Below are 72,089 nucleotides of genomic sequence, written 5' to 3'. Positions count from 1 at the left end.
CAGTGGTGATCTCAGAGAAAATCGCAGTGAGAATGGAGCCATTTATACCAATCAGGACATGCAGTTGGCGAAGGTGAGCTTTCAGAAGGGGCAACAAGAACATGCACTGCCTCAGCTTCTCTGACCTTGAAAGACTGGTAGTTAGGGCTGTATATTGGCAAGAATCTGAGAATATGATGAATATCATGATACAGGGGTTACGATTAAATATTTTGCAATATATTGTGTTACTGTATGGCAATATATTGAGATTTTTTAATCAAATTTTAATAAAGTTTGTTGTGTTTTTAAACCACCCGAATAAAAGAATTGGGAGCAAACATGGACTGGGAGTCTGTTACTTTACTGTCAGCTTCAGAGTACCTCACAGAGAACTGCAAACAGGCATATCAATGCGCTCATACTGACGAACACCTTTCAAGCTTGAACTATAGGGAATATGAAAGAAATATCTCTGCATAAAAAGTTACTCCATACACTACAAAACTGTCATAGAATAAAGAACCAGCCACCATTTGCATTGAATTTTTTTTATATAATTAGGGCCCATATTCACAAATCATTTTATCATACCACTAAGAGTACTCCTAAATTTTTAACTAAGAGTTTTTTCCTAAAACCTATTCGCAAAGTGGCTAGGAAAAGAGCCAATTCCTAAGCTAAGAGTAAGACAATGTCGCTATGGCTGACATCACTTCTTATGCACGAGCTTGCCTGCAATAACCACAGGGATTGGTTGATGAGAGGCCAGTATGTGCTGGTGAAAATATGTGCAACATCCCAAAAACAGAAAAACAGTGGAAACCACTTTTAGTGATCATGGTTATAGTGATCAACCGCTTGCATGGATGAAATAGATTGGGACAGAATCATTCCTGTACAAATACTGTTTAAATCATTTGCTTATAGTAATCAAGTAGTCTGCTTACAGTGTTAATTTTTGGTCTTTTGAAAAATGACAACATATGGAAAAAATTAAAACTACATATTTTTTTTGTTTTTACTTTGATCTTTTTTACTTTGTCTTGCGGTAACCCATCTGATTCTAGCTAGCTACTGAGGCTAATGCTGCGTACATAGTAAACATGACGGGAAAAAGTAAGTAATTTTCTCTAAATAACAAATATAGACTCATCAAAGCGTATGATAAACTGCCAAAACTGAGCCAACGAGATGCAGCAGCGAAACTACAATACTGTGTTATGTTAATGTTATGTACAATACTGTATTATAGCGTATTTGAATTATACACAGTTCAGTCATTTGAGAAGTGTTTAAAACAGCTGTACTGTATTTTGAATGAGTCAATAAAATTCAATACATAGTGATGCTGTCCATTATATTACCTTATATTCATTTAATCAATATACAAATGTCAATTAGATGGTAATCTGCCTGAGACATGAAGAAAAAAAAAAGCGCTTATACCAATCATCCACTTATAATGATCAATTTCACCAAGAGAGACATGATCACTATAAATGGAGTCCACTGTATATGACTAGGTTGTTTCGGTTTGTTTAGTCTTCTCGACTACTTCTTAGCGCTAAGGGGCTGTGAATTTCTCTTAGTCAAAAAAATTATGAGTCCTACATTTAGGACTGACATGGCTATTATTTTTACCAGTTTCTCCTAAATAGGCAAGTTAGGAGCTACTTTTAGCCTTAAGATACTTTGTGAATACGGACCCCGAACAGTAAATTCTGCATCATAATTCCTCTTGTCGATCTCCTTAGTGCCTTCTTTATTGTAGATACCAAAATGAATTTCAACAACTTCTTTATTGTAGATACCCAAACTTCAGCTATGTATGCTGCGCGATCCAATCCAACTCTTTCGGTTTCAGTCATTGGTGGTAACGTTACTGATCAACTAGTTTTGCTAATGCTAGCATTAGCAGTGCTACCTTACACTGGGTGTTTCTCAATATGCATACTTGACCATACTTGGGTTCACATGTACCTGTTTTACGTCATCTTCCATTGCCGAAGACCAATTCCAATACTCAAGAACAGAAGTACAGAGGACTTCCCCGGTTGTCATTCTTGCCCCGCCCCAAATATCAAGAAAACGTCATTAGCATCCTACGAGTCGATCTCACGATTCATTATGCCCCAAGTTTGTTCTTGGAAGGCAAATTACCCAGACCAGTCTTGCCAAGACCACAAGTACAATCTTTGTGTTCTTGGTATTGAGAAACACCCACTATCCTGTCTAAGTTGACAATAACGTTTAACGTTTAAGAAGGTTCAGGTGAAGCTTCACCCATCCAAGAGCTTGAACACCAAGGCAGACCTGTTCAAACACTATATCTGAAGCCATAACCTTGCTGGTCCACCCTGAAACTGATAAGCACCCAGAACGAAGTAAACAATAGCTGCAAGAGGGGCAACAGAAACCTATTATTTAATTATTAAGCTGCCCTAATGTACAGAAGTATGTGTGTGTAAACTGCTTCTCTCCAACAGAAAAGAGTGAAACTTTTCAAAACAAATTTAACAGAAATGTCCATGCCTCCTATGTGCCCTGTCACCCAGTATCTTCAACTTGCATGAGAAGTTTATTACATTGCATTTATTAATCAGAGTCTTTTATCCAGAGTGACTTACAATTGACAAAGCAGGGACAGCCATTCCTGTGAGCATTTGAGGATAAGGGCCTTGCTCAAGGGGCAAATGGTGTAACCAGCCACCCACAGGATGTGACCCAGTGACCTCCCAAGCACTGGCACGTCGTAACCCAGTGACCACACACCTCCTTTTTATTATGCCAGCCAATATATTTGTTCATGTAACATCCCTAAACACCCAGAGGACATTTATTTATTAATGTTTTTACGAGCTGCTGACAATTTAGTGCTATATTTGGGCTACAAACGTTCATGCCATTCATTTAACCAGTGCTGTAAGCTGGCAAGCAAATAAAAAAAGACAAAAGTTTTCATACTTCAAAGTCATTGCATAAAGCAGATCAACACGTTGCATGCTATTTAATCCTTTTTCATGACGGAAATGCACATTGAAGCTATTTTTTCTGCAAAGATCATTTGCATTTCAGACCTTCTGAAGGGGGAAGTACAGGGATGGGGCCCCGGGCCCCATGTGAGTGTGGGGGTACAGCACGAGGATGGGGCCCTGGGCCCCATGTGAGTGTGGGGGTGCAGCACGGGGATGGGGCCCTGGGCCCCATGTGAGTGTCGGGGTGCAGTACGGGGATGGGGCCCCGTGTGAGTGTGGGGGTGCAGTACGGGGATGGAGCCCCGGGCCCCGTGTGAGTGTGGGGGTGCAGCACGGGGATGGGGCCCTGGGCCCCATGTGAGTGTGGGGGTGCAGTACGGGGATGGGGCCCTGGGCCCCATGTGAGTGTGGGGGTGCAGTACGGGGATGGAGCCCCGGGCCCCGTGTGAGTGTGGGGGTGCAGCACGGGGATGGGGCCCTGGGCCCCATGTGAGTGTCGGGGTGCAGTACGGGGATGGGGCCCCGTGTGAGTGTGGGGGTGCAGTACGGGGATGGGGCCCCGGGCCCCGTGTGAGTGTGGGGGTACAGTACGGGGATGGGGCCCCGGGCCCCGTGTGAGTGAGGGAGTGCAGTACGTGGATGGGGCCCTGGGCCCCGTGTGGGTGTGAGTGTGGGGGTGCAGTACGGGGATGGGGCCCCGGGCCCTGTGTGAGTGTGGGGGTGCAGTACGGGGATGGGGCCCTGGGCCCCGTGTGAGTGAGGGGGTGCAGTACGGGGATGGGACCTCTGTGCCTGAAGGGGAACAGATAAAGACATTTAGTCCACCCCCAGGGAAAGCTGGGACCCATCTTGGCAGTGGAACTTATGATCCAAATGTGTCTCCAGAGGGAGTTACCAGCTCTCAGAGCTGCACGATCCCGTTTCAGTCTGGCCTCAAGATCAAAGGACAGCTCAGACACCTCCCACGCCAAAATTACCCATGGCTCCGTAGGGACCATACAGATGAATGAATGGAGCAAAAAAAAGCAAAAGCAATGTTTGGTTCAGCCCTAATTTCTATTGACACTGATATGTGTTCGCATAGATCGCTTCAATTCCACATCACCGCGTTTCCGAATGAATGCAGGGGAAGCGATGAATTCATTTGGATTGCCGTGGAAACGTACTGCAGACCCACTTTCTCGGCAGCTCAAAGCAGGCTTTCAGACCCATTTGTCGTTTGAAGTTTATTCATCACATCCAGAGCAGTTGCCATTGGCTGGTGCTTGCTCAGTGACAGGAATGTGAGCAGATGTTAGATGAAAGTATTACAAGAGCTAACATCATTTTTTTCCTAGTCTCTATGATGAACTTTAAATGCCAACCAAACAGCTGGAACAAGACACAACATAAGGTAACAACACCACTGCAGACACTGAATGAAATCATACTGCCCTAACCCATCCATCCATCCATCATCTATACCACTTTATCCATCTGGGTCGCGGGGAAGCTGGAGCCAATCCCAGCACTGCCCTAACCTCCAGAAAGAAAGCCTTGCACCAGACATTACATTTTACAAGATTTTGCATCACTTACAACTCATTCCAACTGCTTTACAAAGACAAGCAAAAGACAATGGGAGATGTTTAAATGAAAACAACACTATAATACTAAGAGATACAGAAAAGACATTGGGATTTTCAGCTAAAATCACCAGTGCTGCAGTAGAAATGTAACAATGATGTGCCTGGCAGTGCCAACCTGCCCTCCAGGGGGCACTCTAGAGCATACACTTTGAGTGTAACTGGTCTGGGCCTTGCTCATTAGTGTATGCAAGATTGTTGACCTGAGAAACAAACTGGTTGAGATAATGAAACAACCAGACAATGCAGGATGGGGAAATGATTAAAAAAAAACTCTACAACCATAGAGGACCTTATTTGTTGATCCCTTCTTAATGTTAATCTCAGACAAGATATTTGAAAGTGTTTTGTCATTATTGAAATGATTGTCTCTTAGGCAGGCTAGCAGACTATAAAAGGTAATGCTTTACATTAACTGCACATTCACAATGCATTCATTATGCATTCATAGAACATTCAGTACACATTCAAAAGCAGCATGTAAGTATACCTTAGCATCTGTCAAGGTATGTTGGGATGTTAAGGTATATTTCCATGCTGCTTATGATTGTCCTATGAATGCATAATAAGGAGTTATCTTCACTAGCTAAATATAATATTTTAGGTCATAGTAGGTTTAGGCATTATAAATAATTTATTGTCATATGAAATTTAAAATATAAGGAAGTGAGAAACTTTGTTTAACTGTCGATAAGGAACATTGCTTGATAACAAACGTCAGCCTATCACATCACAGAAATACAAGCAAGCCACATGCTACAGTTTGGGTAATACATGTGAGTCATGGGAGAGATGAGCACTCGCTCAGAGGAAACTTCAAGTGTCGCCGAAGAAGGCAGCGGCCCAGCAGCCACAGCATCATTTTAAAAAAGGAGAGATATCGTCAATAAACAAGGCAAGAATAACATTGTTGGTGTGGCAGTATATCGACAATTTAAAGTCCGACGTTGCAGACTGGTACTGTGAATTGCAAACTCTTCTGTAAACTTATTACAAATAAAACTAGAAATACTGAGAACCTATTTCACTGCCTGGTAGGGATGCAAATTACGAGACAAATTGTCTTCCTTATTCATTCATAACAGGACACAACATTTTATTTTTCAAAAACCCACTAACAGTTTTTCATTCTGGATAAGTGCAGGTAACACTGTTGATTTACCCATGAAAGATCATCGATTCCAGGCTGGGCGTTGTGTTTTTAGTATATGTCTAGACCAGGGGTGGCCAAACTTATCCGCAAAGGGCCGGTGTGTATGCAGGTTTTTGGGATAACTTGTAGGTCAGCTGTTCAAACCCAGGTGTGAGAACTCTTCAGGCAATCAGTCCTCTAATTAGTAATCTAATTAGGGAATTGCAGCGAAAACCCACATACACACCGGCCCTTTGCAGATAAGATTGGCCACTCCTGGCCTAGACCGAAACCATTTTTATTAAATATTATTAAACCTTCAGGATCAGCCACGGTGTTGGCGGAATACATAAAAGCAGGAGACTGTATAGCACGTCGATAAGGTGGTGTTTATCGAACCCATACCATTCATTCTGACAACTCACTACCGTGTGTGAGGTGGATAGTCAGAGTGACCGCATGGTGGGCCCATTTAAACCACTATCTACAACACTTAACATTTAACACTACGCATGACATTACGTACGACACAATGACACCACAATACATGATAATTACAGGGAAGTATTTAATTACAGGGTTGGCACTGATCCAACATGCCGCGCTGCCCAATGGGTACCTCCAGCGCAGCAATATTTTATTCTAAAACAATATTTTTCAACATCAATTACATTAAAAAGGTGTTCATGTAATAATTTGATCATGTTGACATTGACAGAATTTTAAAATGTAAAGCGTGAAAATAATGTTCTGTTAATGTTACCGTACGAACGTTTTTTGCCAACTTTTGGAAGACCTTCACATAACACTGACTAAAATTCTGGGAATGTTCCCTGTTACCTGGATTGTTAACTTGTAGCTCCTACTCCGATACAGCTTGCACTTTTACCTGGGCATTCACTGGAAGCTCAGCCGAGCTGTACTTGTCAGAACTTGTCAAAAAAATGGCCAGTAACAAGCATACTGTAGTGTTTTCTAGTGTTACACTGTAACACCATATGACAAAAAAAAAAAAAAAATGTATGATGGGGTTTATTAAAAGTAGATTTCATCGTAGAGTTCATCCAATTTAGCATCTTTTTTCATGTCCTGAATATGTTAAACGGGGAAACATAAAGGAATTTTAAGGAAAACCAGAACCTTGAGGTAAAGAAGTAATTGTGACAATTACCGATATCAACTGATATGGAAATTTTTATCGTGATAAAATACTTTGCCATATTACCCAGCCATAGATCATAGTCCTATGCAAGATTTTAGAAACAATTACTTTATGTAACCATCTTTCTTTCAAGTTTTTTTCTTGAACTACCTTGGCTCGCCACAGTTCTGGAGTACTGCTGATTGTGTGCTTTGGAAACTTTTTTGTGGCAGTGCATATTCATTGGCATTTCCTATGTTTAGTTTTCTAATATAAGGTTTGGTCTGAGTATATTTTCCTGTGTTTCCTGTCTGCAAGTATGTTTAAGCTATAACAGTCCCACGGCTATCTTAACCACCTCGGGTAGTAACGCTTTATGAATGGTCATATTATGTCTCTATTGTAACAAAAATGGTTACTGTGACCATCTATCTCCAAAAACGTATCCTGGTCAGGGTTAGAGGTAGGTGTAGACCCTATTCCAGGCAGTATATGACACAAGCAGGGGTGGAACTATAATAATTTGCTAATAGCCAACGGGGCTAGTTCAGTAAAAGTGTATTCTGACAGGCATTTTTTTTAGTAGCCAGCAGACAAGACTTCAGTTTTCTGTACTCACCCTTCTTCTAAATTATTTACCTGAGGCAAGGGGGCAACTTAATTTCCAGCCGTCGACACTCGAAATGAAATGGCAGTTCATTGCAGACACACTCACACACAATCATACATAATTTGGGCAATTTGAGTCCAGTCCAGTTACTCTAACAGCGTGTCTTTCAACTACGGGAGTTAAACTGTGTGACGGAGGGAAAACATGCAAACTCCACACATACAGCAGATTTGAACCCCTAGTGCTGAAGGTGTGAGGTAATCCCTGAGTCATTGTGCCAGCCTGCTGTAGCATATGTGTCATCAAGAAAAGATACAAAAAAAGAAGACACAAAGTTTTATGATGTGTCATCCCTCTCTGTAAAACTTTGAAGGGTCTTTCAGAAAAATGTAAATGCTAAGAGATCATCTGCTATACAGGTATACAGATGCAAGGTACAATTGTGATGAGGAATCCAAGCATTCTGGGCCAATGGGAACCACAGTCTAGCCTAATGGAAACTCAAGAGTCTAAAAGCAATGCTCAGTGTTTTAGTTTTTACTTTTTTAGTTATTTTTTAGCTACTGAAGGGCACTGCAAACACTCACATTCATGCAGTACTTCCTACAGTATGTTGTCGCGCACAGTATCATATTGGTTCAATCTTCAGGCAGGTCTCCTACTCCAGTACCCTGATGTAGGCTTTCTCTAAAGCACACACAGGCATCGGTCAATTTGCACCTGCATTTGGGACCGGTACCACTGCACGCAAGTTAATTTGGGTGTATCTCGATAGTTATAGGTGAGGGCCAAGACATTAAGTACAGTACTGTAATATAAACAAAGTACTCTACAGCAAATAATAATAATGACATTTTATTGATCCCTCATGGGGGAATTCTTTTTTTGTCTACCCCATCTTGCTCTCCAAATATTAATGTAAATATAAAAGCACAACACTTTATAATAAAAAGAGATTGCAAAATCATTTGGGAAACATAACGCACTTACATTGCACCAAAAATAAGGCACGAATTTCACTACGAAATCAAAAGATACGCGCGGTAGCAAACAATGAGAACTGAGAAAGAAGACTGTGCCTGAAGCTGTTTCATCATACAGTATTACACACATTTCTTTTTATTGTAATGAAATAGCACAGTACAGGTACTGTATCATATCTGCTTATTCTGGCTTTCCATCACATATACATTACTGCATGCAAACTGCATTACAAATCAGTTACTGACAGCACTGTCCATTTCCTTCACCTGTTACACTAAGCGATATGCCAACTAACTTCCTACTGCTTCCCCATTCAGGCATCTCTCAATCAATGTACGTTACTCAATGGGACATAAGTCGAAGGACACCTGAAATTAGTACCACCCTTGTTTGCCAAATTAGAGGTACTTTATTCACCCACTCAACACTGACGAGGAGGGTCATCGGCATAATCCGGCATAATCCCCCCCCCCCCCCCCCCACACACAGGCAGTACTTGTAACATCTCTGGACCGATATTACCCACTCATGCAGTCCCTTCCATCACTTCACAATATTCTCAGAGTTGGTCTACACTTCCTCACCCGAGCTGAACCCATGGTCATGACCATGAGATTTTTCTCTGCAACTCCCTTTTCTCAAAACAATTCTGCTCTTTCCACTTTCTCAGGCAATCTCTGTGCAGCCATTGTCCTGAAGGCCTCTTTCTTCAGCATGAAGAAACTTCCCTTGCCACAGGTGTCCCATAGTGGTTCTCTGGGTTTCCACCAAGACTCGGACTCCTTTCTGGCTACAGTCCTTTGCAGCTGATGCAACAACTAAGGACTTGAACATGGTCAATTTAGACTCAATGTCCCTGAACTCACCCAGCACAAAAGATTGAAGTTCTTCTGGTGGTGTGAGTAAAATTAATCTTGTACAAAAGTTTCCACCAGATGTTCCCAACAAACACTGACTGCTCGTCTGGGTCATCTTGGTCCATCAGGTCTCCTCCCCAGGCACTGACTTCAACTAACCCCTAAGTGGTGGTCAGTTGATTTTCCCGCCCCTCGAGTGTCCAGAGTACACACTCTCTAGACACAAGACACAAGAATAAAGTTAATGATTGACTTTTGGCCTATGGTACTTTGGTACTTATGAGCATCCTGGTGTTCAAACATAGTGTTTGTTATGGAGAGTCCATGGCCTGCACAGTCCAATAACAATTCAAAACTCAGAGGAACATCCAAGAAGCCATTCTCTCCAGAAATCTTTTCTCCAAGGGAGCCCCTATGAGAAGACTAAGTTCTAGGCAACAAAGCTCTGTGGATCGTCTAGAACACGCAAACCCCTCTGTCACACTGGGGTCACAACCCTAAGAAGGGTTATCAAAGTTCTGTAGAAATAGTTATAAGCTTGGTGATATTTTTATAGTTTTTCTGATGATAGGTTCTAAACATTGTTTTGTATAGATCCTGTCCCCATAATTGTCTTGTGTTTGTTACTGGTCACTCTCTGGAAGCTCAGCTTAGAAGCACTTTTGTTTCCTTGACAATTGCAGGCTTGCGGTGTATGATCTACCTCATTTGTATCTGACTTTGGATAAAGCCGACTGCTAAATAAATGAATGTTGTGACAGAAATGTACTGATAACATAGGGTAAGACGTGTATTGAAAACAACAGTTTATTAAATGCATAGGGCTCTTTCCTCATTGCTATCAATACATACAGCCGTGGCCAAAAGTTTTGAGAATGACACAAAAATTAATTTTCACAGTCTGCTGCCTCCGTTTTTATGATGGCAATTTGCATTTACTCCAGAATGTTATGAAGAGTGATCAGATTAATTGCAATTGATTGCAAAGGCCCTCTTTGCCATGAAAATGAACTTATTCCCAAAAAAAAACATTTCCACTGCATTTCCAAAAAAAGACCTGCTGACATCATTTCAGTGATTCTCTCGTTAACACAGGTGAGTGTTGACGAGGACAAGGCTGGAGATAACTGTATCATGCTGATTGAGTTAGAATAGCAGACTGGATGCTTTAAAAGGAGGGTGGTGCTTGAAATCATGGTTTGTTCTTCCTCTGTTAACCATGGATACCTGCAAGCAACACATGCAGTCATCATTTGTACAAAAAGGGTTTCACAGCAAAGATATTGCTGCTAGTAAGACTGCACCTAAATAAACCATTTATCGGATCAAGAACTTCAAGGAAAGAGGTTCATTTGTTGTGAAGAAGGCTTCAGGGCGCCAAAAAAGTCAAGCGCCAGGACTGTCTCCTAAAGTTAATTCAGATGTGGGATCAGGGCACCATCAATGCAGAGGTTGCTCAGGAATGACAGCAGGCAGATGTGAGTGCATCTGCAAGCAGTGAGGTGAAGGCTTGTGGACGATGGCCTGGTGTCAAGAAGACCAGCAAAGAAACCACTTCTCTTCAAGAAAAACATCAGGGACAGACTGATATTCTGCAAAAGGTACAGGGATTGGTCTGCTGAGGACTGCAGTTAAAAGTCATTTTCTCTGATGAATCCCCTTTCTGATTGTTTAGGGCATGCGGAAAAAAAATTGTCTAGAGAAGAAAAGGTGAGCGCTACCATCAGTCCTGTGTCATGCCAACAGTAAAGCACCCTGAGACCATTCATGTGTGGGGCTGCTTCTCAGCCAAGGGAGTGGGCTCACTCACAGTTTTGCCTAAGAACACAGCCATAAATAAAGAATGGTACCAAAACATCCTCCGAGAGCGACGTCTCCCAACCATCCAAGAACAGTCTGGCGACGAGCAATGCCTTTTCCAGCCTGATGGAGCACCGTGCTTAAGGCAAAAGTGATAACTAAGTGGCTCAGGGAACAAAACATCGAAATTTTGAGTTCATGGCCAGGAAACTCCCCAGACCTTAATCCCATTGAGAATTTGTGGTCAATCTGGGGGGACAAACAAAAACCTACCAATTCTGACAACTCCAAATATTATGCAAGAATGGGCTCCCATCAGTTAGGGTTTGGCCCAGAAATTGGTTGACAGCAGCCCTTGGGATAGCCCTTGCCCCAATGCCAATTGCTCCAGGTTGTGCCGGATACTTTCACTGTATACTGTGTATATGGCTGAAATGACAATTAAACCTGCTTGATTTGACACTGGCAGAACCTGTGCTGTGAGCAGATTGCTCTGACCTGTCTGTGTCTATGTTAATTGACCTACTTAATCTCTTCAGGAAATATATGAGGTTGACCATATTTCTTTTGGCTAGAGTTGGACAGAAGAGAAGTAGAGTAATGATGCCTTATTCATCCCTGTGGGGAAATTGTCTTTTCTAAATGAAATGACATGATGAAATGGCCTCTCCCATCTTATTCTTCATGAGACACATTAATGTCTTTACAAGGACCTCTGCTCAGCAACCTGTTTTTTGATGTTGTCAGGTCATCCATCCATCTGATGCTTAACCTGGATTGTAGGGGGGGGAGGGGGGGGGCTATAATCCCATCATCACATCCAGGCCCAAATCATTTTTTCGAGTGGTTATATGTTCTAGTTTAGACAATGGTGGTTCTTGTATAGCATCCTGGGTGAATCCTTCATTACTTGATTCTATGACCCTATTGGGTAACAAAAATACTACTGTTATACTAGCCAATTTCATTACACACGTAATATTACAGTTAGAAAGAGATGAAATGTTGTACAAACCAGAAAAAATGCAAAAATATCCTTCATTACTTGATTCTATGACCCTATTGGGTAACAAAAATACTACTGTTATACTAGCCAATTTCATTACACACGTAATATTACAGTTAGAAAGAGATGAAATGTTGTACAAACCAGAAAAAATGCAAAAATATGTGTGTGAGATTATATATTCACAGTACTATGAATGAATTGTGATTTATTTGGTAGCATTTCATGGAGTGACTAATTTTATTAATTGAATTACTACTGTACTCCCCCTACCCCGGGCTTCCAGTTGGGCGACCTGAGGCCGGCCCACCCCCGCCCCCCTGTCCATATCCTCCTTCTGATTGGTAGCCCTGCCTAGCTGACAAAATAGAATCAGGATGCCCCTCCTCAAACAATGATAACTGACCCACGCGGTGACATGATATTGTCAAAATGGGACTGCAAAATGTCACCCTTTCAATTCTTATTTTTGTGTGGGTCTCCTGTGAGATAGCTGGCCTGAATACGCAGCACAATGTTGAAGACATCCTTCTATTGTTTAACTTATTAACTGATTTGTTTTAATTTTGGCTTCTATCAGATGCTTAAAAATGGAAAATGAGCAGAGAAAATGAGCTGTTAGCTACAAAAGCAAATCGATATCAGAAAGTCAGAAGATGCTAACTGTTAGTTAGAAGATCTGTTCACTAATTTAAAGACCCAAGCCCCTAGTTCAATAAACCAACCGCATAATGATGTCACCATTCACCAGCCATATTTGTAAAAGGAGCTTGATTAACATGGCCTAAAATCCATCCATTTTCTGTAACTGCTTTTCCTAATGGGGGGAGGGGAGTCTGGAGCCTAAAGGCACAAGACTGGGACCAACCCGGGATGGACCGCCAACCCATCACAGGGCACAATTTAGTAACTCCCATCAACCGCAGCATGTTTTTGGACTGTGGGGGGGAAACCACAGTACCCAGAGGAAACCCCATGAAGGCACAGGAAAAACATGCAAACTCCACACATATGGAATCCTGGTGGAGACCAGATCCCTGGTTCTTGAGGTGTGAGACAACAGTGCTAACCACTGCTCCACCCTGCCGCCCCGTGGAGCAAAATCTTAGTATAATTTGCCAAATTTGTACTTACAAAAGACAAAAAGGTAGTGTGACTGTATTTGTTTTGTAATGCATTTGTTTTTATGTTTTTATAATAATCTTTACGAAAAAGTATAATTAATAAATAAAATTAAAACTAAATAAAATGTCATATAATGGATAACTGCATGATTTAATGGACCATGCATGATTTTCAAACATCATGTTGGGATATTAACCCAAACATTAAATTCCGAAAGTCATGTCATATAATGGATAATTGCATGATTTAATAGACTATGCGTGGTTTTCAAACATTATGCCAGGATATAAATTCAAAAATATAAGGTGATTCTACATTACATTTAATGACAAAGAGCTATTAAAGCTGCACCTTTCAGAGACATAGGGAGAATGAGGAGTCATCATCTCAGACATACAGTAGCACATTAATAGGTTTTAATGTACATTTACATGAGTGGGGGGTGGTGGGTGAGAGACATTTTAACAGAATGTCGAGTGCATGTGGCAGTGATCTCTGCGTCTGGGGATTTAAAGTGGCAGTGACCCTGCCCACACACAGGGGTGCATAAAAACAGGTAAAAGCCCCCACAATAAACCAAAATGCTTTTTACACTCAAGCATATTAACATGCTGGTGTGGTAACACAGATTTGCATTGTAATTAGGCAGCTGTCTGATTAAAAACTTCTCAGCATCTAGCAAGGACCCACAAAAAGCATACCTCATTTGTACAGTTCATTAAATAAACAGATTATTCCACGCAGCATTGAAGTTTTGGGTCTTTTTGAGGAATACAAATGATTATGATTTGTATTCAAAGACCATTTGTTTTGAGGAAAACAGAATCTAACAAAAAAGCAGGATTGCACATCAGAATCAATACTTGATCCTTGAGTATGGCTCTGATTTGATATCCCAGCTCTAATAATTGACTGGTTGGCTACAGTCAGAAACTCTGGTTTCCTCTGGGTCTCTGGAAACCAACCCTTATTTCTCATCCGACACAAACAAAGCTAACTGGGAAGCAGCCGATAGCATATTTCTAAACATGCATTCTGTGATGTTAAAGAAGTGTGTATATGGCATTGAAGAGTCAAGGAAGGCATTGACTATATTTAAAGTCTTTTGGTAAATGGCAGCCAGCTTCTGTCAGCTACATCAGACAAGGAGTAGGGTATTGTGTGATTTTGCTGCCCACCATCATCACAGGTGGGTGAGTGGGCCGCTTCATCACGAGCCAGGCAGGCTCTCTGGGTTTTTCTTCCTCATCCAGGTCATTGTGGGTAAAGGGGAGAGGTGACTTTGTGAAATTTGTTAGAAACAAAGTATGACTCCCATCAGACGCTGGCTGCGCGCATGACATAATGACAGCCTTATCGGGGGTGCACACATTGAGCGGCGGTCCTAGGGCGCTAATCATAGGAAACGATGAGAACTGTGCCTACCCATCAACCCCCAGGGCAAGAGTCTGAATGAATGGTTGGAGTGGGGGAAAAAAAATGGAAAGTCATCCCCTTGGGAGCTGTAATAGAGATGGAGACTTCCCCCAATTACGGAAGCTAGTACTCCAGCTGAAGACCAATCAGGAGCGAGGTGCTCCAGAACTTAATATACAGCCTCAATGGCATGAAAACACCCCGTTCCCATCTGAAGTATATTGGCCTAATCCTGATTAAATGTGGCAAAGGGGATTAAAAAGATCTCTTTCAGAAAAGGTAGGTATTGCTTGGAGATGATCAGGGATAAGAATTTTAAGATGGATCTATAATTAGGGGTAAAAGTGTAAAACTTATGTTCCAAACCAGGGGTCAATGAACTTGGATAAGCAAAAAAAAAGCTTTTTTTCCTTAATATTTATTATTAACTTATGACCGAAACTCCTTCAGTTATGAATGTAGGCCCAAAACACAGTGTATTAGCAGAATCTGAAAATTCATCAATAGTAAGCAAAAATATTTTCTATCATTATCACCAGAGTAGCAAAAGGGTTCATGGCACAAGATTGGTTAAAAACCCCTGGTGGAAAACCTGGAAGCAGCATTGTTATTTTGGTTATTTTCTAAAAGAAAAATCCATTAAAGAGCTAATTTTGCCATTAATAAAAATTGGGCAATTAAATTGGAGACCAGTTCAAGAAAAGGCAGATCAGGCTTCATGGAAGGATCAGGGCTGAAGGTGTCACAGGATGCATGTGGATGCCATCCTTCCTGTGGGGAAAAAACGACAGAAATTATAGCCTTCGAAAATATGCCATCCCCCTTGCTGTCTCCCTAAATTGTTCTGCTCACATAAAGATAAATCTAACAACTATATCAGGCAGTGCTCCCTCGCTCCTCTGCTTCAGCTGCATTGCAGCCTTTTCCATTCAAAAGGCACATCCATAGCATCTTCCCAAGGGAAGGTCAGCACAATGATGAAGACAATGATGTGGGCAAGAGTTGGACCAAAGGACCGTATCCGGTCACAGGTTGGTCGCTGCAATTCTGGATGGGAAGGTGAATCTAGGTCAACACATACCCAGTTCCTGGCTGTGTTCCGTGGGCATGTGTGGGGAGGTGAGATGTTAACAACTGATTACTCTCCATCCTGGATGAAGGATGGTCGTTGTGGAACCTTTCTCTGGCCATTGAGAGGCATGGCATTGGTGGTCACTGTTGTGCACTCATGTTCAACTGCCAGACACCTCAGCACTTGGTTGTGTCACCAGGTATATCTGCCTTGCATTAGGCTGGTCTTGTGTGTGGTTGCTGGAATCACACACAAGGAACAGGCTGGATTCTCTCTCATCAAAGATTTATATAATAATGTAATTTAAACTTTTATTGATCCTCATGGGGAAATTTTCTTTAGACGTCCCCCAACTTGCTTTCTGTTGGTGAGAGCAAGCTGGCCATGAAGGGCAGCCACCTCAAGTCAAGTGAAGTAGGTCTTTAATGTTATTTTTATCTATAGACAGTTGAGTACAGTACACAGTTAAAAACAAAACAGCATTTCTCTCGGACCAAGGTGGTACGTAAAATAACAGAAGACTAACACAAACAGCCTAGCAACGTAGAGTGTATACTGTGCAGTAACTGTGAAAACATTGCAGAATAGTGCAAGAGGACAGGACAACTGACACCTACGTTTACAAATAGCACAATAAACCCAATATTGAAAAAATGCAGTTTGGCAGTGCAATGAGGTAGAAATAAAAGTAATTGTAAACATGGTTAGAATAAGAGTAGTTAAACAATAGTGTTAATGTGTGTGTGGTATCAGATCAGTCCTTGAGAGATCAGTAGCCTGATGGCATGAGGGAAGGAACTGTTTCTGAATCTGGTTGTGAAGGCACATGCTTCGGGTACCTTTTACCAGATAGTAGTGGGGTGAAAAGATAATGCGAGGGGTGGGGTCATCTACAATGTTGATGGCTTTGCAGATGCAGTGCAAATGTTTATGGTGGGGGAAAAAAAGAGACCTGTGGGGGCACCTAAAGAGCTGGGGGTTAAGGCTTTGCTTAGGGACCTAAGACAGGCTACGTTTGAACCACTGACCTTCTGATCACAGGCATAGAGACTCAGCCCACTGAGCCACACTGAAGTTGGAGGGAGAGGACAGGCTGTGATGATGATGCTCCACCTGTTTGACTCCATGCTTCATAGCTCGCTCCATGAGATTTGCCTCCTGTCAAGGTCCTCCCACCTCACCCTGCAGCCTTGCTTGGCTGGAGATATTGCTTTGGCACACCTGGCTGCTCCTCCACCACCCGATACCAGCATTCATTTGAAGTAGTCTTTTGCCAGGTAAATTTCAGTCCTCCTAAGCCAAAGCCCTCGCTGCCTTTTTGGACAGCCCACTATATCCTGGTGTCGGAGAGCAGATTTTGTGTCCAGTACTGCTGTAGCTGGGGTCCCTTATTTGCTGTTTCTAAGTTGGAGCAACACTTATTATGGTTGAGACCTGAGATTCTGTGAGCGTCATCTCCAGCTTTGCTCTGGCACATTTATATCCCTCCACAAGGCTAGAGACTGGCAGTGAAAGGAGTCCCCTCCCATACAGCCCTGTGCCGCTGAGGGGTCTTGGAACCCCAAGCCACTTCCTTACTTATAGGTTCACCAATCTCTCCAGTTGATTTGTATGAGATAGGACGACTTACTGTAGGACACCCCAGACTAGTCATATCCAGAACAAGCTGCTGTGTGTGCGGGTTTTCACTGCAACTCACTAATTAGATTACTAATTAGAGGACTGATTGGATGAAGAGTCCTCACACCTGAGTTTGAACAGCTGACCTAAAGGTTATCCCAAAAACCTGCACACACACTGGCCCTTTGCAGATAAGACTGGCCACCCCTAACCTAGTAGATGGTAACTGGCCACAGGAGGCGGGGCAACAGTCCAAATTGAAAGCACCAAAGCTACAGCTTCCCTCGGAGAGCAGTGTTGCCGATTTGCTTGAGGTCACAGATTTATTTTGCCTAAGTTGTTCTACCTGTTCTCTGTCTTTGAGGTTGGCATTTTACCATCGTCTGAGGCTTTTGATGGGCTACTCCAGGGTGGTTAGTATTGGCTCATTTTTAATGCGGATCCTTTCGTCAGTGAGTCGGTGTTTGACAATGGAAATACTGTGGGATTCACAGTGTTTGATCTCCATTCGTGTCCATTTGATGTTTGCCTGCAGTCTTTCCAGCAGGCATTTGGTACACGCTTTTGTTGTTCTTTGTTAGAACAGGGTATGGTGAATGATGATCCTCAGTGCAGCTAACAAGACAAAGGGAACTTTATTTCAAACTGAACTTTTTTTATTTAAATAAATAAATAAACAACTCAACAGAACCAGAAACGAAAGGGACCACAAGAAGTCTAAACAAAGGCAGGTGAATAATACTGGAACTCACAAAGAATTAAATAAAACACAAGGGACCACAACACAAACACAAACATGATCAGGAAACAAACACAATGAGTAGCTCTAGAGCAGGCACTTATATACACAGATAATGAGGGTGTGAAAAGGGACAGGTGTGGACCATTACTAATTACACACAAGGGAAAAGGAAGTACAGGGAACAGGTGAGGGTAATTAAAAAGCACAAGGACTGAAACATTAGAAGACATTAGGAATATATGTGAAACATGACACAACTAAATGTAGCACCCCTAGTGCATAAGCACTGACGTGTGCGGTGAGTGGCAAAATATGTTCTTATGGTTAATGTATTTTGGTTTATGTGATCTGTTCCTTTCTTACTGCTATGGTAAAAAAAAACAAAAACATTGTATGTGATATGTTTGTGAGATGGTTTGTAATTGGTTAAATATATTGTCTGTCTATTGTTCAATAGCGGATTGGGGGAGAGGGGGAGCATGAGCGGGAGTGAGGAGAGTGGAGGTGGACGGACAAGAAAGAGGACTGTTTTTTTTTCTTTCTTGGGGCGATTTCGTGACGGGACATTTGGGGAGGAGTGAATATCGCTGGAGGGAGATGCTCAACAGGTCGACGGGACTGTGAGTAAGCAGTTGGGTTGATTTTTTTTTTAACATTTAAATTTTTTTTGGTCTTCCTCGCTTTCGGACTGAAACGAGTTCCAATGCGCGCCAACGCAACAGCAGCTGCCTAGACTGTTAATCGGTTGAGCACATACGAAGCAACTGGCTTCGTCAACTTTCAGTTGTGTTTTATCATTTCTTCTTTGTTTATCTTATGTTGGTATAATAAATGATGCAGTAACAGAAAGCTGGGCTTTACAGTATGTTTGATTTTAGCCAGTCTAATTGTAAATGTAGAAAAAATAGTAAGTTGTTTACTGGTGTATCTCCTGGGTTGTTTTTTTTGCTTGTTGGTAGTTACCAGGATGCTATTAACCTGCAGTTTTGCTTTGCGCCTGTACGTTGTGCCAGTTTTATGAACAATGTAGGAGAAGAGGTGAGTCCATTGGTGCCGGGGAGTAGCAAGCTGTTTACTACGGGTGTATTTTATTTTATTTTATTTTTTTGTGGATTTGGGCTACATAAAAAAAATAGACACGGTAGGGATAACCAGAAACAATGATACAAAAGCAAGGACCTGTACTGAAGAACATAACATGGGGAATACAAAACTAATAGCTAAAATGTCCAACATAGCTGACGATTATAGATGCACAGTGCTCAGCCACAGAATAAGCCCATTCAGCCACATGGCCGCCAGGGGGGCAGGGGAACACACTAGCAACAGAGGAGGGAGCTAAACCTAAGGAAACAGAGAAAGAACGGGATGGCCAGTGACACCTGTTGGCCAAATGAGAAAATGACCAACAAGGCAGAGACTGATCCTGACAGTTGTTATTGTGATTGTCATCCACTAATACGCTGATTGGATGACGCAGTCCATGATTAGTGCCATTGCCATGATAAATGCCGGGGGAGAAATGATATAGCCAACCCTTTTGCCTATCTCAAGGTACTGCCAGACGGTGGTGTTGTCCTGTGTTGTGACACAGAACTGGAGATCCTGGAAGTAAGCGTTGAACAGCTTTGCGATGGCCTCTGAGACACTGAAAAAGTTGAAAACTATACATAATGTCTCCTGAGTTACCAATGCAAAGGCATTAGCCAGATCTAGGAAATCCACATGTAGGTCTCTCAATTCATTCTTGGCAGTTTGCATCTGGTGCCAGATGGCATTCATGTGTTCCAGTCATCTTGAGAAACCACATATTCCTACATTCTGCACTGATATATCAACAAAGTTGTTGCACTGCAAAAATGCTCAGAGTATTTGGGCCACAACACCAAAGATGATCTTTCCTTACACATTCAGGAGATCGATCTGTCAGAACTGGTTGATTGTTGAGGAGTTTTCTTTGGGAGTACTCTACCGTCCCAGTGTGAATTCATTCCACTGTAGTCCGTATGTCCAGCAGACTACATGATGATGCTCATACTGAGAGAGTTGCCTGCACACCAGCAGAAGCGCAGATCACAACAGCTGTATTTGTCTTTTCATCCACTCCATCCGTCAAGCTGCCATTAGGAGTGAAAATATGAAAAAAAGTTCCCACTACTTTACTCTTAAAACATCAATGCAGTGAAAGAAAAGAAAAATCATTTTGCAGAAGAGCTGCCTATATTTTTATCCAGATGGAGTGCTGTCAGGATGTGTTCTTTGATCTCTGGGCTTCTTCGCCAGCGTGGGGTCATGCAGCATTGACCTCACCGTTTTGTTCGCTCCTTTGGTGTGGAGAAGAGATCTGAGAGGATCACATCTGACGGGAAGCATCTGACAAGGTTACATGACGGTACAAGCTCCGGAAATTCACCCCATCTCTTATAAGAGCAACCAGTAGTACATTGGTAAAGCAAAAAAAAAGTTAACCAGAGAAAATCAAGACACTTCCCTTCATTTATGCGGTCATTTGTTTGTTGAGCTTTTTTATATCTAGTTTTACTGAACAGATACCTTCATCCCAAGTAGCTGCTATACTGTTATATGGTGATGGAGTTAAGGTTCAGTAGAACAGGTAGAAATTTTGGGAAGTGCCTCACTGGGTTATAGGCTCTGATCCAGAATCACCACACCCTTATACAAGCTACAGAGATCAGAGCCAAAGCGTCGACTCTCTCAGTTTGGTGCTTGCAGCAAACCTCTGTTCGCCATACTTGTCTATTAGCCCCACACATAAGTCATTCCAAGGAGAAGGTTCCAGGAAAGAGTCACGTAATAACTGTCAAGTATAATCTCTTTGTTTTCACTTATCTTTCAATTTAATAAAATTATGACAGAGAAAAGTTATTCTTAAGTGGTCATTAAGGGAATGATTTTGCATTTAATAACTGAGTTTAATGCCTAGTTCCAAAATGTATTATTATTTGTTATATATGCAAATAGGAAATAGCAAATAATGATACAATAAATAGAAATTATTGGTAAAAGTGTGTTTAACTAGTTATCAATTGGCATTTATAAATATAGAAACGCATACTTAATATTGCGATTAGCATAATTATATGAAAATTCTCTTTTGAAGCATTTAGCTTTTATCTCAAAAACACTGATTTCAGTTTTATCTTTTAGTGTATTTATTATATAAACACATAAGAGGTAGAGAGTGGAACAAATGCTATTGAATGTTTTGTATATAAATCAGGCATAAATCTGATAAATTTGAACAGACACAACCTAAATGAGTGTTGCCAGATTACAAAACAGAAACTTATTAAATGAAGAAGGTGATGCAATCCATAGAAACTAGCAATTAGTTCAATAATTATAAATTGGCTTGAACTAATTGTATTTGACCTTACAATAGATATGCAACTATGTTAAACCTTTGTATGCATTTTTAAATAATTCGTTTTATTTGATGTCATGTTAGCCTAGTTAACTGCACTAATATGTCAAGATCAGGCAAAATTATCTCTATTTGTTTAAGAGGATTTTAAATGTGACTCCTGTTACACGTACTGTAAGAACATGAAACTGTGTTTTGCGTTTGCAAACACAAGCAGTACGCATGTTTCATTTAACAGCCTTCCATGCTTCACACAAGAAAGGTTCTGTTCAATATCGCTGATCACGTAAGTTATAAGTAATTCAATCTGCATAAGACTCTGTTTACCTTTTTCGCTATTAGTAAATTGTTTATTTCTTTACTGAACACCGAAAACACTGAAAAAGTTTTTTTTCTTCAATATTCTGCAGAAGGTCTGCAGATCTGATGGTATCTAACATGATTGCTTCTGTCAAACATGGTATTGTTCTTCTCAATGAGCTATATATTCTGACACTGGGGGCTCAAGCGAATCGCAGCCGCCGGCTCCTCACACCGCTCAGAATGACACAGTGCATTCTGCGCAGCAGACTCGGTGACCCAAAGTGACAACGGAATTACAGATTGTCACGACGCCAATATCGGGTACGGCTGAGTCCATATGTGGTTTGTGGTCACGTACCAAATTATTCCGCTCAGTGACAAATCCGACGTATTCATTTCAGGGTGCAGCTGGATTTAGCGACAGGGCCCATGCCGACTGGTAGACTTGGATTACGTTGTGCTGCAGATTCATCGCTTGGTCATTCTGAGTGACCATCGACACATGGCCACCCAAACCTAACAGACATTGAGATCTAATGTACTAGTCTCACTCATCTTGAAATACCATAGTGTCACATATCTTATGTAGTAACATATCTGGAGAAATGCAACAGGCCAGCTGGCGAGGATGGAAATCTGACCTTGGAACGTAGCTCATCCTGCACTAACGAGGGAATGAATCCTTTCTACTCGTCTGAGAATGTGCTGGACATTCCTGCCAATTTGTCAGCTAAACATTAGCTGTATGTGAAGCCCTGCTTGGAAAATGAATTTAATAATTCGTTTTATTCCACCCCCATAAAAAAACACAGTATTGTGGGAAACAGTACATGAGATCAAACTCTAGCCTGGCTAACGCCAGTCAGACTAACACCAGCCAGCCTCAATTCCATGATGTACTGTAGGAGGTTTTTGATTCGGAGCCACTGACTTAGCCCATCTAGCCATGCAGCAGCTCAGGAAGCAGGGGCACATACTGGGAACAGAACAAACGGGGTGGCCAGCAACAACTGCTGGCCAAATGGGGAAATGACAATACAGAACGGGGCAAGACAATCCTGTCCAATAGTGACATAATGATGAGGAATGGAAAAAGCAGGTTCCTTACAGATGGGGCTTTCCTATTCATTGTTATAAAGCCACTGTGCAGAGACACAGCAGGGAAGCATAACAAAAACTGTTTCCATAGGGGAAAAGTAAACAATAAACAGTAATCAGAGTCAGGATGGGTGTCAGAGTTTGGCCAGCTTTATATGGGGAGGGAAAGAACAGGACACATTGGTTTATACCATTAGACAGGTTGAGTAAATCTGCAAACAAGCCCAGTCAGTAGGCATCCCCTCCCAGAAAGGACACCTCCCTCCACCCTAGAGTGTTGTTAAAAAAAAATGCAATCTCAGAAGAGTTATCTCATGGGCTTCTGCTCAGAAGGTCAGACGGGGGCAGCCCTGCTCGTGTGGTATTAGATGAGGGCAGCTCCATAGCTTGCAGTTCACGTTCAGAGCTGCCCAGCCACGGCAGAGAAGAGCATAAACAAACATGAGGTAGGACAACCAGCCCCTTTATGTAGGCTAAGGCAAGATAATGTTGGCTAGGGAAGGCTGGTGTAAATTAGTATGTCATCAGCATAGACGTATTTGCTGTACATTAGTTGTCCCCATTGTCCTCTTAGACTGACAGTCCACATTTGCTGCAACCTGGGGTCAATCCAATGAAGGCCAACAGGTTTCTCATTGCTGATCCTTTGTTCGCCTCCTGCTGGCCTCCATATCATTCCTGTATCACAGGACTCTAGTATAGCTACAGCACAGAGCCAATCAATGAAACTCCCAGTTCAATATTTACAGACACCTAAGACCATTCTGCCTCCATGAGAAAGAATATCAGTAAGGGGACTTAAATGTGAAACCACATGCATTTGGAAATGTCACAGGAAAGTGACACTTCATTGTTTGTCCAACCAAAGAATTATGACAAGCAGGGTATTATTGTTAGCAAAAACAAAAAGTATTAAAAAACTGAAAATTAATCTAAACAAAAACCATAAATATCATCCGAAACTATCCGAAATTAAATACAAAGGAACTTTCTGTTACAATTTTAAAATACTATTTAGATCAAGTGATTTATCTTTAATTCCATTATTATGTGGAATATGTTTTGGCCAGTTTGAGCACATTTGTAGCCTATTTGTATTCAAATAGGATTCACTCCAAAAGGCAGACACATAAAACAGCTGTACAACTTTCAGTCTATCCCTAAAAATAAAATTGCTAAAACTTAAAAAGAAACTAACATTTGTAAAAAATTAAACCAAAATATAATTACACTGAAAATTAAATAAAACTAAACTGGTTTTCAAATGAAAATGGAAAAGAATATAAAAATAAAAACTAATTGAAAAAATCTAAGCTGCCTGATCGGAAGCAAGAGGTCAGGCTACCAGATTTAAGTCTTATTTAAGTCTGCCATAAGCCATTAGTAATATATCTTTAAACTATTTAATGTAAACAAAACACTCTTTCAGTCAGACACTCAGCACAGCTCTTTGGTATTCCATATATTCATGCCTTGGTTCAGCTTAGCTCTGTCACATTCAAAGGAATTGTTTAAAAACACCTGGATCTTTGTTAAAACAGCACCTCTGGGTATAAGGTAGGCTATTCTCTGTCCTTCTGGATGTATTTGCGATTTAGCCTCCTGTTTTATTCCCAAACAGTTGAGATTGAGATTTAGATGGTCCCCTCGAGCCCTTCAATGGGCATCTGTGGCCTATTGCTAAGAAGCCGCATTTTTTTCTACGACGTGTTTTTTTTTTTCTTTGTTTTGAACCTCGGAGCCCACCCGAGCCGTGCACTGGATCACAATTATTCCTCACCTTGTGTCCAAACTCCGAACTCCTCAAAAGTTATGCTCTTTTTAAATTCTATTCCAGCAATCACATTACAATATATATTCTGTTAAGTGTTAAACATTATTCCACCATTATTATTTTAAAGGCCATTATCCAAGGTGACTTACTGTTTAAAAAAATAATAATAAAAATGCAGAGCTTATCACTGTTCATGAATGCAGAGTACAATATAAATGCTGAATGTGCAACACAGTTTTAAAACTCCCAATGACTGTGCCTATGAATACAATACTGTAAAGCTAACGATAAAGCTAATAAAACCCAACAGTCACTTGGTTTAGATAAAAAAAAGAAGTGCAGTGCAGCGCATGGGGTCGTGGAGTCATTAAGTATCAGTTTGAAAAAGAAGAAAAGCGGGTAAACAGAGGATGTGTGTCGTGGTTAAAGGTTATTTGAGAGAAAATATGTGATCTCCCGTAGCCGAAATTGCACGAGTCATTGTATACGTCAGTGGTTCGACGTAAAGGACCACAAAGTCCTGGTGGCTTTTCTTGACAGGATTTCAAGTGCAATTTGAAAGACGGGGAGTATTTGTGGGTACGACATGATGGATATGAGTGTGCAAGTAAGAGGCTAAGGCTGTTAGCTAGAAGCTGGAGGGTCACTGGAAGCTTAGGCAATGTCTGCCTTGGCCAAACTAGGCATTTTATGTAATAAAATAAGTTGAAGTACTGTACATTATTTCATCACTATAGAAGACAGTGTTCCTACCTCGGGTGCATTGTCATCGTCGATCATTCGGTCCACAGTTGTAGCATCATGACCACTCTACATGCCTGAAGCAATTGAAGACAACCCTGGGAGGTGATCTGATCCTCCCACGGCAATTTCACAATTCAAGGGGTGTCCGATGGAGTGTGTGAAAGTGTGTGTGGGTGCTTCTCCTGTTGAGAGAGTTGGATCTCAAACCTAGAAGAACACAGGTCTATGATACAGAAGTGGAAAATTAATCCATAGCCAAGTTGCATAATTAATATTAAGTATTAGCCCAGACACCCATTGTCTAACCACTTAATTCCTATGTTGACGTGTCCACCTTCAATAACTAGACCAATTGAAATGATCACTATAGAGAAATCGTTTTGAAAAGGGCTCTACCCAAACTAGTGATGCACAAATAATAAGCTAGCATCCTATAAACCATTAGCAATCCCAGCAGGGAGATATGATAATGAGTGGATTTGTTTGAGATTGAAATATTTAGACTCTTGTATACATTGCTGGGTCATTACCTAAGAATTATGTGCATTTTATAAGCCAGTAACTGATAGAATATTTAAGGTCGTGTCTGAGAACTAGGGATGCTCCGATCAGGATTTTTGCCACCGATACCAAGTACCGATTTTTTGTCATGGTGATCGGCCGATACCAATGCCGATTTTGATGCTTCAAGCTTATATAACTGATATGTAAGCTCTCTGATCACCATTAACTTTTTTCCAGATAAAGTAATACTATAAATGTTGCCTTTGTTATATTTTTACAGTAATATATCTAATGTACAGTAACTATTGTTTTAACAGAGTACTAAATAATCACAAAGAAGTAGTAATAGTAATTCCACACCGGCGATGACATGACTGCGGCGCCAAAACATTTACGTCCCCACTCATCGTGTACGTCCTCACGCATTGACGTCATCAATTGTGATCGGTTCCTAAGATCGGCCAAGTTTAACGAGTACCGATCGAGTCATAAAATGTGATTATCAGCCGATACCGATCTTCGGCTGAACGATCGGAGCATCCCTACTGAGAACCAAACCAAAGTTTGTGGAGGCACCCTGAGCAACCATCAGAAATGTTACAGAGTAAGTGTGGCCTTCTATTCATCCATTTTTCATCTTACCTATTATGGTGTCAAGGTGAAGCTAAAGTCTATCCTGGATGAAATAGTGATTAAATATTTATATACCCAAGGCACAGTGAAGCAATGAGCTACATGAGAATCCTCTCTAGTTTCTGTTACTCTTCATTTATTGCCAATTCAGAGGTCCCCATCACTTCAATGACTGAGCAATTACTGATTAACTGCCAGGAAAAGCTTTTATCTAAATAGACTTAATTACCTTTATTGCATTTGTAGCCGTTCATTGGCATGAATAATGAATAATGAAAAGTTCACATTAAATCCACAGGTATGACCACAAGACCCCACATTGACAGTTGAGTCAACTAATTTCATACACATCCCTAAATTCTAAAAGCACAGTTGAGACATGATTGTATTTGATGGTGTCCTTGTGCCCTAGAGCAAATACGGGATTCTCAAAGGTCCCAGGACCATCAGGGATCCCCTTTGCTGAGGGATTTCTGCGATTCAGTCTTCTTACCTATATTCTGGACACGCCATGTTGATGTGAGTTTAGCTGGTATCACAATGAACAACCACCTGGAGCGATATGAGCAATGCAACATCTTGGCATGCAGATCCTTAAAGTCAGGTCTTGGTGACAAAGCCTTGGAATTCAAATGTAAATGCGGTGTAGCGACATCATATTCACACATGCGTTTTCTAGCTATTTGATGTCTCCAGAGAGTCTGTCAAGGGCCTAAGCTTCCACATACAAGCAAGAAGTGATATCTTTACACTGGAGGCATACAAAATGAACACAGTCAACTGATACGCAAGTATAGCAAGGATTGTAATTTCTTTTGAAAGGCTTGCCTGAGAAGCTCTTTGTCATGACTGTTTTTTAATATGAATTTTGTGCTCAGCTCAACTCATTTTTACTTTTGCTCTGAAAGTAGCGTGACAAAATGTCGGCCCTGATTTGAACCGTCTGCTCTTCCATCATGTGTGAATTTTAAAAGCTACTCTTTCTGAGTGCATTTTTTGCACTCTGTCAAAATGTCACACTACATGTAGTGATGTTGGTGTAAAAGAACATAAATGCTGCATTCCTACTGTCTTTACATCGTATAATGGAGGAAACAGCCCTTTGTGTACTGTGATAGGATCTCTAAGCAATTGTATTTATTTATTACCCATGTTTGTAACCTGCTTGTTTATTTATTGGGAAGATAAATGGAGAGGAAAATCATACACTGTAATGATGTTTTTAAATATAACATATCATAAATTATACATAACATATGATAATGTTATCAACATATCATAATCTGGGCTGTGATTTTGTAAGGCAAATACTGGAAAACACACACACAACCATGCTTGAATAAACCAAAAGGTTAAAGATTTTAAAAATTCATGTATATTAATACAGATTTTTTTCTTTTAACTAAATGATGTTTAGGCAAAGCTTAGGTCTTCTTATTCATTATCATTAATATTGTTTATTTCTTTTCTACTAGTTTTTATTTCTTTTGCTTTGGGCCAATGCAATTTGCAAACTATACATTTCTACTAGGTTAGGTTGGTAATTTATATGGAATTAAAACTTTCTTTTTGGATCAGTCCAATATTGGTTATGTCTCCGATAAAACTCAATCAGAAATGAGCAAAGTAAAGAAGCAGAGGTAATGATAATGATCAGGTGGCCATGCTTGTGAGTATGTGAGTACTTCAGAGTACTGTTTAGTAATCATCTAATTATCTTGGCCTCTCTTTGAATAAATAAAAATGGGGGATATCAATTGAAATTGCTCCTCACTGTGGTTTATGAACAATACACAATCAGCTTGTTGTGACGTTTGGTTCATTATGCTAAATTTATTTTAGAAAAATGAAAACGTTGGGTAATCCAGCACTGTTAAAGAATTAAATGGATCTTTAAATGTTTAACATCTTTTCTTCTGCCTGAAACTGAGAAGATTGCAAAGCTGTGAGCACAAATCATAGCGAGTCATAATCCTCTGTTACAAATGCTTTTGTTGTCGTTGTTGTGACGACTGGAAACATGCAATATCTCTCAGGTTACAAATATTACAAGACCATTACTCATTGTGCACAGAGGTGACAATACCACAAAGGTCTTTGTGATTTTATATTTACAATATCAGATTACTTAATGGGCTCCTAATAATGCAACACTTGTTTTTACACTAAGGGTTCATTAATTCAGAAACACACATTCACTGAAGTTCTGCAGACAGGATCAGTGTTACATAGTCCATGCTGACTAGGGGGGGGGCAGTATTGTTGCTTCTGACCGCTATGTTGGGTCCTTGAATTGTACCCTTGCCCTTTGTGCATGCAGTCACTCTAATGTTATGCAGCTTTCCTTGGAGTACTCCAGACATACAGACATACTATGCACTTAAGTAATTTGATGCCTCTGAATTGTCCAAAGTGCATGGCTGTGTGTGCGCTATGATGTGATAGGTGCCATGTTCATCCATCACCCTGTACTGGATAAGCACTTGGATTATGGATGAATGTAGATGCTGAGTATGAGTTATTAGTAAGATAAGGTTTTCGCAAAAGGAAACATAATCGGGAAAGATCCTTTGCCACAACAGGGTCCTAATTTATATACAGGCCTCATGCTTCTTATACATTCTTGCATCTTTTCTTTCTCAGATTATATTCTATGAAATGCAAAGAATGCAAAATTTAAGTGAATAACTAGTTTGTTATACTGTAAGTTTAATTTTATTTGATGTGATTTTTCTTTGAACTAAAGAGCATCTTACCTAAATAATTAAAGATAACTTCAAGTAAATGCGGATAAGTTAAAATTAGAACTTCAAGGTACTGTAGCACACAACAAAGGTTCCCCTCTCTCTCTCCCTCTCTCTCTCCCTCTCTCTCTCACTCTCTCTCTCACACACACACACACATAGTATGAGGACACAATGAAAAAAATGGTTTGTAGCGCATATAATAGAAAACTCTTCCCCACAAAATTATTTATTCATGAGGTACGTTCTTGTGGTGGCTTTTCATTAGGCTAGATTAAAATGTTCCACTCCTGTGCTCTCCAAGATTGTCTCAGTATTTGGTCAGCATTGTCATGCAAGCATGAGGGGCATCGTCCATTTGTTAAGGACAAGACACCATTCTCCCCAATTCTCTGACAGATTTGATTGAAAATAAAAACAGTATCTTGAGATTTACAAAAAAATGCAGGCTGTGTCACCTATTCTGAACAGCTGCTGGAAATTCAATTCACCAAAACTCATCAGCATAATAGGATGTAATACATTATCTGAAAAAACAGCTGTGGGATATCTAGCTTTCACAAGTAAGCAATAATATGTTATTGTTAGTAGCATTAATATTCACTGGATTCTCTAAATAATAATCTCAACATTCTATTTTTATTGAAAACATTTCAATGAAAAATGCAAAAAAAAAACACAAAGAAACTCTTCATAAAACATAGAATGGACTCAAGCTTGGTAGTGAACGGCATAATTGCATTTACATAATTCAGAATCACTGAGCTTGTTATTTCAGCAGTGTCCTCCTCAGGTCTTAAGTGATCGTTTTTATTATTTATGTTCGAGGTTGAAATCTTAAAGGATTTATAAAACGAAGCGCAAAAAGTTGGGCATAAAACTGAAAAGTAAAATAATTTTAGAATTTGAAGAAGTTCCGTACCAAAGCATCACACAACACATATCAAAGAGTGTTTCGTCTTTTGTTACTGGGACTTATTAATTGTATTACATAAGTACTGTATGTTAATGATCTGTAATGGACTGGCATCCCATCCAGAATGCTGCTGTCTTGGGCTTCCAAGACTAAGCTCAGACTTACAGGGCCTAGTATAAGATATTTGGTTATGAAATTAGATGGAGGAGTGGGTGGGTGTGATTTGTTCTTATATACCTCTGGACTTCATTTCTCTTATTTACTTATAAATAAAATACATTTATTTTTCACAGCATGACTTTTTGTGTTATTTCTGAAGATCAACTTTGTTCCCTTCCGTAACAAAGACCTCCAGCTAAAGAAAAGTATCTGCTTTTTTGGGATTTGTGTGGCTACTATTTTCAAAAAGTTTGACTTAGTTGATTCACTTTGTGCCACCTTATTGCCACCTGGTAATTTTCTCTGATTTGTCATCATTAGTAAATATTCAAAATGATTCACCCAAATGGAAAAACACATTAAATATTATGTCAAATCAATTTAAACTGCATTCAGGCAGAAACAAATCTAATTTTCTTGTGTTGAATAAGTCTGGATTTGGAGCAGAAAAGAAAATGTATACTATTCTAGCATTTTACAAACCTTGTGTAAAAATAAATATTGAATCAACTTCTATATACTTAATATGTGACTTCATATTTAACTGAAAAATAAAATCTGTAATAAAAAGAACATCCATCTCTACTAACCATTTATCCTGGTCTGGCTGTAGGTTGATAAAACTATGGTACATTCAATTTTATTCATTCATTAGTTGTAATTTTTGTTTGCTTGTGTGTTGACTTATAATTCCTTGACAATAAAAAGGTAGAGTGAGTGAAGGAATATTTATCATCAAACCAACAATACACAGACACCTATATTTGATACACTCATTCGAATGATTATTCCATCCATCCACATGAACAGGACACAAGATGGGATGCGAATCCATTGCAGGGCACAGATACACACAGATGCACACTCTGTGGAAGCTGGAGTACTCAGAGGAAACCACAGTGACAGTGACACGGGGGGAAACTTCCAAACTCCACATACTTAGAATGAAGTCGCTGTTCCAACTCCTAGTCGCGGAAATGTGAAGCTTCATTTCTGCCTACTGAACCATGTTGCTGTCCGCAACCAATCACTATGTATTCATGTTTTCTTGACCAGCACTGAACGCACGCAGACTAACACTATTTAGCTATTTTCCTGGTACCTGTGTTCATAAGCCCCGTTGCATAAGAGGAGTTGACTTTGCACCGGTCTAGATGGCACAGACAGTCTGCGTGCATGGATGTTAAAGGCAGTGGTCGAGTTGTAAAAATATTTCATGGATGATGGTGGGGCACAACTCCGGTGGGGGTCCCACAATTAAATGTGTCAAATACATTGTGTTTTGTTCAATTGTGTGATATGGTTGGTAGATTTACCTACACGTGACTGAGAATATGCAAGACAGTTTTGGGGGATGGTGGGGGTGTTGTATTTTCCAAGGGGGTGGTTTTTGTCCGTTTTTCCGCACCGGGATACCGCATCCGGATAAAGGTCATTCCGCTAAGTGGTGGTGTGCTGAATGGATCCAGTTCCCGTGATGTAAAGCACTTATACTGGCACGTCTTCAGCGGACGTCACCCTCACAGAAAAGCACTTCAGGGAGCTGAGGAGAGGCACCGTAACTGCATGAGTCATTACCATTAGCGTCCTTATTAGCGTCCGCCGCAGTAATTTGTTTTTCCCCCAAAACCGGCATGATTGGGGGCAGCCAGCGGGCAAGGCTGGCAGGGCTGCCAGGCTCATTATGTGGGGAAACAGATGGGAGAGAAATTGCCTGTCCCAGCTCCCCATGCTCACTCATGCCTACACATCACTTCCCTGTGGTCTGCTGCTCGTCATGTTTAAGGAAGGCATCCATTTCCTTTGTTTATTGTATCAGGTGTTATCTACATTATTAGTTTTATCTGTTCACTTATACAGTTGGGTATTTATCAATGTAGCCCTGTGTATGGGGATTAGAACCTATAACCTAGTGAAATTATTTCACCAATCATTATAATATTAGTAGGAGAGATGAAAGCAAGCTATCAATCACTGGCCAACTGAACGGGATTCAGCAAAGTACCCAAACAAAGAACATTAAACCTGTCAGTGACTGACAGCTTTTGACAAGACCACCCACCGTAGGCTTTGAAATGAACACATGCTGTCCGTAAAAACCGATGCAAAATCTGTTCATTTTTTTTATGGATAGCAAAGTACTGTTTTTGGCTCTTTTTGGGGCATTTGATATTTTTAGGAGAAATCCAGGTCAATTTCTACTGAATGTTTTTTGTTTTTTAAATTTAGAATAAGAGTAACACTAAAATACACTGCTTTGTTTTATAAAAAAAAAATGCAGTTACATTAAACAGTAACTGAAAAAAAATTATAATCATAAGTTACAATTGTCTTTAGCAATATTGCGCTGTGAGGCCTCAGTGGCTGCACCATTAGGGAAGGTTCTAGAATAAGTCTATACTAAAGCCTAACTAAAGGACGCTAACCCTTCATGGTGCAAGCTGGGTTTCGTCCATGACTTAAACAGGCTAATGCTAAACAAGCATTTGGCAGTGTTTGCGTTCTTGCTATTGGATCATTTTCACAGCACTCCGTCCTGGGAGAAGGATTGGTGAGGGAGCTCATCTTGCAGGTGCTGCTTTCATTCGGCTCAATTAACATCCTGGACTGTCTCCCGGTCGTGCCTCAAATGCAGCTCAATGGAGATTTGATTGTCACTGACTGAAAGCCAGTCCCCATTTACCGTTAACCGGATCGATTAAAATCGCAAACGCTGAACATGGCGCCGGAGCCATTTGGTCCCCGTGCAAAAGCATTTCACATTGTTTATCCCCGTGAGTCGCGAAACATGGTCATAAGGAACCGATTAACATTTCACGCCCTCAGTGAAACCAGCTGCAGAAGCTGCTCGTGTAATTTGCAAAAGACTCGGTTGCATATGATGGTCGAAAATATACTAAAGCAGCAAGAGAATCACATTGCGTCATAAATTAGCTGATCTGTTGACTTACTTCATTGCACTTGGATTAGATGGTTTCCACCTCAGGTTCCAGGGGCAACCATTGAATATAGATGTGCAAAACTGCAAGCCGTGTGAATCACACTGAATATGACTAAAGAGACCGATTACAAGCAGTTTAGGGTTACTGTTGTGTGACAAACAGTTTAGGCTTTACTCTCTATTATTTTTGTATTCAAAGCTAGGTTTTGTATTCAAAGCTAGTGTGACAGGAAGCCCTGAGCTTATTCCAGGAAGCACACAGTCCAACAAAGGGGACAGTCATGCCTAGATGCCAGTCCACTTATGCAAAGAATCCAATTAACCTGAACCTTATTATTTTTACACTGTAAACTTCACATATAAAGAGAGGGAATGAAACTCACATCCCTGCAGGTGTCAGGTCACCAAATACGGAGCTCCATTCCCTTCCTTCTAGGGATTATTTTACTCACAAAGGTGTGCTTCCCTGTAACTACATTTGTGCTGAAAAAAACATCAATATAGCATCTGGAGGAGTAAATAAACCAAGAATTGCATTATGCAGACACTGCACATACTGTATGACAATAGATTGCTTGAATCTTGAATCAAACAGAAGTTCAAACCTCCTTTTAGATTCTCATGTGGGACCAGCTCTATTGACGGTCAGTTTCTCAGCTTGTCACGTGTGTAAGTCAGCTGGGGTTTGGGAATGAAAAGCAGTCGATACAGAAATGTGACGAGAAGAGTGGCTGGGTCCCTCCCTAGGGAAGGTCTCCCTGTAACTCAAACCTTAAACCACAGCTCATTTGTGACACGTCAACAGCCTCTTTTGACCAGGCCACACACAGCCATAGTGCATTATTGGCATTTTTCAGAAATGTTTCCATACAGTTTTATCCCATCCGAACTGAAAACTCAGGGTGAAAGGGGATAATTGCTAATATTTCCCAGTGTGGTGAACGATAATCACATAAACCATTCAGGCATCCATCTATTTTCCAGGACTGCTTATCCTGTTCTGGGTCACAGAGGTGGCAGCACCTTTGGGCCCAAGGCCAGGAACAGCCCAAGATGGGACACCAACCCACTGCAGGGCACATGCACGCATGCAAAATTTGGCAGCTCAGATTAGCCTTAGCATGTTTTTTGGACTGGGGATTGGGGGGGGGACGGGACTGGATACGTAGAGGAAACCCCATGACAACACAGGGAGAACATAGAAACTCCACACACAGAACTGGCAAAGACTCAAACCCAGATCAGAGAGGTGTGAGGTGACAGTGCCAACCACTGCACCACCGGTCAAGCATGTCAGTTGTTTAAAATAAGAATAGAGATGCTAATAAAAATGATAAATCTAAAATAATTATAAATAGCCTCACATTGATGCAGACATATGCAAAAACCATTTAACAAAGCAAATGAAAGATTTCAATCATAATTATATTCGGATGTATACTATTGTGCGCTTTCAGATGAGTTAATGACTAAATAGATTGTGATTCTAAATAGATACATGGTTACAGATTACAGAAAACTACATTATTAACTAATGACAAAGACCAATCATAAGCACATAAAGGCATTGTAAGAATTTTAAAAGTTCATCTTTCTTATTTTTTTCATTTCAGTAATTTTAGGTGATTTGACTTTAAGAACTTTAAGGACTTTTAAGCACAGATGGAGAATAATGACACAATTTTTCCTCACGGACAGGAACAGTAAGTGCAGCGGTGTGGAGGAGCCTGGCGTGAACAATGCGAGTACAAGCTGCCGCTGCATCTGCCTGTCTGTCCCTGCTCCTGAAGGCTTGTCAGCTTTCCATGAGAGTGTCTTTGCAAAATCTCCTCCCCCACCATGAATGCATTATAGCAAAGCATTAGTCTCTGCAGGGAGGACAATGTCTTACAGCAAATGAGCTCAGGTGTGGATCCATTAATCGGTCAGACTTTATATTATGCATGTATGTGCCCTGCGATCGACTGGCATCGTGTATCCTTAACCTTGTGCCCAGTGCTGCCAGGGGTAGACTCCAGGCTGCCCACCCATCCATGCTGTACTAGATAAGCAATTGAAAGATGGATGGATGGATGGAAGGATGGATTGTTTTCTATCTATTCATCCATCTTCTGTACCTGGTTGTCTTATGCAGGGTTCAGTATACAACAGGTAGAAAAAAAAATAACAGTAATACCACTGAAAGAACTTAGAACTGTGAAGTAACTGAATCACAATCACAAACACGTACAGAGGTGAGTCATATTAGGTTGAATGCCAATTAACAGTGAATGTCGGCTATAAAAGAAGTCGTATTGTGATATGTGACAACTTTGTTCCAAACAAAGTGCCAGAAATGTAGGTGCACTGGTCATAAGACGACATTTCGTTAATGTGTCAAGGAAAACAGTCTCAAAAGCCATGACTGAATAGGTACATAGACACATTGCAACAGACGTCATGAGTCAAAGATCAGGGATAGACAGGGACATATAACATTGCTAAAGTATAGCCTCGAAACTTACTCAAGAATTGAATTATTCCTCAGTTACCGAGCTTCAATAAAAACAGTACGCTGAGATCTTCACAAAGCTGGCCTTTATGGGGGGGCTCTCATTTGGAAGTTGCTTATATTCAAGGCCAGTCTAGAAAGACTCACTGCAAGTTTTAAGAAGCATAACAAATTAGTCATCTCAACTCACTGATTTCCTTACATTAGCATATATAGTACATACAGAAAGTCAGAGGATGCCTTCAACCCGCGATGTCTGTGGCCAGTGATTGGACATGGTGGGGAGCCATACCATTATGGGCAGCCATGGTATGGAAGTCACTGGGTCCAAGGTCTGCTCTGCACAGTCGTATGAGGCTATTTTACAAGACAGCTTGCAGCCTGCGGTGTTGTTCCTCCATACACGCTGCTAAACACACACACACATATTAGAGCTTAGATCGGGCCCAAAAAATTAAACCCGATACTACCCGAGCCCGTGCACCTTGTGTCCGAGCCCGACCCGGTCCGACACATTAAGAACATAAGAACATAAGAAATTTACAAACGAGAGGAGGCCATTCGGCCCATCAAGCTCGTTTGGGGAGAACTTAGCTAATATCTCAGAGTTGTTAAAATCTTATCTAGCTCTGATTTAAAGGAACCCATGGTTTTAGCTTCCACTACAATAGCAGGAAGACTATTCCATACTCTGACTACACGCTGTGTAAAGAAGTGCTTCCTCAAATTTGTTTTAAAATGTTCTCCCGCTAATTTCCACTTATGGCCACGAGTTCTAGTATTTAGACTAATATTGAAATAGTCATTTGGCTGAACAGCATCCAGACCCGTTAGAATCTTATAGACCTGAATCATATCCCCCCTTAGTCTCCTTTGCTCAAGGCTGAACAGATTCAGTTCCGCTAACCTCTCCTCGTAAGACATTCCTCTAAGACCAGGAATCATTCTCGTAGCTCTTCGTTGCACCTTTTCTAAGGCAGCAATGTCCTTCTTGAGGTATGGTGACCAAACCTGCACACAGTATTCTAGGTGGGGTCTTACCAAGGAATTATATAAGTGTAACATCACCTCCCTTGACTTAAACTCCACACATCTAGAGATATAACCCAACATTCTGTTCGCCTTTTTTATTGCTTCCCCACATTGGCGAGAGTGGGACATGGAAGCATCAACATACATACCGAGATCTTTCTCGTAATCAGCTACCTTTATTTCAGTGGAACCCATAAAATATCTGTACTGTATATTTCTGCTCCCTGCATGGATTACCTTACATTTATCTGTGTTAAATTTCATCTGCCAAGTATCAGCCCATTCGCTAATTAAATCCAGATCCCGTTGAAGCCTCTCTGCTGCTAGATTAGTATCTGCTACCCCGCCCACCTTAGTGTCGTCTGCAAATTTAACCAGTTTACTGTATGTATTCGTGTCAATATCATTAATGTAAATTAGGAACAATAGTGGTCCTAAAATTGAACCCTGCGGTACCCCACTATAAACGGAGGCCCACTGTGACATAGTGCCTCTAATAACTACTCTCTGCTTCCTATCAGTTAGCCAGTTTTTGATCCAAGCTGCCACAGTTCCTAAAATTCCTGCAGCTTTAAGCTTTAACAAGAGCCGTTTGTGGGGGACAACATCAAAGGCTTTCTGGAAATCTAAGTAAATCACATCGTAGGCCTTTTTGTGATCAATTTCACTTGTAGCTTCCTCAAAGAACTCAAGCAGATTCGTTAAGCAGGATCTACCTCTCCTAAATCCATGTTGGCTATCCTTTATAATGTTATTTGCATCTAGGTAATCTACCATTTTCACTTGAATTATAGCTTCCATTATTTTTCCAGTAATGCTAGTTAAACTGATTGGCCTATAGTTTGCTGGATTACTTCTATCCCCTTTTTTGAATATGGGTGTTATATTAGCATGCTTCCAATCTGATGGTACCACACCCGCAGATAACGATTTCTGGAATATTAAAGTCAAAGGTTGGCTAATAATATCCCTCATCTCTTTCAAGACTAAAGGTAAGATGCCATCAGGCCCCTGCGATTTATTTATTTTGAGTTTAGCTAGGCTTAGTATCACATCAACCTCAGTTATACATATATTGGTCATAGACGATGCTGTATTCGTATTAATTGGTGGTAAATTACTTGTGTTCTCTATTGTGAACACCCTTGAAAAATAATCATTAAACTCGTTTACCATATCAATTTCGTTATCAATTATAAGGCCCTTACTATCCTGCAAATTAGTGATTTCAGCTTTTAGTGCTCTCTTGGAGTTAAAATATTGGAAGAAACCTTTACTGTCATGCTTAGCCTCCAATGCAATTTTTCTTTCTACATCCCTCTTTGATAGCCTAATGTCATTTTTTAACTCTGCCTGTAGACTTAGATACTCCTGCTTGATTTTGAAATCATTAGTTATTTTCCAGTTGTGGAACAGAGCCCTTTTCCTCCTGACTTTATTCTTAATTTCCTTAGTAAACCACCTTGGTTGTCGTTTCCTAGATTTAGTTTTGCTGGAAACAGGTATGAAGTCCTCTTGCACTTGCAACAATGTGCTTTTGAAAAATTCCCATGCCTCTTCAACTGTTTTGCTATTTAACTCTGTCCAGTTTACAGTTTCTAATTTCCGTCTCATACCATTAAAGTTAGCCTTCCTAACATTGTATACTTTTAATTTAGACTTTGCTCTTCGGACACTAAAATTAACCTCGAATTTAACCATGTTATGATCACTACCGTACAATGGGTCTAAAACCTCTAATTTTCCAATCCTATCCTGGTTATTACAAAAAACGAGATCAAGAAGGGCTTCTCCCCTGGTAGGAGTATTAACAAACTGAGTAAAAAAACAATCCTGTACTAATTCCACCATCTCAAGTTCATTTACAGAAGAGCCAGAGACTGTGTCCCACTGTATCCCAGGTAAATTAAAATCACCCATAACCACCACATCATTTTTATTACTCATAATCCTGATATCATCATATAATATTCTGCTTTCCTCTACAGCTACATTAGGTGCCCTATAACAAACCCCGACAATTAGGCCATTAACTGTAATTATGAGCCCGAGCCAGATTTAAACCCGACTATTTTTTAATACGTGATCCGTTGTAACAGACGTTCTCAACTACAATTCTAAGTTGTTTGAACTACAGAAATTAGTTTAGATTTATCTTAATGAAAAATGCAACAAGGACGAAGCATGTAAACTGCATTGTTTGTTTATTCAGAATGGATCGCAAATAGATCCGAATGAAAAAAAAACGTGAACAATGATAAACACAGAAAATGAACAAGTAATTAACTTTGGATGGCATATTTAATAAATATGATAACTTTAAGTAAAGGGTTAAGAAAAAGGTTAAATCCTTCCGTAAGCAGCCAACGAGGTATGTGTTAATTAAGTTTTAGTTAAGTTTGTTGTATTTAGCCATGTAAATGCTAACTGAGGTTCGTGTTAACTGTATATGAATTCTCTAAGCTGTCTTTATTGTTATTTATGTTTATATTTCATTTGAATTTCAATGTTTGTTAGCTAATATTGTAAGTAAATGTGCTTGATTTTGTGTTTCCGTATCTGTATTTAGTTCTCACGTCTGCCATGATGGTGATAATAACGAAGCCACTGTCTTTCGAATAAACCGTCGGCTCAATTAAATGCAAAGGACTCTTGTGCTCGTGTCTTACGGGAGGGAGCTACATTTATAATTATGGCATAGCTCTCCACCCAATTAGGCTAATTAAGTAATGATTTAAAAAAAAAAAAAACACACACAAATGCTTGATCATGGCCCCGCCCGGCCCGGCCCGGCCCGGCCCGAAGATAGTGGCAGGAAATATCGGCCCGACCCGGCCCACGGGTCGGGTCGGGTCAAGTCTGGGCTCGGCCTCGGGCAGAGAATCTAAACTCTAACACATATACACACACACTACTGTATATACGTCTGTGTGTGTCTGTGTGTGTTGCCTGGATGACCATGGATCAGAGATCTATTTGCTTCAGGGAAGGGGGGGGGGGTTAAGGTAACAAACTGAATTACGTTACGGTGTTGAATTCGTTGACCAGATTGTGTGATATGGTTATCCAACAGCAGTGGCTGGGCAGAGTGACAGAAATCAAATTCTGCTAGATATTTCTACATTGTTTTTCTTAAAATGGTGCACGAGTGCCTGACTGCGGAGAATAACTCTGATGGACAAAGCTGAACGTAATATATCCAGACACCATGACTGTTTGGGCAAAGGAAAGTGACAGTTTACACCAAATCATCACAGAGCATTAGGAGCTTCTCATCGTATCATCATCGTATCACGTCAGTGGTACCTGTAGGTGATGACAGTTCCTCTGCAGCTGCAGCCTGCCCCATGAATTAGGTGCACAGTGGATCACAAGGTCAGGGACAAGCACTTGTATATTATAAAGACCCTCCAAAGCAGCACAGAGTGTATTATGTTTGTGAAGTTTCATATGATTACATTTTCTGGTCCCAAGGAAAATCAGTAGCAAATAATGAGTTTGACCGACAAAATGTATTTTCTTTGAGGCCACCACAGTTAAAAGGAAGTTTTTCTTGAAGTATTCAGGTACATTATATCTGCTGAGCGAACACCTATTTTCTGAATGAGAAGGCTATTCCAGAAGAGGTACTTAGACACAGAAGGTCATGCAGCAGAGACCACGCAAGGTCATAGTGTGATTCTTAGTTATGCACTAAAGCGTAATACTTTTTTGATTGATCCCCTCTAACTGACGTGTGTTACTGACACCATTGTTCTAGGGGGCTGACATGCATTTATTCATTGCTACTGTATAACCTGCTGTACTGTTTGCTCTACTGCATGGATGGAAGGGTCATTTAATGTCATGTTACAGTGAATGCTGTCATTGTCATGTCTCCCCATGACCAGATAAAAGAATGAGGACCACAGATTATGGTCACATCAAAGAAATTGATTAAGAAAATCAGGACACTGTAGGTTTAATGGATCTGTCCCAGTTAAGATCTGTTAAATAAAACTGCAAAACTGGAACTAAATAAGACATAGAATTAAACTGATTCAACTCAAACTGTCAAAGCAAACCCTACAATGGCTACATTACGCTCTTCCTCTTTCAAGCCTCCTGGCCCATTAGCTACTTGACCCAAGCAGACACAAGGCGCAGGAAATGAATTTCATTCAATGACGCAAAAGCTAGAAAACCTTCAACTACCAGCTCACTACGTGCCAAAAGCCATACATACAGTGTGAGTAGAAATGTGTCCTCTTACTGAAAGATACTGTACAGTTTGTTCCTTGTTGTTACATGCTTGCATTAGGCAACATTTCTAAAAATGTATGAAACGTCAGTGCATATGGCTTTTTAAAAATACAGCGGAAAAGAAAAGGCAAAAGTAAACAGAAACCGAAAATAAATGAAGTGAAATGTAACTCATCGTCCTTAACCCTCATCCTACCGGCTTTTGAAAATAGTCACATCGATGTTTATTTGAATTCAGGTGGATGCAAAAAGTGTACGGATATCAAGTAAGTCGACGCACCTTCTTCCAGATCATGCTTTTTAGGATTACAAGTAGAGTATACAGTATGTAAACTATTGTCATGAAGTTGATCTGATCATATTTTTTCCCAGTGTACAGGACCCCCATGTACTGTTGCTTGCCACTGACATACAGTTGTCCCTCCGTATCCACAGGGATTGGTTCCAGGACCCCCCCATGGATACCAAAGTCCGCTGATGTTTATATAAAATGATGCAGTATTTGCATGTAATTTACGCACATCTTCCCCTACACACACACATCAACACCCAAAACTACACATCACTTAATTTAGTGCAGTGCTCAGCACTTGAGAAATTCAAGTTTTGTATTTTTTTTTTTTTAAACTATTTCGGATCCTCGGTTGGTTGAATACGCAGATGCGGAACCTTCGAAAACGGAAGGCCAATAGTGCCCAGATAATCAATCACACCTCATTTGCAACTTCAGCAGGAGTACGGCAAGTTAATTAAAATAGTTAAAATAGTACAATGCCACATCGCTCCTTAAAATACGCTGCACCATTTCTTAGAGTAACATCAACTCAGCAGTCTAAGAGTTCAGGCAAATTTACAAGACGTTAGACCAGTGTTTCCCAATCTGGCCCTCAGGGATCCACAGCCAGTCCGTGTTTTTGATCCCTCCCAGCTCACTGCCAAAAAGTCCACAGTTTTGCTGCTTTTGCTCCTTTTAATGGGAGGAAGTAAAAATCTGGACTGTCTGCGAGTTCCCAAGGGCCAGATTGAGAAACACCGTGTTAGACTTTTAAACGTTTAATTAATCATCGTCGAACTGCAGCATTGCAGGTTTCTCAAGGTTTTGAGTCACTTACTCTCTGAAAATGTTTGATTAGAGTGAAGCTATTCAGATGTCAAATTAGCTTTAATCTACAATCATCATTTTTCTGATGATGCCTTTATCCTTCTTCCTAGTGCATCAATGACCAACTCTTATAAAGGTCATCCATGCAACCTCTAATCTGTGGGCAGTCAGGCAGTCAAAAGGGCTGAAGGTGATGATTTACAGAAACTGCTGGTCTTCCACCTTTTATTTAAAAGTGCTTTATTTAAGGAATCGGCAATTTCTTTTTCCTTCCTAAGGTCATTATTTCAACATCAGTCCATTACAAAACTGAAGGATCCAAAAAGAAAGCTTAACGTTAAAATGAAATGTGTACATTTATGTGCTGCTTTTCACTTTTTCACACTGTTATGTGACATTTTTTTTCTAATTACTTTTGAATGCTTTGTAACTTTCCATTGAAACACAGATTAAAACAGAAAAAGCTTTTATTTGTTGTTGATAAATGCCTTTTGACAAATAATTTCCATTCTTCTCTTTTTAAAATGAATCCCTGTGGATTCTGCAGAAATTGAATCCATTTTAACAGCAAGAGCCCAGTTTTTGGTGCTTCCGAAAAAACAGATGTTTATCAGAATCGAGTTTATTGCCAAGTACGTTCACACATATAAGGAATTTGCTTTGGTGGTTGGTGCCAGAGAGAGATGAGGTGGTTAATATATAAATATATATATACATAGAGTATGTACAGGTACTAATATAAATAGTCAGTGAATGTGGAATATGATACAGCAGTGGAAATATATATACATATTTAAGAGAGTGCATGCTTGTACTAGGATGGGGAAATAGTATTTGAGTGAGTGTTCCTGGCCTTATTGATGAGGCGGGCCGCGGTGGGGAAGAAACTGTTCCTATAGCGTGATGTCTTGGTCCCAATGGACCGCAACCTTCTGCCAGAGGGGAGAGTCCGAAGGAGTTTGTGACCAGGGTGAGAGAAAGGAAATAAATGTGACTTTAAAGGAAATAAGTGTGATGCTCGTAGATTATTTGTTTGTACAAGAGAGAAATTCATTTCTTCCACAAAGATATTCCACTCCAGGCCACTGCTATTAGAAATTCATGTATATTCTGTAAAATTTCTCAGTGCTTGGCTTATTGCTGGTTCAGTACGGCATAGATATGTACATAAAAGCCCAGATAAAGCAAAGCAAGACTTTACATTCTAACCTAGTAACACAGACAAATACCCAGCTTTTGCAGGGAGATTTAAAATAACATTTCTGCCAGAAGGAAGAAATCAAGAGAGTGAATGTTGTGGAGATTTATCTCAGGTGGTCTGCAGGGGCAGACGCTGTTTTTTTCACTCTGTAATGCGTGAAAGAAAGTGTTCAAAAGCCCCTTCCCGTTCCCCATCACAGCCCCTAATCCCACATTCCGGATATATGTTTTGTTAAGAGGGTAAATGAACTTGGTGGTGAGAATTTAAGTGTTTTTATTTCATTCACTCATTGAGAGCTATAAAACAAACATGAGAATGCATATTATGAAAAGCTGACCGGTCACATGACAGCTAAAATCGGGTTTGCTTCTCTGTGCCGGAGCGGCCAACAAGCCCATTAGGGGTGATGCTGTGGCAACTGGGAGATCTTCAGCTTTTCGATGAATCAACCCTGTTGTGTGCAACTTCTCTCAAGTGGTGAGACCAGGGCCTTAAATCCAGCATCAGTAATGCCTTGGACAAGGGCCCACTGTTGCTGATGTTGTCTCATGTGTAAGGACCGAGTTGTTTGTTCTACCATGTTCTCGTGTATGAATAATCCAGGAAAAATGACTCTTCCCCCCCCCCCCCCCCGTGGTTCTTTTCAGGGACACTCTGAGTTTCTATTACTCTTAAGAGGAGGTGCCTTTATTGAGTCACTTAATACATTCTCTTATCTCAGGTGCCACAAAGCTTGCTAGAGAAGAGCTCCCCTGTATAGATAAAGAGCTTGGACCTCCTACCACCACACAACAAGTGTCACTGCAGATGGTTCCTTCATGTGGTTCCCTGATGGTGGAATGAGCTGCTGAACTACATCCAGCCATCAGATTTCCTGTCCACTTTCAAGAAACAAAAACCCAGCAATTCCTTTACTAGCCTCAAGCCTCTTTACGTTACCGGAATGTTGTTATGTTGCAATTTTGGTCCTTGAACAGTTGTATTAGGTTCTTGCTTTGGTAGATATTGTGTAGCTCCTGCCCCAATACTGCTTACAGTGTACCTGGGCTCTCACTGGAAGCTCAGCCTAGCTGCACATAGGTCTAGTCGACTGCTTGACAGCACATATGTTTGCAGTGTGTTATTTGTCTCGCTTGTATGTGGCTTTGACCAAATGTGTCTGCTAAATCTGTAAAATGTAAATGTAAATCAGAGCTGTTACACATAAGATAGGTGGTGCAGAAGTTTGATGCACAGAGGCAGGGATACTGTCCCAATACTTTACGCTCCGGAGACCTGTTATACAAACACACACTAAACAGGCAATTCCTTGGCAGGCAAGATAAACGGAATGCATGTTACGTGACTTGTGTGGTATGCAAACATCATATGCACTTTATACCAACCTATATGGTATATTGTACCTACACTGTACCTGTACTGCCTAAATGGGCAAGATACTTTATGTTAGAGAGAGAATACGCATTAAGATAATGATAAAAATAAATATATATATATATGCGTAACTTAGATGTATATCATCATTATCAAGTATTATTGGTATTGAGTTAAATTGGCTATATTCTGTACCATTATACGGCTGGCAGCTCAGTCGCTTTTTTTACACCAGTTGCACATGGTGCACTATGGCCCCTTACGTCAGCTGTGTCCAGTTAGCCAATCAAGATTTTTTAAGCTCTATTTTAACCTTATGGGACCTGAGACATATACGCAGTTGGATGTTGTGCAGAAGGACATTAAGCTACACATAACCGTGAACAACTTGCTGAAGTTGGAGAGAATCAGCACCAGCTCCCTGTCGCATCTCCATCCTCTCACTTTATTAAAATGAAAAATGGAGCGCAAAACATGAAACAGGTGAGATGATTTAGGTTAACGAGGAGGCGTGGCACCTTCCTTTTCCGTTGCCACGCAGCCGTCACAATCCATAGCAGTGATGTGGGCTGTCTGGTCACTTTAGAGAGAACTGGAAAATTATTCCCTTTCAAGTTAAAAACATCTCATGGTGAGATGGAAGGAAAAGTGATTTTAAAATAAAAACCAAACGCACAAAGAGTGGCCCTGTGAGGTGGTTAATGGGCTGCTTGACCGCTTCTCATGGAGAACAACTTCCTGCCAGTTTCCACGGAGACAAACCTCTATAGACTTTTAGATCTTTTGTTCTATTTACTTCAAAACATACGAAACATGCCTTCCCCTGCTTCTAAAAGCATGCTAACAATTTCCTACCAACCAGTTACATCGCAATCAGCTATTAACAATGGGGTCTCCTTATCTAGTCCAGTACATTTAAAGCAGACTATGGATATGTAGCTGTTTTACTGACCTGCACAATCATCAAAATGAAGAAAAAAAAACTTTCTGGAAACTTTTTGGAAACTGTCATGTTCAAGCCCCATGAATAAATATAAATACTATTAAACCCATTCTGCTGAATCTTTTATGGGACAAGAAAATAATCATTAAAAATAGCCCCTGCTGACATGGTCATAATTGCCCAGGTCTGATAAAAAAAAAAAACAATCCACTCATTGTGTCAAAATTTTCTTGATTTTTCTGAATCTGTTTTGCCAACAGGTCCTAAGAAGACACAAAAGAGAGATGTCTAAAATGTAAACAATTTAAGTTTAATTTGCCCCACATCCCTTTAGTGCAAGTGGATGCTTGATATTGTCATTTCATTTTGGACAAAAAAATGGACACTGTTAGTAAACTAATAGCAAACTTGGGAAATTGAAAATTCAGATATTTGGACATAACTCACTCTCACTCTCATTCCTCTACTGTCTCCTTCCTTTGCTGTTGCAGCTTCTTAGTAACAAAAAAATCTTGCCCAGTGTTTTTGCACATGAGTTGACAGCTATTACTACAGAAAGGGCTGGAATGCTTAAACTGCATGCATCTACACTTTCAGAGCCAGTGATCACTCAGAGGTCATTTTAAGTGTATGTGTCACGTACTCAGCAAACAGCCAAATGTCCATCCATTCAGGCCCCATGCAGAAGCATAATAAGGAAAAATTTTAGTGTCCTTGAGTATTATTGGGAGTTCCTTTATTTTATAAGGATACAGTACTAAGTAATGCTAAAGCTGAGATAATATTTACTTTTGATGGGACAAACTGATATCATTTGCACGGTAAATATAGCTCTCAATTTGCACGGTTTTATAGCTCTCAATTGCATAATTGCATTATGAATGTCAATAGAAGATGCTGTAATGCTTTATTAATTCTATACCTACCATTATAATTATGAAGGTATCTGGATATAATGTATTATTGCTGAGTGTTTCCAGTGTGGTGATGCTTTGTTAATTCTTATACCATAATAATGCATTATAGACTCCTTTACAGTGCATTACAAATCATCCTTAATTGTTATATCAACCGTTATAATGCATTATGAAGGTATCTATAGTACATTATAGATGAGAGCTTCATTGGAGCTTATTAAGTATTATAATCCAACCATTATTACGCATTATTGATGCTTTATAAAACATTTTGACGGTGCCTATAATGATTAAAGATAAGAGCTTCAAGTGAAGTGTTCCCATTTACTCAGTACATTGGCAGGTCTTCAGTCAAACACAAGAATTTTCACATGCATGAGTACCCTAAATATTTAATTGACATCCAGCCATTATAATAGCTATTGACAAAAAAAGTACTGATCTGCGATAAAATCCATCAAGTGAAACAGCAATGGCCATTAGCCATTCACCTGTTGGATTGTTTTGGTTCACACTTTAGTTTCCATCCATCCATCCATAACCATTTATCTAATACCATCAATGTATATTAGTTTCAGTTGCATGTCGTACTTCCTGCATATTGTTCAGCATTCAGCTGAGCAGCCCAGCCCTGTGATAATTGATTGAAGGTATCCAGCTGAAGGTCAGAGGGAGCTGCAGGCCAGCTGCTCCTGCGCAAAGTGGTTAATCTGCGTCATCCATGAGGCATCGCAATGGGGATGGGCCGACCAGTAAAAATTAATGCGCAACACATAAAACGGCAATAAAAATTAAATTTGCATGAAAATCATCACTTTCAGCACCAGCAAATATTTGTTTAAAAGGCAATGTGCATCAAAACTGATTTTAATTCCTCTAAAAAAACAATAATGCATCCCAATTAACATTTCAAACACGATATAAACAATGCTTTGCAGGAATGAAAAGGTCACACTTCTAGTAGTATCGTTTTTCACTGTTTTAATGTCTGTACCTGGCAGCATTGCACACCAAGGAATTTTGTTTACGTGTTTTATTTCCAGAAAACCTTTATACGTTTTTAATACCCATGAAACTCAAACAAATTAAGAGTAAATTAAAGTAAAAAGTAAATTAAGAGTAAGCCTATTAAGAGAATGTCAGGCATGCATAATATTCTGATAAAATTAAGACAACAATCTTTTTAGCATACTAAAGTTTTACAATAGTAAAGATTTTTGAATCAAGTTAAAATCAACAACAACTAAATGTTACACATATATTACTGCAATAACTACGTGAAGGAAGCAGAGTCCAGAAACTTCAGATTTATTTTGCTAAAACTTCTTGAGAATTTTCATATATATGGAAGAATAAAAATAAGTATTTTTGGTCTCCATACAAGCATACAGATTTCAGGTGTATAGCAAGACAAGTGGGGAAAACTTTGATATCATTTCATAAAAAATCATTAGATTCAGTTCCAACCTCAGAGACCTGCTCATAGAAGACTACTGTATGTGGAAGATACCAAAGCTCACATATCTACACTTTTAAACTGCTTTAAAAACAAAGTTCTCACAATGGATGAGGCTTTCTAAACCGGTCTTACATCAGTATTGTATCATCTCAGACCACTCTCTAAAAATGAAAGGATGAAAAAGGCAGATAAAATTGGGAACAGAGGAATAAAAAGACGCAAGATAAGAGCATGACTCTTGGGGTGCCTCATCGCCTTTCTGCAGGTTCTGCGAGATAAGATAGGTGGCAAAAGAAAGACTCCTGTCTTCACCTCTTCATATCTGTGTCACCAAGATGAGGACAAGGCCAGCAATGGAAGCCAAAAGCAGCAGGAGAAAATATGGCATATTATAGTACAGCGCTGTCGGATTGATCAGGTGGGCGCTGATGTATTTTCAATAACCACGCATGCAGTGCCAGCCAGGCGAATCACAGTTGTAAATAATTGCACTGTTATAATCTTTAATTCTAACGTCACTTAAAATTTCAGACGTAGAACACAATTTAAAATGAACAAACTAGAAGGAAATGTTTAATCATCAGTGGAAGAAAGTAGTTGTACTAATACAATGGTTTTTGGCACGTAAATGTGAGAATAATGTGCTTACAGTAGGTACAACCGTGGAAGCCAAAGGTGTGGTGACCATGGGAAGCAGGGTGATGCTCTCCAGGCCATGAATTATATGTTTTTAATTCTGGGAGTTATTTGTCTCCACATTTGTGCGATTAAAAACGTATGTAACAACGCATTATGTAGTAATGCCACATTATGTAACAGCTCCACAGAATGTAACAAAAAGAATCGTTATAATAATAATAATAAAAATAACTTAATAATAATAATAAATAATAATAATAATAGGGTGATGTTGCAATACAGTAAAATTCCGTTATAGTTGTTATAGACTGGCTTATAACGGAATATCGTCTATAACGGACGAGGTCCGCTGGTCCCGGCCGTGCGCCATTAAGAACATGCAGGAAAAGCATCGGATATAGCGGACTCGCATATAGCGGGATAAGGGACATTAAACAATTTGGTCCCTATAGGGCCGCTTTTAGCTGTAGTTTTGTTCGGATATAATGGACATGCAGCTCCGCCTACAAGGCGCCTGGGGTGCCGGCGATATCAAACGCAGACACGTGGTCGGGATTATTAATAGTCACGCGTCTGGTCAGGTAAAGTTGGATTACTACATGTACAATATAATAATCTATACTACAAGTGTATCCTTTGAAGTCCGTTGTAACGGGATTTTACTGTATAATGTAATGTATAAATTTGTAACATTTTGTAGTTATTAAATAATGCCATGTTATTACATAGTATGTTGTTATACAGTGTGTGACAACCCATTATGTAATAACAATATTATGTGATGAAAATTTGTTATATTCTGTCAAGTTATTACGTAATGCATTATTACATATACATTGCTACAAATACCCCCACAATGTAATAAAAACCAGTTATTTTGACATTGTAGGGACCATTTCTTTGATCCCCACAAGGGGAAATTCAATTTTATAAAAAGCTGTGACTACAATCAAAAACCTAAAAATGCCAAAAGACATGTATTTTGTTTGGTTACTTATGGTTAAGGTTAGGGTTGGGTAGGGGTTAAGGTTGTCATTGTTCAGATTAGGGCTTTGCCCATACAAATGAAAGGACGGTCCCCACAAAGATATGAGTACAGACCTGTGTGTGTTTGTGTGCGCCCGTGTGTGTGTGTGTGTGTGTGCGCGCCCGTGTGTGTGCCGCCATTTCCATGGGCTGGCATTTCATTCAGTTTGTTAAACAATCTTTACAACCTCAAACAAGCTCCAGGCCCCCCTGTTACTCTAATCTGGACAAGAGATTAGAAGATGGATGGTTGGATGGACAGACAGACGGGTGGACAGATGGATTAATCAGTCTGCATCCAAATATTAAGACCAAACAACCTCCCTATAAATCATGCTGATCCTGTCTGCATTAAGAGTGCTATGTTATTATATGCACTACCTATACACTCTATGCAGGGTGGTGAGGAATGTTCAGACTCCAACCAATTATCTTAACAGAAAGAAGATTAATTGCATTGAAGTACAAAAAGCACTGTCATCATTTCCTCCTTTTAGCATACTGAGGCAGATGGTGCTATGCGGGATAATTGACACAAGTTTGGCATTTACTAAGTTTGTGCCGCACGATTTTGACAGAAATGGTTACTGCAGAGTACAAGCATAATCGGGGTTCCTGAGCTGCGAATCTGACTCGTGGTCAGAAGCATAACCAGGGTCCCATCTGAGGTCTTGACTGTATCACACTGGCCTCCCATTTCATTTATCTACCATGGCAGCAGGTATGGGCCCAGGTAGGTGGGGGTGGTTCAGACCCCACCCAGATCCAGGCCCATCAATTCAGCACTCACAGCGATACAGTATCAAAAAATGATTGAGTCTGATAGGTTTCTGTGTGCGTGATTAGATCAATCAGCTAATGTCGACTAATGAATTCTTACAGGACTGGCCCTCCTGACTTTCTGCTATGATTTCTGGTTCCGCTATTGGTTATGATGCCATGATATCACACTGTATAAACCACATCTTTAAAAAACTTGTTAATGGAATGGTCCAGTCACTTCGACACTTGCACAAAGTAGTTTGTGAATTTTTAAAACAGTTCTGAATTTATAAATGTTTAAAATTGGAATTGGCACTTTGAAAATGTCCTATTTTGCTGCTGTGCTTTCAAAGATCTCCATAATGGATTGCATTAACATGAGATTAATTTGAGATTAAGAATTTTCTCTACAAAGAAGATTCACAGCTAGGAAGTAATTCCATAAATTGCTGCACTGAAGCCATTTAGTGTAAACATGGACTGTAAAACAAGTGATGACATCTGAAATTATGAATATTTCACTAATTCCAAGAAGTTTAATATAAATGGCAAATCAGCAGTAATGACATCGAAAGCATAACATAACAAATATACAATGATACATAATTATTATCCTATTATTGTTACTGTTTTGTAATAAGAAAAATCTGTCTCACGTAGGGCAACTTTATGCTACAGATTAGTTGAAACGAAGATCATGATGTGCAATGTTGCAGGCCATTGATTGGAAGATGCTCTGCTTAAGCTGCATTAATTGCCTTAAGCTGTCATAAGAGGGTTAAGCTTATAGGTGTTTAATTATGTGTCTTTGTGTTCATTGGCTGAAGCAGACTCATGGTTGACTGATAGCAGTGACTAACCAAAAACATACTTTCTGCTGGCAGGTATGTGCTCTGAAGCACTGTACAGCAGGTCAAGCCTCAGATTCTCAACAAGACTGTGGTTTGTGGTGTTTGTTTCAGATCTGCTGCAAGGGATGAGGAAGGAGACTCTTACACTGCTCATTAAGCTGTATTCTGTCTCCTGGGTCACCATTGCCTGCAGTTCTTTGGATTCTTTGACTTTCGTATGTGTTCAGTATAAGCCAATGAGGACTCGACGAATGATATACGTGCACTTATTTTGTATTCTCTGTACATATACAAAGGCCAATGGGATCCTGATGTTGACAATAACACATAGCAGGTCGGTTCCATCTTTCATATGAGTGCATTGTCCATAATGAGATGCATCCATTGCATGATTTCGGTATTATTTCATATTTTTGGCGTGCTCAATAAATCCCTTTACAGTGGACCTTGGTTTTTTTAATTCAGTGGCTGGTGTTTGAATTTATGCCGCATAATTCTCATAGATTTCACCTTGATTTATCTGAGCTGAAAGCACCAAAAGGGTTTTCTGAAGGGATCGATTATGTTACAGTTGGATAGCTGAGTGTAGAAGATGGGAATCTTTGAGGAGCAAGGTAGCTGAGATTCATAGCTGAATAGCTGGTGACAACATGCAGTTCACGTACATTATATTCATTTTCTTTGTCTGAATATAAGTTGCAGCAACATATTCCCCTCCAAGTGGAACAATACCATATGTCTATTTCTCTGTTCTTTAAAACTGAAAGCTGAGGTTATGGTTCCAATCTGTGGAGACATTACTCAACCAGGAGCCCCCTGATGGCAGAATAAATTACAACAACGGTCCAAAGACAGGGTTTCTCAGCTGCGTACGTATACGTATCTCTGTAAACCATCTTTGTGTATAAGTGAAACTCCCGTGAGCTCACACTACTCCTCTTTAGCAAGCGTAATCTGTGCCCGTTGATTTGTAGGATGAAAAATAAGACATATTGTAGATATGGATTGAAGTAACCGGCTTCAGACTTCCTGGGTCTGCGGTGTGACATGAGGACCTACTGTAAATGTGGGAACAGAAGAACAAAGGCCGGCAACATATTTGAATCTTTGGTTGGTACCGGAACTTTAAAACAGCCAAAATGCAGCCCAGCCTTGAGTCTCAGAATGTACACCAAAGCCCTGCAAGGTGTTGGGAGGAAGATAAACTCGCTGACTTCCACTTTATTTATATTGATGGTAGGCAGGCATCGTAACTGTCACTGTAGCTTCACAATTCCTCACTTTTCTGGGTGCAGTTCCCACCTAGCTCAGGATCCGTGGGTTTACAATTGGCACGTTTCCTCCCAAAGTAAGATGTGGTTTTGTAATTGACTCAGCTGTTTGCAGTGTGTGAGTAGGATCCAAGATCACCATGACCTGTACTGGTTAAGCGATTAAGGAACACGAAGGCGTGATAGCATTGACTTCTTAAGTAGGATAGCATTCCTACTTACCTGCATGCTTTCTACTGAGGGAATGTTCCAGATCCCCTTGTAAGGAGGTTTTACTTCCATATGTACATTTATTGAACTATTGCCCCCTCCAGTCATACTTAAATGTACTTAAATGAAATACCTGCCGGAAAATCTGCTACAAGAAATGCTTGAATTTGGTTGTTAAAGCCATAGTGTGTGTGTGTGTGTGTCTGTGTGTGTGTGTGCATGTGCGTGTGTGTGTGTGCAAACAGTGGTCAGCTGTAGTGAAAATTCCAGAAATCATATCAGAGTCAGTGCTAACTTCTGTATTATTGTATGTGAGTGGCAATGTGGCCGGTGGCAATTTACACCACTTTTTGGACATTTGTAGTTTTTTTGGTAAAGGACACTTTTCCTGGTAGATCAATGGCATCTAGATGACCTCCTTTGTCACTAGAAGAGGCTGCTGCTTGGCATGTGCTGGACATTAGCCACTTGTTTGCCCTGCGTTTGCACCTGCGTTTGCCCTGCGTTTGCACCTGCGTTTGCCCTGCGTTTGCACCTGCGTTTGCCCTGCGTTTGCCCTGTGTTTGCACCTGCGTTTGCCCTGTGTTTGCACCTGCGTTTGCCCTGCGTTTGCCCTGTGTTTACACCTCCGTTTGCCCTGCGTTTGCCCTGTGTTTGCACCTGTGTTTGCCCTGCATTTGCCCTGTGTTTGCCCTGCGTTTGCAGCTGCCCACCTCTGTATTGTCAGCTTTCGCCATTCATCTAGAATGCATCTCAAGCAGGTTGTGAGTACTGTGTGTGAATATGCCATCTGTTTTGTTATATGTGTGTGTTTATTTACATTTGTTCTTGCTTGCATTAAGCTAGTGAAGCAGCTACTTTAAGCTTTGCAGCCTCACTGCACTTGGGAGAGGCGTTACGCATCAGGACCCACGTAATTATTTGTAAATTATTCTTTCTTGCAATTTCAGTATCACTCTAGCTGGTGATCTGAAGTGTGTGAAGCTTATACTTTTAATACTTGTTCTGTTTGCTACACAGTCATGCACCCCTTAATGATAGGGATACAATGTAAGGAATGTGTTATTAGGGGATTTTGTCATTGTTATAACATCATAGAGTGTCCTTAAACAAACCTACAGTAAATGGTATAGGCTACTACACTCCTAGTCTGCATGATATAGCTTAAATAATGGTATAAAAAAATACAGTATACTAAATGCATAAACCAGTAAGATGTTTATTATCGCTATCAAGCATTATGTGCTGTACATAATTGTAGGTTCTATATTTCATACAACTGGCAGCGGAGTCGGCTTTTTTTACACCAGCATCACCACAAACACGTGAGTAATACGTTGCACTATGATGTTATGATTGTTACGTCATGAGGTGATCGGAGTCCATAGTAATCTTATGGGACCACTATTCTATGTGAGGTCCATCATTGACCAAGACGCCATTATGCAGCACATGACGGTACGTTGTGAGGTGTACGACTCCAGGCTCCCAGATCTTCCGTACAACCTGCTACTCTGCCCTGATCACCTTCCTCTCTTACATTAATTCACCTCTATGCTGTTCCATGTGTTTCTAGATCAGTGCTAGTTAGTTCAGTGTGGGGTATTGTGAGATCTACTTCACACTGTGCATTTACTTTATGATTAGTATCATTTGTGTTATTTGTACCTTTGACTGTTTATCTAACTTTGCTCCTTGGATTTTTATTCGGTTCTTCGTTCTGTCTTGGTTTGTTATCTTGCCCCATTTAAAAGAGAATGAATTCTGGGCATAGTTTTTGGCTTTTGGTGAAATGAAAGCTCTGTAGATTGACCTCTGCCGGGTTCGGCGCAAACAACAATTTTCTGAAATTCTAAAGCATTTTAAGTAAACATCCCAAACCCTTTGAAATGGGATCACTCTGTCTGGTATTATTTATTTTATCACAACATTTAAAATATGGGTGATTAACATTAAGCAAACAAAATTTATAATGGAGGGTCCCCTGCAAAACAGTGGAGACTCCACTAATTAATTGCATTATTTAGATAGGTTGTATAGTTCTCTCTAAAGCACCAAACAATTTCCTTTCCTAACCAGTCCCCCAGCCATCTAGTTAGTTAAAGTGACCCAGTAATCTGCCTTCTCTAGTTGATGGGCTAGTGCATAAATGACACATATACAGCACAAGCATTCAACTTACTTCTAAATATTAAAATGTCTCATTTCAATTTTTATATGAGAGAGTTCAGCTCAGGTGACCTTAATTATTTTTGATTTCATGTTTCACGTACAGATGGACATCATTTTCTATATCAAACACAACATTACATTTTATCTTGGGCTGAATACTTAAGTGTTCTCCTTGCAAGTAATGGCGTACCTTATGTACTTGTAATATATCATCAGGAAGTTTATGGAAACTGTTGCCTAATGGAACTTAAAAACTTGGCAGCTTAAAGCTTAACCCACTGAAACAACAAGATGTTTTAGTGGAGTGATTCAGGTTATGCAACTTCCTTGGTATAATCATTTCCAGACACGGAGCACAATGTACAATCCATAATTATCATGCACCTGTTGCTGATTCTAATAAAAATGTGTTGTGTAGTACACAGTACATTTAACAAACCATATTATTAGACGTCACCCCAAGTGAAAATGTGCTGATATTCTGGATGAAAGACCTTTGCAGTGCAGCAGGGGTTATAACAGTGAAAAGTTATGAGTTTTATTGGGGTCAGTTAAGTATATCTATCAATTGAATCAGTATGCTAGCATTTAAGATACTCTACCTGCAGAACAAATGGTATTCTTCTTAAAGCTTCTTCACAGATTCTCTCCCCAGTGACGGGGAGATATGGTACTACAGTTCAGGGTTGGGGCCATTCCGGAACGCATTGATCAATTCCAGTCCAAATCAGGAAATGGAACTGGAGTTGGAACTAAAATCTCCCTGAAATTCAAATTCAACTCCAATTCTGTTCCCTGTAGTTTTTTTCCAATCCCAGCTCCATTTCCATTTCCTGATTTGGACTGGAATTGATCAATGCATTCCGGAATGGCCCCAACCCTCCTACAGTTAGGCCTATGTTTTAAACACACCACATCAGTGTGTCAGAAAGATGTTAGCCACCATATTGGACTAGTGTCCGTGTTTCGAGAAAATGAGGTTGATGCCTATTTCCCCGTTTTCGAGCACATCACGACGACCTTGAATTGGCCTAAGCACCTTTGGTCTCTCCTGCTGCAAAGTCCTGAGGAAGGCTCAAGAGGTTTTTTCGGCTCTTGATTTGGAGCAGAGCCTCGATTATGATATCATGAAGGCTGCACCCTAGCTGCAGGTAACTGTAACTTTTAGTCTAATTTAAAATACGGAAATGGACTCTGAGGAACATCCCCAAGGTACAAACAACATTAATGTACCCCCAGTGGTACAAAATGTTTTTCATAGTTCGTTTCTGTATCTTAAAAGATACAGTAACCTACAACTAATGTACAATTAGCAGACCTTTGAGGGTACAGCCCCAGTGACAAGGAATTGGATGCTCAAAGATACATATTGGTGCTATTTTTATGGATGATGACAGTGTATGCTGTCATCGATTTTCCCAAATTCAACAACACAATTCACCTCCACTGAGACTCTGTGGCCCATGGGCAGTGGGGACATGCATAGCAACAGGGAATATGGTATGAGCACCTGATTGCAACATGTTGAGTTGGTGGGTGCTGGTCACATCACAGTAAACGAAACCTGTGAGAGGATCTGAGCTTCCAGTCTGCACTGTCGATTACCAGCAGAAAGACGTTCTGATTGGACATACCTCCAGCAGTTTGAATTGTCGGCCAGCACATGCCGGTGACAGAATGACATCAACATGTTAACACTTCTTTTAAGCCCATTTAAGGCAAAGTCAGGCTCTAGATAGTCTCTGTAACCCCTGGCTCTTTGTGACAGCATGCATTGTCACAGCTCACGATGACTGGAGGATGGGAAGCGGTGAGTTCAAAAGAACCCTTGGGATGGAACAGGCAGGCTAATCAAATGAATAACAAAGTTTGGATCTCAGATTTAAATTAGGCATATAGTAGAGCTACAGTCATCACACTCGCTTCTTTCTCTCTGACACACCATAGACTTTCTTTATACTCAATATAATTAACAACAAGTCTGTAGAGGGGGGTTGACTTTTGATCTCACCCCTCCCGAAACCCCCCCTGCCCAATCATGCATCATAGTGACATTTAGTTGGCAAATACTCTTTTGTTAAAAGAAAAATATAGGATTTAAGGTAAATAAAAGTGTAAGCAGGGGTGATTTTGCCATTCATTGTCAGTGAATTATTGTTTATTTCTTGAATTTCCCATCTCACCCCCTACAGTACATCTCATCCTGCCCCCCATGTTCCATCCCACCCCCTACATCTCATCCTGCCCCCTACATCTCATCCTGCCCCCCATGTCCCATCTCACCCCCTACATCTCATCCTGCCCCCCATGTCCCATCCCACCCCCTACATCTCATCCTGCCCCCAATGTCCCATCTCACCCCCTACATCTCATCCTGCCCCCCATGTCCTATCTCACCCCTTATGTCCCATCCTGCCCCCTACGTCTCATCCTGCCCCCCATGTCCCATCTCACCCCCTATGTCTCATCCCACCCCCTATGTTCCATCTCACCCCCCATCACGGTCAGCAAACCAATGCCATTTGTAGTTCCCTTCACAAGTGAGAAGTGGCACTCCAGATGGTTCGCTCGTGTGGTTCCTTGCTAAACCACATCCGGTCATCAGACTCCCTCTCTACCTTCTAGAAACACCTGAAGACCCATCTGTTCTGGGAATGCCTTCACTAACCTGATTGTTCTTTGAAAGCCGTTATGTTGCAATTATTGGCTCTTGCATCTTATTAGGTTTATACTTTGTTAATTGTTATGTGTCATTGTACAGCTGTTCGTCCAACACTGCTTACACTTGTACCTGTGTATTCATCAGAAGCTGCTCTTATCCCTATTTAACTCCTTGTTTGTAATGTGCTATTTGCCTCACTTGTATATAAGAACATAAGAACATAAGAAATTTACAAACGAGAGGAGGCCATTCAGCCCATCAAGCTCGTTTGGGGAGAACTTAACTAATAGCTCAGAGTTGTTAAAATCTTATCTAGCTCTGATTTAAAGGAACCCATGGTTTTAGCTTCCACTACACTAGCAGGAAGACTATTCCATACTCTAACTACACGCTGTGTAAAGAAGTGCTTCCTCAAATTCGTTTTAAAATGTTCTCCCGCTAATTTCCACTTATGGCCACGAGTTCTAGTATTTAGACTAATATTGAAATAATCATTTGGCTGAACAGCATCCAGACCCGTTAGAATCTTATAGACCTGAATCATATCCCCCCTTAGTCTCCTTTGCTCAAGGCTAAACAGATTCAGTTCCGCTTACCTCTCCTCATAAGACATTCCTCTAAGACCAGGAATCATTCTCGTAGCTCTTCGTTGCACCTTTTGATATCGCTTTGGACAAAAGCATCTGCAAAATATGTAAATATATGAATGTTTAACTAAATTTTAAACTGCAGAGGAAATTGTGTATATTAGGGGTAGTACTGTAGGGGGTGTTATTCCTCAAGTGACAGAACTTTTAAAAACATTTAAATTTGTATCAAGAGTATGGTAGCAAAATACAGCGTGGTCCCTTAGATCTTACTTGCTGAATGTGCAGACTCTCCAAGCACAGTCATGAATACATTTATTCCAGACCAGAAGAACGCACTCCTCATACAAATTTCCGGATGGGTAGATGGGAAACCGCTGCCATTTATTACATGGGCAGATCCCATGCTGTTCAGCGGATCTGCAATAAAAATCAGGGAGAGCTATTGGAATCGCAGCAGGGGTGCATGAATTGCTGCATCCTTCACCTGTTAGACACTGCTGATGCCTACAGCCAAGGAGTGTGCAGTTTACCAATAAGACTGCCCCCCTCCCACCACCACGTAGCTGGATGGTGATTCTGAGAAATACCAGGAAATGTAACACCTTTTAATTCCTAATTGTTATTTTATCATGAATTGGCATGCAAAAAAAGGTTTACTTTGTCATTGTGGGATTTGTGCAAGGCATTTTAAGTTCTGCAAGTTAGTTAAACAGGAGAGCTAATTAGTTTAGGATGAAGTGAAACATATGACTTCATGATATCTCACTCATTGCACATTGACGCTTGTTGATTAGAAAGGGAAAATCAAGAATAGAAACACTAATGATACAACATTTTAGGTTTAATTGATTCTTAAATGACTTTTTGTTCCCCTTCTTTCTGTAACGTAAAGTTTGGTTTGCAGCTTTAATGTCTGTTTTTTTATACCATTCTTTGGGCCCTCCTACTGTACCTCCTCAGGTGCCTGACAGGTAGCCCTGCAGGGGCTATAGCACCAGGGACAGCGACCAACTATCGGGGGTCATCACCAAGGTGGCAGACAGCCAGATGCATGCCCCACTCCTGCAGCTGGAAATCACTCATTAGGCAAGGTACTCGAGCATGGGGAAAGGCAGCAGAGCATGAAAGCCGGCATTCCTGGGAGGAGAGGGTCACCGATCGCACCAGCAAACTCCCCCCAGGAGGGGAACCTGACAGAAACTGAACATCAGGGAAAACAAGAGCCCACGTTCCACCTTCTAAGCCAGTGTTTCCCAATCCAGTCCTTGGGGACCCACAGACAGTCCACGTTTTTGCTGGGAGCTGAGAAGGAGCAAAAATATGGACTATCTGGCTGGGAGCTCGGAGGGAGCAAAAATGTGAACTCTCTGCGGGTCCCCGAGGACCAGGTTGGGAAACACTGTTCTATGCACAATTTTTCTTTCACATCACATGTATTTGAGGACTTCAGCCCATTTAGAAGTCTTCTTCGACTTCCCTAGCACCTACTGTACAACCTGGACCTACCCAGCACCTCGCCTTCGACTTCCCCAGCACCTACAGCCTGGACCTACCCAGCACCTCGCCTTCGACTTCCCCAGCACCTACAGCCTGGACCTACCCAGCACCTCGCCTTCGACTTCCCCAGCACCTACAGCCTGGACCTACCCAGCACCTCGCCTTCGACTTCCCCAGCACCTACAGCCTGGACCTACCCAGCACCTCGCCTCGCCAGCCCCTGGCTCAGGGGTCTCCTCTGCTGTTACCCCCCCAATTTCAGTTAAACACCAGCCTCTCTGCACTGATCATAGTGAAATATCTGTTGCAAGAGGAATCAGGGACGCGTACCTTCATGATTTATCGTTGGTACCATATATTTCTGACACCAGTCATTAAAAATTTCCTGTTGTTCAGGGCTGGAGATCTTTTCAACGTAATTTCTCCGTTTCAGGAAAAGATGTTTGTACAGTATTGAAATCGCTTGCTAATATGAAAGAAGCAGACATTCAAGTAATTCTACCAAAAATGTATCTCTTCCATTACTCATATAAGAAGAACAATAAAATAATAAGAAAAGTAAAACTGAAATGTGTAAGTTTGCAAATTGTCCTTGCTAATAGGCTGATCACCTATAGAGCAGCCTCACTGCCGGAGGGTAGATACTGCTCCGGAACCCGTTTGTCTATGCCCCAGGTCTCCAGTACCGTTTCCCTGACAACAGGAGTGAAAACAGTTTGTGGCTGGGATAGTTTAGTTCCCTGATGATGGATCTGGTCTTCCGGAGGCAACAATATCCTAGATGTCAGGCGGGTAGCAACCAACAGTTAACTGCGCTGACTTCACCACTGTCTGTGAGGTTTTCTGGTGGTGGGCTGTACAGCTACCAAGTGGTGTGAAGCAGCCAGTTAGGATGTCAGTGCCCCCCTCAGAAGTTGCACCCTAGGTGGTGACATATGTCACCTGTAGGGTTGACTGGCCCTGTCTCTCCAGATCTGGCTACCAGCCCAAACTCCCCTATTTTCTCCTGTCCTTCTACACAAGTTGTACGGTAAATATTACCTTCCTGTGGTGCAACTCAGTGAACAGTGCTTAGCTATGTGTCTCTGTTCCTGCGGCTCTCCACGTACTATAACATGGCTCGTTGATTTAGCTGTACAATTCTGACATTGATCTATGTGTCTATAAAACTAAGACGGCGATGGGATTTTCTTTGGTACCTTTTTGCTGGCTACATGTGTACATCACCTAAAATTAAAGACAAGAAGAGTCGTGAGGCTTAGTAATACAAAACTGACATATTGATTGCCTTTGTTTGTTATCTTCCGTGTGATGTCACTTCAGGTGTTTTTAGGGACGACCTTTCAAGCCGTTCGCCTTTTTGTGTCACACCCCCCCTCGATCTACAGAAGCACCCCACTCCCCCCACTCCTCTCCCATGTATTTAAACTGCAGCTGCTGAAATCCTAGAAGAGAAACAGACTGAAGTAAGTTTTGAAATTGAGAGGGATATGGGGGGTGGAGGGCATAAATCCCCCCCCCCCAAGTGCCACCCCCACACCTACCGAACCCCACATTCAACACCTATTACTCAGCTTTCAGCTCTGGTGAATGGATTTTTTTAGGGGAAACAGCAACAGTTGTCATTAAAAAATCTTTATAAGTCATTCACAGAAGCAAAATGGCAATCGACAGATGAGGGGTTAACATTTTAGTTTTCAGGCTGAGCAATAATGTGTTGTTCCACATTTAATAGTGCTATCATTTGTGAATACAAATTTCAAGACCCCTGTGCTTCTGGGATTAGGAATCTTTTCATTATTTGTTGCCCTGTATATGACTGAGCTTCGGCGTGAAGCATCTTCAAAGTAACTAAATAGCAACTAAATCCCAGCTGTGCAGCCCTGCGGAAATTAAATGAAAGATCTCATTCAATTTAATCTTTCATGTATGTTTCCTTCCAAAACAGTAGGAATGTCATAACAAATATAGTTTAACTGTTATACCAGCTGGGGTTGTGGTGATCCAAAACCAGTAATGAAGACTTTGGGCTCAACAGCACCACGCTGCCCTGTTTCATAATAGTGTTTTTATGGAAATTATACTGGAAAAAATTCATGCATTGCCTCACATATTAAGATAACGTTTGAGCATTTATGTCTAAAAACATGGAAACATGTTGTTCTAGATCATTCTTATTAACCATGGGTGAATCTCAGTATGTGTGCTTGACCGTACTTGTGTTCTCGCGTATCCATTTTAGCCAGTTCCAATAGCAAGAACACAAGTACAAAGGACAGCAAAAATCCCCGGATGTCATTCTTGCCCCATCCCAAATATGAAGGATACATCAGTTTCATCCTCGCCAAACGAGACCAATCCCATGATTCATTGCACCCCAAGTTCATTCTTGGATGTCAAGTTAGTAATGCTGGTCTTCTCAAGACCACAATTAAGGTCTTTGCGTTCTTGGTATTGAGATTCACTCCGTGTGTCACGTTCCAACAATGATGGAGGCAGTAGCAGCATGAGGCCAAACCATAAGGGGTGTTTATTAAGGGAGAGGAACAGGGTAAACAAAAGCTGACTGTGTGCAGCCAAAGACAAGACAAATCTAGCAAGTAGGGAAACCACTGTAGCACACACTGGGGAGCACAGGACTGCGAGGCTCTCTTATACACCACTAATGAGGAGCAAATGAGAGGCATCTGGTAACAATCACACGAGGGCTGGAATGAGAGGTAAGACAAATTAGTAACTTGGACAGAATAAGGGGGCAGGAATGAGGGCTTGACACCAGGCCTATGGCAAATAATCTACAAATCAGGATTTGTATGGCATGTGACCGGTCTTCCCCTCCCACAACGTGACAAAAAACACCAACAACTTCTCTGTGTGAACAGAAGTAGAATATTTTTTTCTGTACATGATAACTTAGGTTTTCTGTTATATATGTTTTTAAAATAAAAATGTAAGCAGAACCTCGAAACTCGGTGTCGGAATTGTCTTCTGGTTCTTCGCTGACAGACATGACAGTTGAGACTAAATTAGTACCACAGATAAGTGTGTTTTGCATTTAGAGCAGAAACTCATATCTCCTGTCAGCAGCACTCATCTGGATCTTCACCTTTTGATGAAATTTTGAATTGTCAATGTTTACCTGTACGCAACACTTAAAGGCTAGTTTTTGTAACTTAAATATAATCTTCCTCTTTTGTATCCACTCGTATCAGTATAAGGTTTCCAGTTCAGGCAAAAATAAAGTCATTTTCCTATTGTGATCCAGCAATGCCTTATAATAATAATAATTTAACCTTTATTGGGGAAATTCTTTTTATGCCTCCATCAACTTGCTCTTTGTAGAACAAGCTGTCTGTGAAGGGCAGCCACCTGTTGGGGTGCCCCGGGAGCTGGGGGTTAAGGGCCTTGCTCAAGGACCTGCAGACATGCTGAGGCTGGGTTTGAACCGGCGCCCTTGTGATTACAACCACACAGGCTTAGCCCACTGAGCCACACACTGCCCCAGGTAATTACCCAGGTAATCATTTTTTACTGTATATATCTGCATATTCAGCTCCTCAATCCAAATTCTTCCAAAGCAATAATAAAATGAACACTTTTGAACATTTTTATCATATGCAACAATCTATGAATTTTGATAAATGCATGATTTTTGGAAGCAAAACAGGCAGCCATCCGTCAGGGATAGCAGACATGACAAATGACACCGCCCTCCCTACATTACACTCTTTGTCCCAGCAAAACATAACCCCGGTAGTATATCATTTCCTGAGGAATATAATGCTAATACACATTGTTAATATTCATGGAAAATCAGTGTTCATTGTGTGCATCCCTAACCATCAGTTAAATCTATGCCTCCAAGTGCAGAGACACATTCCAGCTACATCCAGTTTTAGGATCATTATTTCTGTTCAGACAGCAGAAAACCACCATGAAGCAAAATACAATATTATGTTCATATTATAATTGACTGTGAATGATTATAGTTATCACATACCACCGTCTGCAAACTGTGATAGGATATATTCTTCTATTTTTCTGTTGCGAATCCACCGTGGACCAATAGGGGGCGATCAGTACCTGCAGTAGCCATCATAATCCTAGCCAACAGAAGTGTCAATGCGACAGAACTGGCAAATGATGATTGACCAGCCAGGCAGTGCAGCAGTTTTCCCTTGCTGGGAAGATGTCATGAGGAAGGGGAAGAGGGGTGAGTGGCAGAGGTGGAGATTTCAGGTCCAGAAAGTACAAATCCAGACCAAGATTTGTACCCAACCAGTTGAGTACTCTGTGACTGTGACTCCTTATACTCAGCTGGTTGGTTGAAACAAAATCTTGGTCTGGATTTGTACTCTCTGGACCTGAGATCTCCACCCCTGATGAGTGTCGCATGTGTGCTTTTCTGCAATGGAAACACCGGAGGATGACAGCAGATCTGGATGGGCAGTGACCTTTTTCTGGTGCTCCCAGGTTCTCTTAATAAATCTGGTCCCTCAAGGAGCTCTTCACCTTTGTCTTTGAAACCTTCTCGCCCCATAACAGTGTCGCTTGCCTAAGCACCTACATTTTGCTAAAACAACTGAAAGTGGCTCCTTTTGAGCTCCTGAGTGCTCCTTTGAAAAGCACTTGCCCATATGAGAAGCCTCTGTGTGGCTCTGCTACTGATACTGTACATTTTGAGGGGTTGCTGAAGTTCTGAGATTTAATCGTGCCATTTCACGGGCAACACTCGGTTCTCTATATGTGTGCATATATCCTGTATATGGTAGATATATAACATTATTGCCTCAGAACAGAAAGATACATTTTCTACAGTATATATGATCCTGTGTGCATATTGCCTTATCTAAAATGAATTTTTATCTCTTCTTGATAAGTGCCATTGATTCCATTGTGTGATATTACTAGCTTCTACGTATCTGTCATCTTGTAGTAAAGAATTTAGATGTTATAGATAGAATTTTCACTGGCTCACTGCTAAGACACAATAATAATATCAGTGGAAATACAGGTAAACTTAAGAAATATACAGCTACTTCTTTGCCATGTATTTGAAGAAAAAAAAATCCAAAATATAACTTTGTAACAAAATGTAACTATGCACATACAAAAAATGTAATGAACCATTCTATACCGTTCTGATAAAATAGCAATTTATCAAAAAATCTTTCATCAATTAACATCTTTTCATAGTTTGCTTCTGAGATATTTTCTTAATCCTATTCTCTGATTTCCAGTGGTAATGTGTATATACACAATCTTATCTACACCAGTCAGTATAATCTGCAGTTACCTGTTGGTGCTAATTAAGTTCTGTCTGTTGATTGAAGTACGTTTCTGAGGCCAGTGGGACAAACAAAGAGATACACAGTAGATGGAAAATGAACCCCAAAGGTACGCATTTGAAAATTCATCTTTCCAAGTTCCAGATTTAAGCACCTTCCCTGAGTGTTCTTATCAGTTTATTTGATATTAGCAGAAACATACAAAGCACAAATACTCAGACTGGCAAATGGCAAAAACTCTGTTGCATTTTCAGATTTAATTCCAAGCAGCACAGCGCAAAAGACAGGGGAATACTTTGGACAGAATGCTAGTTCTTCAGAGGGATTAGGACTGCATCAGTGCTGTGTGTTTAGACTGGGAGGAAACTGGAGAAGTTGGGGGAAACCTGTATAACATGGGAGAAGATGCAACCCCCCCTCCTCAACTGGGGCAGGATTCAAACCCCCGACCTTGGAGGTGTGAGAGGGCAGTACTGACAGTCCATTCCAGTCCCCGCAATACTTCAGTCACACTTTTATTATATGGTTAAATAGCCTTTAAGTGTTCGGCTAAGCAATCAAGATAATTTATATTCATGACCGGGATGTGGGGTGAGGGAGGGAGACTGTCCAGTAACTTGATTGAAATCATTTTTGAGCGTTTAACAAGATGAAATTGAATTCCAGTGGAGTGGTCACACATATAATCTATTGCAAAACAGTTTTATACCACCAATCTATTCTTTCAATTCATTTTAGTCTAATAAGCCTGCCCTTTTTTCTGCAGGATAGTTTGTTGGGGGCACAGTCTTCTACAGTACATCAGAACTAATTCGATCAGTGCTAATTTTATACCTTGATGCATTTAGTGGTTGCAAAAAAGTGCTGTAAGATTAGAATTGATTTTGGTTTAACAAAACTGATAAGATGATAATGCCAGAAAGCAGTTGGGTTGCCTTTGATATGTGTTCTTTGATAACTTGGACTCATTGAAATCATTTTTAGGATGGAGACTTTTTAAATGACATTCAAAGTATATGGTATAACAGGAGGATTATCCGCACATTGTCCGGTACAGGGGTATGGAGCCTTTCCCAGGAAACACATGGCATGAGGCAGTGGACTTCCTGGATGGGATGTCCATTTATCTCATTGTTGACATTACAGGTAATTTAGGGATGTGGATCTTCGAAACTACACCTAATTGGACTGCGGGAACCCCACATAAACACAGGGGGAGAACCTGCAAACCCCGGACACACGGAACCATGGACAGGCATCAAACCCACGATCCGGGATGGGTCAGGAAACAGTGCTTCCCACTGAACCTCTCTGCTGCCCCAAGATAGAATTCTGATTACTTTTGATTATATATGACATCATTCTGCATTCTGTCAGGGACCTGCCAGCAGTGAAGAATGCAGTTTTCCTCTAATCAGCACTGGCAGCCTAACCCTAACCCTAATCCTAACCCCAACCCCGCTGCACTGTGTTAAGTGATAAAACAGTGGTAAGACAGCTCACAATTTGGAGTCCTGTAGTGTGCAAAGGAAACAACCAGTGTGCGAGGTTTTAAAAGGTTACAAATTGAATATGTGACCCAGAATAATTTTTGATTGTCTAATTAAAGAACAAGACAATAATAAGGCAAGAAACTTTCAAAAAGTTACACACAATTACTGCTTTCAAATTCTTTGTTAAGTATGATAAAATACAAAAAAGACTAATTATCATAATTACTCTGGCGTGCTGTGACAGATCAGAAAGCCTGACAGCTTTGTTGCCATCAGTGAGATGAAACAGATTTTAAAAAACCTTCCCAGGATTCCCTCCATGTGATTGTGGCTTTAACTTGCTTAATCCATACACTGTACTCTGCTGCTGTGCAACCAAGGCAGCCTTGCAGTGTTACAGCCCAGGTAAGGGTCCCGATGACTGGGGTTCCTACTGGCCTAAAGCGCTGTGCTCCTGTCGAGGAGCAAACAAAACATTTTCTAACACATGGCGGCTGGATAAATGCCCCCCCCCCCCCCCCATATCTGATAGCTGAAAATGGCCGGTCCTCCTGATTCCCTCCCCCACAGAGGCATTTTGGGACTTCCTCACCTTTAAAAGATGTTCAGACTTTCCTACAATCCGTCCTGGGAAACCGTAATCTCCTAAACGTAATGAGCAATTAATTACCTAATGAGTAATTAATTACCTTATTAAGTCTACCCATAATTGGGCATCCTTCAAACAAACAGGCCAATTTATTAATTTAACCGTGACATTATAGGTGCGGCACATAATCTGCCGACTGACACAGACCTGCCTGGAAAAATGACTCATTGCTGACTTTGATTATGACGCTTTGCTTTTTGCAAGCAGGCCCATTCTGTCAGTTATGCTATCCTGCCCGGGGGGCAGCCAGCTGACACTGCACCCCCAGAGGTTCTTCTTCTCACTACTTTAGCGTTTTTGGTTCCTCTCCTCCACTGTCTTCTATTATTGTCCATCTTCACCTTTTACCTGTTTCATGTACCATTCTATATAAATGATGTAATTATGGATTGCCCTTGTCAAGCGCCTTGGGGCAACTCTGTTGTGAAAGGCACTATATAAAAATAAATGGGATTGATAAAGGGATACAGCTTTTTTATGAGTACAGTGGTCCCCCATATCCACAGATAATACATTCCAAGATCTAAGGCAGATAGCTGAAACTGTAGATAACAGCAAACCACCTGCAGACTCCAGATCATATATCATACACACACACACACACACACACACACACACGCCTATATGTGTGTGTGATTTTCGTGTACTTATATATGGTAATTGATAAATTATGCACAGTAAGATGTTACCAATATTAAACACAGTAATAATAAAGTGCATTATTATTCAGTACTGTACAACTGTACTCTTTCAAACGAACAAACAAGTGGTACTTTTAAATTTTAGCCTAATTCTCAAGAGACGATAGGGCAACGAAAATATATCATGTATCAAGGGATGACAGAGCAATGAAAATCACGCTTTTTATACCACTCAATGGATGACGGAACAATGAAAACATATATTGTTACTGATCTTAATTTTTTTTTCGGAGACTGGTAAACCAGAGACAACTGAAGCCTGGAAATCTGTAGCCAGTTTACCATAGACATAATCTTACATTATCTTATGAATACATTTGTATTTATTTGGCAGGGCTGTATTGTGCAGTTTTTCTTAACAAAATGAGATTTTAATGAAGGCTAGATGCAGGCCTTTCAAACCCTTTCCATTACATCACCATGCTTCCAGAGAATATATCTTGGTGGTACATTTTTATAGATACAAAGTGATGCGTGACACAAATATTTCCTTTGCAAACACCACACATCGGTCTCACCTGGGTCAACCACCTTCTCCAGACCTCTGCAGACTTCTGAGAACTGGTTCCCCACCGTTTGCCCTTACGGCTAGGGACACAAAGTGAACATGAAACAGCGAGCTGGAGGTGAGGGTCCATCGCTGACCCTCGGTGGCAGGCTGTCACCTCCTATTCATCAAACACTCTCCTTGCTGTAATCTGTCTCTCAGCCGTCCCCCTAAAGTCGCCACCTTCCCCTTATTTTGCATGCATCTCTGTGTCGGCCCTTTAGATATTATACAAATGGAGTTTAGCAGGTGACGATGGTGCCGGCATGTCCCAGCGTTGCCATGGTCCTTCAGCCCATTTATCTGCATCACTATGCTAACAGCGGCTGGCACCGCGGAGGAAGAACGTCATCCTATTCCAGCAAAGCCACACTGCAAGCAGACAAAACACATACTGAAAAAAAAATATAATCAAAGATTTATTCTGAGTTGAAAACCAAGACCTCAAGCAGTTTTATAAAAAATAAAATGCTAACAATTAAAGTGTTCTTACATGGACACATCCATAGGGCATACAAATAGGAATAGTGTAAAAAGTATGGGTAGCACAACAAATCAAATAAATAAGTTGCAGACAACACAGAAAATCTCTGTTCTGAAATAGCCATTAACCCATTTTTTGCATTTTTTTTTCCTTATTGTTTTGTCGAGAATGTCTGGAAAAAATAATTCAATTTGCTATTGAAACAGGAGGGCAGAAACCAATAGAGTCTGCTTGTCCTTGCAAGGGTACTTAACCATAGGTGAGACCTACCAGTATCTGCATGAAGTTACACCACCCAAAGTTGTTGATAGCTTCTCAATCAAACCGTAACAGATTGCTCAACAAGCCAGGTGAGATGTCAAGATGAAAGGCTTTAAAACAGCAAGGCTATCAACACTATACACTGTGATAAGCGCAGAGCCATCACACTTACGCATGGAGACTCATTCACTTGCCACTTAAGTGTACACAATAATACAGCTGCAAGTCCTTCCTATAGTCGGCGAAAACAAACAGCTGCATTATGGAGTATTAGCTAGATCTTTTTAAAAAAATATATTCAACTGCTCACAGAGTTTTTGCTCACTTTTTACTGACTTCCCGTCATATTTACAGGAATTTCATGCAAATGTAATATGGAATATGGTTAACTATTAAAGTGCTATCACATTACATTAAATGGCTTCAACAAAACAAACATTAGCCTGCATGATTAAGTTAATTATGTCTAGCCAGGAAACGATATAGTATCTTGCCTTCCATCTGTTTAAGGATGGAAAATTTTCATGTGTTTTGTGTAAGCTTTTGCACAAGGGCGTATATTTGGGTATGGAGCATAGGGACAAGTATCTACCAATATCGTGGGAGTACTGTGTATGTTTTTTTTTTTTTTTTTTTTTTTGGGGGGTGGTGGTTGGGGTTCGGGGCTGATTTAATCCCTACAAATGTTGAAACCAAACCTACGCCCTTGTTTCCATAGCTGAAAATGTTACAAAGTTATAATAAGGTAAATTATGAAAATATATATAATTTAAAAAGTCAAATTAATTGAAAAATAATGTAATTATTTGAGGAATTTGTCCTTTATTTAACAGATAATGCAGAGACCAAGCTTGAACAAGTGGCCACATTTTTACTTTTGAAAAATTGAGAAAAATTCAGTCATACAAAGCTATTTCATACAGTAAATCCTGTTTGAGAAAAAAAAGATACAGTGTCAAAACAATGAAGTCTAAACCTACAACAAAAAAATAAACCTTTCTCACAGTGAACATTATGTTATAGGCAATGTTGGACCCGAATCCGTCTGATGCTGGTGCTGATACATAAATACAAAGATAACTTTTATAGTAAGCCACATGAAATCATACTAGTAGACCAAATATGAATTAAAGGTACAGACAATGTGTGAAACGTCAACAATTCTGAAAACTGCATGCCTAAATACCATATGATACAATATTGGCATTAATGTTCAGCAATAACTGGGAATGTCAGATACTCCCCCTGTTGAAGAACTCTTAGGAAAACACCCCCCAGGCTCTCACTGACTCTTCACAGAAAACTGTTTACATTAATACATTTCATTTTTTCTTTGCATAACTCTGCATTGACACGAGTCTTGTCGGTGAGCTCAGAAAATGTGTCATTCTTCTATACAAAACTAACTAGTTTTATTTCATCCTCATGTTTTCACCCAGTACTAAAAACTGTAGGACGTCATGGAGCAAGCAACAAAAATAAGGCCTGGGACCTTCCATCCACTGTGTTCCCACCAAAATAATCAGACAAAGACTCGATTCCCAGAATGCATTGTACAAACCACTATAAATACCTAATAAACGCCACTGTTACAAACCCACTTTAGACTGAAGGTTCATACCTGGTTTTGTACTGTACCATTATCCATTAGTCAAATATGTTCTAGAAGATGTACTATTGCCAAGAATCCCGTTAAAGAAGCAGAACACTTCCCATGCTAAAATATTATTGCTTAAGTACAGCACGGATATGAGGTGGCCAAGCATTATTGTCATTTTTTTAATTTAAATAAAATCACCAAAGGTAATTCCCTTCAAAGTAACAACAAATGTTAATGATTTTTCCCCAAAACTCTATCAAGATCGTCACTATCTCACAAAAGTTAGTTATTAATCTGTGACAATACAGTACCTCATCAGAGAGATAAGCTGATGTCATGTAAGATGATTTAAAATACAAATGTGAATTATTACTGGACTATATATGAGAAACACAAACTGTTGTTCTTTCATCATTGGTCAAAAGGTCCAATGGTGTCTTACTCACAGTGCCAATGGCAAAGGATGACTTATACTAAAAACAGCAAGGATTTTTGCATTCATTTATGATGAGGTGCAATATTATAACCTCATCGTTTCTGACCTCAGTAGCCCTTGTGAATGTTCAGAAGCTTTTAGAACCTGGGTAGAATGACACTCAATAGGCAGTATACTTTCATGCAAATATTGCAAACAATGTAAGTGATACAGTGGTCTTAGCAAAAGGATTTTACTAGGAATGGGAAACCAATTCTTCACAAACACTCCACACAATCTTCATAACTTCCCATCTACCAAACGCTCACAAAACCAACTCGCCGGCCATTGGTTTCATTTGAATCTTACAAAATGAGCTGTGATGAAACAGAATTGAGGATCCCTAGAACAAATGATAAAGTAATACCGGATAACCCAGCACAGTGGGACTCTATGGGGAACAAGTATACTGTTCTTATCAGTCGTTACCACTGCTCTGCTATATATGAAGGCATGAAACATCACTGTGCTTTGCCTAACCCCTGCTTGTGTGGGTCTGTTTGTATATGTTAATCTGTAAAATAAAATCAATGCCTTTGGACAAAGGCATCTTCTAAATTAATGACTGCAAATATAAATCACGCATGATAATTATAATTATAAAGAGATGGATAAGGATAATGTGGCCGTTCTGTTTATTCTCTCTGTCACTCTCCTGTCATCTTTCTAGCTTCTCATTCTGGGGTCAACATGAATTCCATATTACACCCCCACAATGACTTTACCCCCGGCCTCAAGTGGCGAAACAGGCTGCCAAAAACCAGAAATACTGCAAAGCCTGTCCAGTTCCTCACCACAGGCTATCCAAAGACTATCCTCTAGCAGTTTCATCTCACTAACTTATAGCAAACTTATTACTTTA

General features: G+C 40.5%; 1 protein-coding gene and 1 long non-coding RNA gene across 5 annotated transcripts in view; one reads left to right on the top strand and one right to left on the bottom strand.

The window, feature by feature from the left end:
- The first annotated feature begins 18,283 nt into the window (after nucleotides 1-18,283).
- On the top strand, nucleotides 18,284-59,443 carry LOC140587691 (uncharacterized). Its single transcript, XR_011989369.1, has 3 exons — nucleotides 18,284-18,385; nucleotides 18,545-18,707; nucleotides 59,193-59,443. It is a non-coding gene; the product is annotated as an uncharacterized lncRNA (long non-coding RNA).
- A 9,367-nt stretch (nucleotides 59,444-68,810) lies between these two features.
- The window catches only part of adgrd1 (adhesion G protein-coupled receptor D1), a 69,997-nt gene continuing 66,718 nt past the window's right edge, over nucleotides 68,811-72,089 (bottom strand). For all 4 annotated transcript variants that reach the window (XM_023826987.2, XM_023826988.2, XM_023826989.2 and 1 more), the window contains one exon: nucleotides 68,811-72,089. This exon is cut by the window's right edge and continues 676 nt beyond it. The gene's annotated coding sequence lies outside the window, so the exon portion shown is untranslated.

The sequence above is a fragment of the Paramormyrops kingsleyae genome, chromosome 2 (assembly GCF_048594095.1).
Source record: "Paramormyrops kingsleyae isolate MSU_618 chromosome 2, PKINGS_0.4, whole genome shotgun sequence".
NCBI classification, from domain to species: domain Eukaryota; kingdom Metazoa; phylum Chordata; class Actinopteri; order Osteoglossiformes; family Mormyridae; genus Paramormyrops; species Paramormyrops kingsleyae.
The sequence above is the reverse complement of the archived record's forward strand: the minus strand, read 5'-3'. Positions and strand labels throughout refer to the sequence as shown.